The following is a 72,089-nucleotide window of genomic DNA, read 5'->3' as shown; positions in this document are numbered from 1 at the left end:
TCAGCTGACAAGGTAGTTTCCTTCTTTCACACTGTGATCTTTCCTTTGTTGAATCCTGTGATTTATACCCTTCGCAACCAAGAAGTGAAAACTTCCATGAGGAGGTTATTGAGTCGGCATGTGGTCTGCTGAAAGATTTAATAATAGGAAGTCAAGAGAGAGAATTCTTATTGTAAATAATACATTCACTTAACAAATACTGTTCTTCACTGAGTACCTCTCATTTGTCAGGTACTGTTGTAGGCAATGAGGTAGAGTTATGCATAATTAGGGCATAAACTTGATATGTTTAAAGATTATAAAATAAACATCCATTTCTCAGCTGGAGTATGATGAATAATTGTGAGAGATTTAGGGGATAAATTTATATTATGGTAAGATTCAAATCACTAAGGTGTGTTAGGCTTAGATAAAGAGTTTTATTCTAATTGCTGTAAGAATGTTTGTTAATATTTTAAGCAAGAGAGTCTCACTCATTCACAACTGTTTCTTCTATGGTTTAGAGCAATGTCAGGATTCTGGCCAGAGATCAATAAACTGCAAAACACCATTAAGAGCCAAATGTAATTCTGTAGACTTGTTTTGATGCCTCTAATATTATTCTCTCTCCCTAATGCACATATATTTATTTATTCCTCACCCCCAAATTTGTCAAATGGGTAAGAAAAGAAGATAATTGGCTTTAGAGAAAAATGTTGTGAAATTACTTCATTTGATTATTTTGCAGAGCTTCATGATTATTACTAATGGGTGTTTACAAATCTTCCTTGTATGTTAAACCTTGCCTTCAATTGATTTCACTCATGATGATAATCAGTTATTTGGTAGTATAGATTCTATTAGAGATTACATAAATTAGTTATTTTAAATATAATGGGGTTTAATGTTAGAAATTAGGTACTTGCAAAATCTTTTAAGGTATAGAAGATTATTTTCTATGCTAGGCTTTCAGACATGATTGCCAGAAAAACAGTATAAAAATAACCTGCCAAGTGATCTATTGCTGCAATAATCAGGGGAGTGGGGAAACAAGAAGTCATTTTGCCAGTTTCTGACTGAAGGCCGATATCAATAAGCCATGGTCTGGGAATGGGAGGATGATATAGAATACCTTTAGTGTTACTGCTTCTCTCTCCAATTATTTTTTTCTAAATTCAAGTTTTACAGGAGTACATTTGATACTTAGAATTTGGAACCTTGACACAAAGATCCTAGAAGAACCTGTCAGCTTTATTGGAAAACAGAATAAAATAAAGCCAATAATAGTGATAAAATGTAGGTACAGTTTTACAATCTTGGAGGTAAGAAAGATCAGTGAAGTATCATGTAAAAATAGTAAATAAAAAGAAAAATAGTTACATTTGACATGCTAAAAAATATATTTGTAGGCAAAAGATAAAGTATGATGAAAATCTGTCTGCCACATTATGGATGTGCAGATTTTCGCTACAATTATAGAGGCTTGCATGGAAATTGAACTGAATACCTCCTTACTCCAGATGGTACAAGGTAGCATCCATGCATTAAAAAACCCCAGCTATCATGTCATCGGCGAAGAGGGAGAGTTTGACTTCTTCTTTGCCAATTTGAATGCCTTTAATGTCTTTTTGTTGTCTGATTGCTGAGGCTAGGACTTCCAGTACTATGTTGAACAGCAGTGGTGAGAGTGGACATCCCTGTCTTGTTCCTGATCTTAGGGGAAAGGCTCCCAGTGCTTCCCCATTGAGAATGATATTTGTTGTGGGCTTTTCATAGATGGCTTTTAAGATGTCGAGGAATGTTCCCTCTATCCCTACACTCTGAAGAGTTTTGATCAGGAATGGATGCTGTATTTTGTCAAATGCTTTCTCTGCATCCAATGAGAGGATCATATGGTTCTTGGTTTTTCTCTTGCTGATATGATGAATGACATTGATTGTTTTACGGGTGTTGAACCAGCCTTGTGTCCCAGGGATAAATCCTACTTGGGCAACTAATATTCGATAAAGGAGGAAAGACTATCCATTGGAAGAAAGACAGTCTCTTCAATAAATGGTGCTGGGAAAATTGGACCACTCTCTTTCACCATACACAAAGATAAACTCAAAATGGATGAAAGATCTAAATGTGAGACAAGATTCCATCAAAATCCTAGAGAAGAACACAGGCAACACCCTTTTTGAACTCGGCCATAGTAACTTCTTGCAAGATACATCCACGAAGGCAAAAGAAACAAAAGCAAAAATGAACTATTGGGACTTCATCAAGATAAGAAGCTTTTGCACAGCAAAGGATACAGTCAACAAAACTCAAAGACAACCTACAGAATGGGAGAAGATATTTGCAAATGACATATCAGATAAAGGGCTAGTTTCCAAGATCTATAAAGAACTTCTTAAACTCAACACCAAAGAAACAAACAATCCAATCATGAAATGGGCAAAAGACATGAACAGAAATCTCACAGAGGAAGACATAGACATGGCCAACATGCACATGAGAAAATGCTCTGCATCACTTGCCATCAGGGAAATACAAATCAAAACCACAATGAGATACCACCTCACACCAGTGAGAATGGGGAAAATTAACAAGGCAGGAAACAACAAATGTTGGAGAGGATGCGGAGAAAAGGGAACCCTCATACACTGTTGGTGGGAATGTGAACTGGTGCAGCCACTCTGGAAAACTGTGTGGAGGTTCCTCAAACAGTTAAAAATAGACCTGCCCTACGACCCAGCAATTGCACTGTTGGGGATTTACCCCAAAGATACAAATGCAATGAAACGCCGGGACACCTGCACCCCGATGTTTCTAGCAGCAATGGCCACAGTAGCCAAACTGTGGAAGGAGCCTCGGTGTCCATCGAAAGATGAATGGATAAAGAAGATGTGGTTTATGTATACAATGGAATATTACTCAGCTATTAGAAATGACAAATACTCACCATTTGCTTCAACGTGGATGGAACTGGAGGGTATTATGCTGAGTGAAGTAAGTCAGTCGGAGAAGGACAAACATTATATGTTCTCATTCATTTGGGGAATATAAATAATAGTGAAAGGGAATATAAGGGAAGGGAGAAGAAATGTGTGGGAAATATCAGAAAGGGAGACAGAACGTAAAGACTGCTAACTCTGGGAAACGAACTAGGGGTGGTAGAAGAGGAGGAGGGCAGGGGGTGGGAGTGAATGGGTGACGGGCACTGGGGGTTATTCTGTATGTTAGTAAATTGAACACCAATAAAAAATAAATTTAAAAAAACCAGCTATTAGCTAAAAATTAATATAAATGATAAAATATTAATTTACTTAATACACAAGGAACTTGAATAAATTAATATGAAACAGTTACATACCCAAGGGAAAATAGAAATGAGCAATTGAAACTATAGTTAATGTTTGTCCTTCTCCGATTGACTTAGTTCACTCAGCATAATACCCTCCAGTTCCATCCATGTTGAAGCAAATTGTGGGTATTTGTCATTTCTAATGGCTGAGTAATATTCCATTGTTATATGTTCTCATTCATTTGGGGAATATAAATAATAGTGAAAGGGAATAGAAGGGAAGGGAGAAGAAGTGTGTGGGAAATATCAGAAAGGGAGACAGAACAGAAAGACTCCTAACTCTGGGAAATGAACTAGGGATGGTGGAAGGGGAAGGCGGGGGGTGGGGGTGAATGGGTGATGGGCACTGAGGGGGGCACTTGACGGGATGAGCACTGGGTGTTATTCTGTATGTTGGCAAATTGAACACCAATAAAAAATAAATTTATTATAAAAAAATAATAAAGAAACTATAGTTAATTAACAAAGGGGAAAAATGAAAAAATTTATAAACATAAGCATATTCTCAAAAACAAATCATGAGACTACAGAGTACTGATGGTGGTTAGCTTGTAGAAGAATGTTGCTCATGTATAATAAACAACAGAAAAGTGCAAAACAAAAATTATACTTTTCTATGAGACTTCTAAAGAGCAAAGAAGCAAAAGAAATCTTATTACTGAGCTCCAGAGAGGAATAAAATTTTCTTTTTTTATATCTGTAGCAGGTTACTGGTCTGGATATGGGCATATGGAGGAGTGATCCTACCATAGATTGAGATATTTGTAGAGACAAGAATGAAGCTCTAAACTGTGGACAGACTGGAATCTAAAAAAGCCCCAAACACAAAAATAAATTGCTCACTTTTATAAATTTATCTCCCAACCTCAACTGACATCTGTATCAGTAATGTGCTCAGAAAAGTGACAGACAGTGGAGGAAGAAATGAAAATCAGGGGGATTTGTACATTCTCCGCCATTATTGCAGTGTTTGGGTATTAATGTCTATGGAGTTGAATCATCAGGGTAACAAAAATATCTGAATTGACTTGACAATTCATCTTGAATCAACTGGAACAGACCCAGAAATCCAAGCCAGTTTTCTCAGAAAGCCTTTCTGACTGATCTCAGCATTACCTCTTTGGAAAAGGAAGGTAGTTCAAGAAATGAAGAATGGTTGATGGGATAGTTGAAGAAAAAGGCTATGGGGGGATTGGCTCCCACCTTTGTCACTCTTGGAACATCCTGTCATCTGAGAATGAACAAAGACCAATTTTGGGGGGGGGGTTGAGGGTCATATATGTATTTAATTGTGTTTTTTTAATGCTAATCTTGTGAAAACAATTGACAGATGAATGGGAAAACTACTAGATGCAAATTACTGTATCTGCGACTATGCTTTCTCAAAGTCCCATAAACTGCTCCCTATAATTTTGATAGTGGAACTGCTTTCTCTAATTTGATAGTGGGACCACATAAAGTAAAATCTGTCATTTGTGTGGATTCATTTCAGATTTCTGGGGAGATTGATACATCTTTGTGTCTCTCAGAAAGGCTAGCAGGTGGAGAAAAGTAATTTGGTACTTAACTATAGGCCTCTTTATCTAGTGTTTTGACTTTCGGTGCTGGAAAGAAATCTATGGGATGTTAATACAATACACTCAGCTTTCTAGATTATCTCCTTCCCTTATGCTGTGATTTACTTTAATGTATAAGGTACGGTCTCAAGGTAGTACAGGTAGCCTGAGTGTCTAGAGGCCTTTAGATATAAAGGAATCTAGCCAGTGAGCATAATTCTCAGTACTAAACTGCCACAAGGAAGAAGCTTACTAACCCTGTATATCAGGGTCCAAAAAATTCAAAGATGTGCCTAAATAGGTTATACAGATTTAGGCCAGTCAAAAGCTAACAGCAGTTTCAGGTAGAGGTGCATGCCTAATGTTAATCAGTATAGATTCCATTTACTGCATTCTTTTGATCACTGAAGTAAAAGCTTATAAAAAATTCAAAAAAAAAAAGAGTCAGATGCCTAACTGACTGAGCCACCCAGGCACTCCTGGAAAGAAAATCTTAAAAGCAGTAGAGGGAAAAAGACAGATCAGAGGAGTGACAAGAATGGTGGTTGACTGTTTATCAGAAACAATGGATACCATGTCAGTGAAATGCAATTTTTAAAGTTCTTCTTAAAGAAGAAAAACAAACTGTCAAGCTAGAATTCCATATCTAGTGAAAATAAACTTCAATAAGAAAGATACAACAGGCACCTTAATAGTCATAAAAGATGAGAGACAATTTGTTGCCAGCAGACCTATACAAAAAGTCATGCTAAAGAAAATTCTTCATATCAAGAGAAAATATGTCAGATGGAAACCTGAATTAATAAGGAAGACTGAGAAGGTCTGGAAATGGTAAAGAAGTATGTAAATATGACAAAAAGTCTATTTTTTATTTTGTTTTTCTATTTTTTATTTTTTATTTATTTTTTAATAATAAATTTATTTTTTATTGGTGTTCAATTTGCCAACATACAGAATAACACCCTGTGCTCATCCCAACAAGTGCCCCCATCAGTGCCTGTCACCCATTCACACCCCCTCCACCACCCTCCTCCCCTTCCACCACCCCTAGTTCGTTTCCCAGAGTTAGGAGTCTTTCATGTTCTGTCTCCCTTTCTGATATTCCCTACCCATTTCTTCTCCCTTCTATTCCCTTTCACTATTATTTATATTCCCCCAATGAATGAGAACATATAGTGTTTGTCCTTCTCTGATTGATAATGGAATATTACTCAGCCATTAGAAATGACAAATACCCACCATTTGCTTCAACATGGATGGAACTGGAGGGTATTATACTGAGTGAAATAAGTCAAAAAGTCTATTTTTTAACTTGTATTATTTACTTTATCATTAACCACCTAAGAAATAATAAAATACTATAGGGGTTTTATAATGTATTTTGAAGTAAAATATACTACAACAATAGCAGAGAGGACTTAAAGGGGGCTAAAAGAATTATTTATTTATTTATTTTTGTAAAATACTCTTCATGAAGTATCCTTGAATAACAATTTGTAGTGACCAGTATGCTATAGATGAGTATTATAATCACGAGAGCATCCAGTCACACAAAAATAATACAAGGACACTTAATTAGATAGTCTTTACAGGAGAGAAAGTGGAATGTTAAAAAATATTCAATCCAAAAGAAGGAAGGAAAGAAATGCAAAGGAATGAAGAATGGGACAAATACAATTAACTCAAATATCAACAATAATACTAAATGTAAATGGGGGCACCTGGGTGGCTCAGTTGTTTAAGCATCTGCCTTCAGCTCAGGTAATGATCCTGATCCCAGGTTCCTGGGATCCAGCCCCACATCAGGCTTCCTGCTCAGCATAGAGCCTGCCTCTCCCTCTCCTGCTACTCCCCTTACTTGTGCTCTCTCTCTTTCTGTTAAATAAAATCTTTAAAAAATATTAAATGTAAATGGACCATGTATGTGATTTAAGAAAGATTTTCAGACTGTATAAGAGAGCAAGATTCAAGTATATATTATTTATATCAGTTCTTAAATACAAAGATATGTTTCAAGCATAAGCATAGAGGATGATATGCCATATGTTATATTTAATTTTATATGTCAACTGGCCATGGGGTCTCCAGATTAAACATTATTTCTGGTGTGTCTGTGAGAGTGTTAGTACGGAACTAGTATTCAAATTGGTGTACTTAGTCGATTGCCCTTCCGTCCTGGGTAGGTGTCATTCAACCCATTGATGGGCCTGAATGGGGGGGGTGCGGAATTGCTTGCTTGCTTTCTTCACTGATTGAGCTGGTATATTTCACTTTGTCTCTTCTAGACGTTGGACTGGAATTTATCAGCTTCCCTGGTTCTCAGGCCTTTAAACTTGGACTGAATGACAGAACTGTCTTTCCTGGGTTTTTATTTCACAGATGGCAGATTGTAGGACTTCTCCACTTCCATAATCACATGAACCAATTCATTATAATAAACAACCTCTCTCTGTCCCCCTTTCTCTCTCTTAATTATGTATCTTTTCTACCATGCAAACAGTAACCATTTTTTGGTATAGTTGTATTAATAACAAAGTAAATTCCAAGGACCACTAGGTCTTTATAAAAGAATTTTATAGTGATAAAAGTGTCAGTTCATCAAGACATACAATAAATGTGAATCCGCTAGTAACAACAATTTATGCATGAATACAGACATATCTAAATAAAGAAATGGAGAATCCAAAATCATAGATTGAGAGTTTAATAACTTTTTTTGAAAATTGGTAGAATATGTGATTTAAAAAAATCAGTAGGGGTATAGAAGAGTCAAACGACAAGAAACAAACTTAACCTAGTTGCTATTTATAGAGTATTGTACCCAAAAATTAAGAACACACATCCTTTTGGGGTGCAATGAAGCATTCGTCAAGATAGACCAGTATATTTTCTGACCACAATGGAGTTGAATTTGAAATAATTAAGAAAAAAACTGCATATACTTGCAAATTAAGACTTTTTTTTTAAAGCCAGAAACTTAAATAACTGAATGTGTACAAGAAGAAATTAGAGGATATTAGAAAATATCTTCCCTTTCATACTGTTTTTTTAGAGTCTGTGTAAAATTAGTATCATTTCTTCAATAAATGTTTGGTAGATTTCACTATAGGAGCCATCTAGGTCTGAAGTTTTTTTCATGGGAATTTTTTAAGTACAAATTGAATTTATTTAATAGATACACAGCTATTCAGTGTACTTCTTCTAGAGTTAGCTTTTGTAGGTAATGTCTTTAGAATTTTGTGTGCTCAATTAAGTTATCAGGTTCACTGGCATAAGTTGCTCATAATGTTTCCTTAATATTCTTTTAATTTTTGTATTATCTATAGTGATTGCCCCTCTTTAATTCCCGATACTGATATTTTTGTATTTTTTTCTTGATTAGTCTGGCTAAAGTTTTATAAATTTTCTTATTCTTTACAAAGAATTAGCTTTTTGTTCTTATTTATTTTTCTCTATTGCTTTTCTGTTTCTTAATATTTCTTCTTGGATTTATGTTATTCATTCCTTCTTTCTTTGGATTTAATTTACCATTCTTTTTCTAAAGTGGAAGATTAGATTATTGATTTAAACCCTTTGTTATACTCTTTAAAGACATTCAATTGATGCTACACATTTCCCTCTAGACACTGCTTTATCTACATCTTGCATATGTTTTTAAATTGTGTTCTCATTTTCATTCAATTAAAAATATTTCTAATCTTTACTTTGATCTTCTTATTCATGGGTTATTTAGAGTGTTTTTTTTCCTGTAATATTTGGAAATTAGCTTAATATACTTCCAGTTTAATTTCATTGTGGTCTAAGAACATATTTGATATGACTTCAATTTTAAAAATGTGTTGAAATTTGTTTTATATCATAGAATAAAATCTATCAGATTAAGACTTGCCATGTTGAATGCCATAATAAATTCTGAATTTTAAATGTAAGAGTATGCTTCTGTAAAATGAATTTATTCTGATGATATATGTACATGATATGTAAACCATATACTGAGAAGTTGTAAATTTTATCAAGTCAGAAAGATAGATCCCTTACATATAGTGTAGCAACAGTAGTCTCATGGTATTTCCTGAATTTCCTTTTGCAGAATTGTAAACTTAATCAAGTACAACTACTCTTAACAATTACCTTATTTTTCCAATTTTGCCTGTTACTATTTCTGCACATGCATAGTTTGGATTCTTTGATACCTTTGCACTTCCTGTGGTCTCCTCTTACCATTTTCTAGTGAATATTTCAAACAAGACTCAGCCATAGCGTTTCTCCCATCTTGAAATATTTCTAACACTCCACACTGTGTTTGCCTCTGTTTTTTCTTATAATACTCTAAATATAGTTCTTTTTTAAGCATTTCACAATTATTTAAATTTTATTTGTATTCACAATTTTCTGCCTTTCTTGAAGTTAGTGTTTGTCTTATTAATTTCTGTATTTGGTCTCTTGGCACAATGACTTTCTCTGGTAGACTTTCAGGATGGTTGGTAAGAAGAGAATGAGTAATTGAATACTTTTTTATTATTGTAAAAAGCAAAATGGGAAATTTTGAAGTAGACATTATAGAGTTTAACATAATCTGGTGTTAATAAAAAATTTTTAAATGGTTGTGGTATAAAGGAGTTGTTGAGATACATATACACAATAGGAAAAAAGTCAGAGAATGTATATAAATTTTGGAATGTATTTTCTACATTTTTCAGCATGTATAAACTTTAAAAAATATTCTGGAATCTATCTTAAATTTTTTTTAAATTTTTATTTATTTATGATAGTCACAGAGAGAGAGAGAGGCAGAGGGAGAAGCAGGCTCCATGCACCGGGAGCCCAACATGAGACTCAATTCCGGGTCTCCAGGATCGCGCCCTGGGCCAAATGCAAGCGCTAAACTGCTGCGCCACCCAGGGATCCCTGGAATCTATCTTATACATGAGCATAAGTATTATAGGTTTACATATTTTATATATATAATATTTTAAATACCTATGAAAGAAGTATTGACTTTTATGCTGTTATTAAAATGTATTTGAATAATCCTTTATTTTGGGATATTTATCACATTTGTTTATTAATAGGGAGAAAATAATGTACAGTCCATTTACTTATGTATGTATAATGCTTTTGGGAAGATACACAAAGAATCATAGCTGTTTCTTATCAGGAATTGTGTGTGGAATATATGGGTATGGGACAAAGGTAGGAAGGAATTTTCTCTGTATATAAATTTTTTACTCTCTGGGCACCCTGGCCTGTTTTCTGTTCCTCAGAACACCAGATCTTTCTTTTTGATGACTTCTCTCTAGCATGTTTTCTTTGAGACCTTGATATCTCATTTTATGAAACTGCCTCAAAAGACCATCCCTGACCACCACCCTATCTAAAATAGCAGTATTTTTTGCAAGATTTCTCCAACAGAGTGTAATATTTTCATTAGTATCTCATGTTCTCTTTCCTTCTTGCTTATTGTCTGTGTCTCTGTATTAGAATGTAAAATCTCAAAGAACAGGGATGTTGTTTGTCTTGTCTGTACTGCATTGCGTTGCAGGGACACTTAAAATACTACCTGGCTCATGGTAGACAGTAAGTGATTGTTGAATTGTGTACAGAATCTAAGGGAGCATCAAAAAAACTCAGTAACGGAGATAAATTATTCATTATCTTAATATTTAAAAAAACAAAAACAAAAATACCCCAGGCCCCTGGGTGATACAGTCAGTTGAGTGTCTGACCCTTGGTTTCAGCTCAGGTTGTGATCTCAGGGTCATGAGATGGATCGCCATGTATGGTGCTCAGTGCAGAGTCTACTTGAGATTCTCTGTCCTCCCTCACCCTTCCTGGTCACGCTTTCTCTCAAATAAATCATTGTTAAACAAAACAAAACAAAACAAAAAATAAAAATAAAAATACCCTATCTATAGGTGGGGAAACAGTCTGAGAAAAGTGGTGTTGTTTTTCAAAGCCATGGAATGTTATAGATTGAAGCCAGTACTGTATCCTTAGCTTTTTACTATCTGGTAATATTTTCGCTGTAATGAGTTATTTTTATGTATATGCTTTTTGATCAGTAAATTAGTTATACAAATCTTAAGTCAACCTGAGGTTACGACTTTTTAAAATCCTTTTAATCATTTGTTTGTTTTTTTCCTCAAATTGTAAGTCTGTCTAACATGACCCAAGCTTTCTCAGCTGGGTTAAAAAGCCTCTACTCTGAGCTAGTTTAGATCTTCTGATTAATTTTATCTTACGTATTGGGGTAAATATTAAAAAGTGAGAAAGTCTCAGATTATGCTCCTAATTACAGAAAAATATCCTATTTTTAAGAGTCTTTTGTGGCAGGACACTAACCTAGTTCAAGACGGGGCTAATACTCCACATATGTTTATAATATATATATATTATAAATAATTGCCTTTCCATTTGTGTCTCCTTTATGTTTTCTTGTTCTATATTTTGATCATTCTAGCTTTCTTTTGTGTGTGTGTATATTTTTTTATTAGAGTTCTATTTGCCAACATAGAGTATAGCACCCAGTGCTTCTCCTGTCCAGTATTCCCCTCACTGCCTGTCACCCAGTCACCCCATCCCCCTGCCCATCTCCTCTTCCACTACCCCTTATTTGCTTTCCTGAGCTAGGAGTCTCTCTTGTTTTGTCATCCTGTCTGATTTTTCCCACTCATTTTCTCCTTTCCCCTATTATCCCTTTCATTATTTTTTATATTCTCTGTATGAGTGAAACCATATAATGTTTCTCCTTCTCTGATTGACTTACTTCACTCACCATAATACCCTCCAGTCCATCCACATCGAAGCAAATGGTGAGTATTCATCCTTTCTAATGGCTGAGTAGTATTCCCTTGTATATATAGACCACATCTGGGGATCCTGGGGTGGCTCAGCAGTTTGGCCCCTGCCTTTGGCCCAGGGCATGATCCTGGAGACCAGAGATCAAGTCCCACATCAGGCTCCTGCATGGAGCCTTCTCTCTCTCTCTCTCTCATAAATGAATAAATAAAAAAATCTTTATACACTACATCTTTTTTATCCATTCATCTTTCGATGGACACTGAGGCTCCTTCCACAGTTTGGCTATTGTGGACATTGCTGCTATAAACATTTGGGGGCAGGTGTCTCAGCTTTTCACTGCCTCTGTATCTTGGGGTAAATCCCCAGCAGAGCAATTGCAGGGTCGTAGGGCAGATCTATTTTTAACTCTTTGAGGAACCTCCACACAGTTTTCCAGAGTCCCTGCACCAGTTCACATTCCCACCAACAGTGCAAGAGGGTTCCCCTTTCTCCACATCCTCTCCAACATTTGATGTTTCCTGCCTTGTTAATTTTCCCCATTCTCACTGGTGTGACCATTGGGTATCTAACTGTGGTTTTGATTTGTATTTCCCTGATGGCAAGGGATGCGGAGCATTTTCTCATGTGCTTGTTGGTCATGTCTATGTCTTCCTCTGAAATTTCTGTTCATGTCTTTTGCCCATTTCATGATTGGATTATTTGTTTCTTGGGTGTTGAGTTTAATAAGTTCTTTATAGATCTTGGACACTAGCCCTTTATCTGATATGTCATTTACAAATATCTTCTCCCATTCTGTAGGTTGTCTTTTAGTTTTGTTGACTATTTCTTTTGCTGTGCAGCTTTTTATCTTAAGTCCCAATAGTTCATTTTTGCTTTTGTTTCCCTTGCTTTCATAGATGTATCTTGCAGGAAGTTGCTGTGGCCAAGTTCAAAAAGGGAGTTGCCTGTGTTCTCCTCTAGGGTCTTGATGGATTCTTCTCTCACATTTAGATCTTTCATCCATTTTGAGTTTATCTTTGTGTCTGGTGTAAGAGAATGGTCTAGTTCCATTCTTCTGAACGTGGCCGTTCAATTTTCCCTGAACAGGCCAATAACAGGCCAATAAATTGAAGCAGCCATCAAAAACCTCCCAAGACACAAAAGTCCAGGACCAGATGGCTTCCCAGGGGAATTCTATCAAATTTTTAAAGAAGAAATCATACCTATTCTACTAAAGCTGTTCTGAAGGATAGAAAGGGAGGAAATACTTCCAAATTCGTTTTATGAGGCCAGCATCATAAATGGTTGGTTGATTCCAAAACCAAAGACCCTACCAGAAGGGTGAATTATAGACCAATATCCCTGATGAACGCAGATGCAAAAATTCTAAACAAGATACTAGCCAATAGGATCCAACAGTACATTAAGAAGATTATTCACCATGACCAAGTGGAATTTATCCCTGGGATGCAAGGCTGGTTCAACACTTGTAAAACAATCAACTTGAAAAATCACATCAACAAGAAAAAAAACAAAAACCATATGATCTTCTCAATAGATGCAGAACAAGCATTTGACAAAATACAGCATCCATTTAATCAAAACTCTTAAGAGTGTAGGGATAGAGAGGATATTCCTCAGCATCTTAAAAGCGATCTACAAAGAACCCACAGCAAATATCATTCTCGATGGAGGAATACTGAGAGTCTTTCCCCTAAGATCAGGAATAGGACAAGGATGTCCACTCTCACCACTGCTATTCAACACAGTCCTAGAAGTCCTAGCCTCAGCAATCAGACAACAAAAAGAAATAAAAGGCATTCGAATTGGCAAAGAAGAAGTGAAACTCTCCCTCTTTACAGATGACAAGATACTGTACATAGAAAACCCAAAAGACTCCACCCCAAGGTTGCTAGAACTCATACAGCATTTTGGCAGTGTGGCAGGATACAAAATCAATGCCCAGAAATCAGTGTCATTTCTATACACTAACAATGAGACTGAAGAAAGAGAAATTAAGGAGTCAATCACATTTACAATTGCATACAAAAGCATAAGATACCTAGGAATAAACCTAACCAAAGAGGGAAAGGATCTATACACTAAAAACTACAGAACACTTCTGAAAGAAATTGAGGAAGTCACAATGAGATGGAAAAATATTCCACATTCACGGAATGGAAGAATTAATATTGTGAAAATGTCTGTGTTACCCAGGGCAATTTACACATTTAATGCAATCCCTATCAAAATACCATGGACTTTCTTCAGAGAGTTGGAACAAATCATCTTAAGATTTGTGTGGAATCAGAAAAGACCCTGAATAGCCAGCGGAATATTAAAAAAGAAACCAGAGCTGGGGGCATCACAATGCCAGATTTCAGGTTGTGCTACAAAGATGTGATCATCAAGACAGTGTGGTCCTGGCACAAAAACAGACACACAGATCAATGGAACAGAATAGAGAATCCAGAAGTGGACCCTCATTCTATGGTCAACTAATATTCAACAAAGCAGGAAAGACTATCCACTGGGAAAAGGACAGTCATTTTAATAAATGGTGCTGGGAACATTGGACAGCCACATGCAGAAGAATCTAACTTTCTCTTTACCTCTTTTTTTCTCTCTCCTTTTTCTACTTTTTCTACTGTATTTTTAAGCTGAAAATAGATTAGGACAAATACATATTTTATTATGAATTATAGTTTACAAAAATAGGAGTGCATTATTTCAACTGTAAAGTGACTCCTAAATTCAGAATTCCCCTTAAAACAAAAGAATAAAAACAGATATAAAAAACAGAACCAACTTGCATTTAATTGCTCTAAACCATAATTAATTTTAATAATATGTAATGAAAGAGAAGGACAAACATTATATGGTCTCATTCATTTGGGGAATATAAAAAATAGTGAAAGGGAGTAAAGGGGAAAGGAAAGAAAATGAGTGGGAAAAATCAGAGAGGGAGACAGAACATGAGAAACTCCTAACTCTGGGAAATGAACAAGGGGTGGTGGAAAGGGAGGTATGCAGGGGGTTGGGGTGACTGGGTGATGGGCATTGAGGAGGGCACTTGATGGGATGAGCACTGGGTGTTATGCTATATGTTGGCAAATTGAACTCCAATAAAAAGAAATTTTAAAAAATAATCTCTAACATGAAAGACTCCTAACTCTGGGAAATTAACTAGGAGTGGTGGAAGGGGATGTGGGCGGGGGGTGGAGGTGACTGGGTGACAGGCACTGAGGGGGGCACTTGATGGGATGAGCACTGGGTGTTTATATGTTGGCAAATTGAACACCAATAAAAAATAATTTTATGAAAAAATAATAATCTGTAATGAAAGCAATAAAAAGTTATTCGTTTTTGTTTTTGCTGAGCAGAGTAAAAGTGAATAAACAACAAATACTGAGATCATGATATATCTTTTCACATCCTATTTGAGAAGTCATTTTCCCTTAAGGAAACGGTTCTTCTGTCTAAGAAGGATTATGCCTTCAAAGTCTTCATGAGCATTATTTATATTTTTTCTGCATATTGTTTACATACTCATTTATTGACTTGGCCACATGATTTGCTTTCAGGGCCAGATCATGGTGATATGGACAATGAGAAAGCACTTGCCTTGAGTGTAAAATCTAAGGGAGTGACCAAAAAAAAACCCAACTTAGTAATAAAGATAAACAATATTTTAATTAATATTTCTTAAAAAATCAAATCTTTTTAAAAAATCCACAGTGAGGAAAGTAAATGCCAAACTTTAAATAAAGATATGATCAGCGAGTGTTATGCTGAGCCATAGTGGGATTTCACACAAAAGGAAATATCTGTAATTTTAATATTTTGATTTAAAAATTTCATTTTTCTGTTCACAATTTTCACATTAACTGTGATTTTTAAAATATTGCATTAAAATGGTACTTATTTTGATTATTAAAGTTTTTGGTGCCCTGGTAAATTTTGTGCCTAAGGCAAATACCTCACTTTTCTCACCTTGTCATTCTATTCCTGCTTGCTTTCTTGACATCTATATATCTATATCTATATATATCTATGGAAATATATATATGTATAAATATTTCATCATTTATTTACATTTGAGGGGTTATTATAAGTATGAATGAGTTTTCTTAACCTTCTATTTACTTTTGACCTAATAAACATGCTTCCAGATAGGTTTCTATTATCTCATTTACCAATAGGACTTTGATTTTAGAATTCAGAATTAACCCAGTGTGGCACTATATGACATATTTTAAAATATTTATCCCTTCCAAAGCTCTGGTATTTCCATATGCCTAATTTAGCTCACATTCTAACAGCTCCCTCTGGAAATATTCAGTAGGGTCTTGGCAGTCCCAGTCCCCAAAGCACTTTCTCCGTTGTATTGTAAAGTGTTAAAGGAGATCTCAAAACCTAAGGTTCCTTTGTGAGGAAGGATGGCTACTTGTGAGAATTACATAAAACCCCTGGAGACTCAAATTTCCAAGGAATGGAGTAATATTCATATTTACCAGAAACAAGGAGAGGACAACAGAGAAGATATCACAGCTATTCTACTGTTTCATCTGCTGCATTGGAATACAATGGAATAGAGGTCAGAGTTTCAGTAGGAATAGCAGAGGCAAAAACCTAAATTCAGCAGTGTGGCATTTTCTACCCTCCACCCTAATAGATCTCTAATGCTCTTGATGTTTGGAATTACTTTAATGGTGGACAAAACTTTCATTCTCTTATCATAATTAAGTAGAATTATCAAGAGCCTTCACAGAATTGACATCTGGTATTAAAATCAAGGAACATAAGAATGAATGATATGTTTTATTATTCTTATAAAATATGGATGAAAGGGAGAAAGATACAGAAAGTTAGGCTAAAGCCTCCAGAGAAAAAAAAAGCTTAACAGATTTTATGATTTTGCAGATTAGTCCAGATCTCTTAATATCCATGCTCAGTAAATTTGAGAGTTTCTTCTCTTGCCTATGGTTCTATTATTCAACAACACAAAGCTTTGATAGAGAAAGTTGTAAAACTGAGAAAAGCTTGATATCAAATGATTGACTGCATTGGCAGTTTTACATGAAAGCTTTACTGCACCGCCACAATTTCTCCTATTAATCACTCCAATTTTTGTTGCCACCATCACCCAGGGTTTACCCTAGAGCCATTGACAAAGGATCTCATGGCAATATATCTATTTAGTAGAGCTACCTCTTAACATCTACATATTTGCAGAGTTCACTTTGGTTTAAACATACTTAAATAAATTATTATTATTACCTTCTTCCTTATATATCATGATCCTTGTATCCCTGTCAGAGTCAACACGTTATTCTATGTGAAAGATGAAAAGCCAACCTTCTGAAAGCAAAGCTAGATGACTTTCCCAGGATCAAACATTTAGTGAATTGCTGAGCCAACACTTACTCATTCTACAAAAGCATTAGAATCACATAAAAGGTTTCCAAAGTAAGGATAGTTCTATCTTATTACATTGCTTAAAAAGTTAGGAAATTTAGAAGTAATTTAAACCATCTAATTTTACTGATGAAAGAATTTCCTGGCTGAATACCTATATATTTGTTTAGTGCTTTATATGTTTATCAATAGCATCAGTACCAATTAAATCTTTGATTATGTTCTTTAGCTTGATCCACATTTTTAATATGTAAAACTTACTACTAATTTATCCTTAAATAACTTATAAACTTCAATCAATATGCTGACAGAAATTACACTCAGATTTTTGGAAACTTTGTTGAACAATTTCATTTCTTTAGAATGATATTAAAGAGATTTACCTTTATTTTATAAAGAGAAAGCATCTTTTTTTTATCAGATTCACTTATATGTGGAAAAAATATATATGAGGGAATGGGGAGTAATTAATGAGTGGTTCAGATTTGGTAAACTATAAGAAGGATACTACTCAAGAGAAAATGATTAGTACTGAAGACTGAATTATAAATTTATTTTATAGACCAACTGTTAAGAATGGAATATGGTGGGAAGTGTACTTATCACTCATTTTTGTTTGAAAGGAACCAACAATAGGGTTTTTGTTTTGTTTTTAAAATATAATGGCAAGACAGACATGGGCTATAGTGGAGTGGCAATGAACAAGAGGACAAACAGAGAATGAAAAAATTTCATATAGAAAAGAATATGAATAAATGATAGGAAGAAGAGAAAATGTTAAAGAAAAGTGAGATTTAAGGTAAGCAACGTAAATAGGGAAAGAAAATTAGGGGAAAATGAGTTCAGTAAATTAAAAGGGGAAAAGAAACCATAAACTTATAAAAATAAATTAGGAAAATGAAGACTTGGTGATGAATAAAAGGGGAGATAAAGAGGACAGAACATAAGGAAGAAAAGGAGTGAATGTTTCAAAGAGATAGGGAAGTAAGGCCCTTGGGTCTCTAAACACCTGGCTCGAGAGGCTGGTCTGACCAGTTTACACTCCAGATATGCACAGTTTGCTGGTAGTGTTTGTGTCTCCACCCTAAAAATGAAGGCAGCCCTCTCCTTTGCCTTCCCTACTTCTCTACTGTATCCTCATTGCCACAGAGAGAAGAATCTATGAATTAGCTGAAAGGCAAGGAAGATTGGAAATACAGTGGTGAGGATTTAGATGCTCATTTCGGCCTCTTTTTGACAACACTTTTCCCATGAATTGGCTGAAATCGGATATTTTTATTCTGAAAAGGGCCATATAATCTGTAAAATTTTTTCCCAGAAATTTGTTTTATTTTACCTAGAAAAATGATCATCTCACACACAATTCTCTGGATTTACGTGAGCTACCATTTCAGAATCACAGGTAGAGAGGATACATAGATGAGAAGGGGATAGTGTCAGGTAGTATCTTATAACATCTGTTTAGGTAATAGTTAAAAAAACAGAGATGAAAGACTGGAAATAGGTGGAGTGGAGGCTAATAAGCCTTAATCATAAATACCTTCAGAAAGCCTCTGTCTCAGAGATGTCATTAAACACTAACACCATGAAATAATACACTCAGATTGAGCTTGTAGGATTCAAGAAAACTAAGTAAAAGGGGGCTTTGACTTACATTCCTGAATATATTTTTATAGGCAGTTGATGGAATGAATGTTGAGACAAATGGCTTCCTAAATGCTAACAAGAAGTGAGTAGAGAAGCTAATTTAAAGAGCTACAAAAAAAAAGTTTTATTTTCATGTGTCTGTAGGCCATTTGTATGTCTTCTTTGAAGAAACATCTGTTCATGTCTTCCACCCATTTCTTGACTGGATTTTTTGTTTCTTGGTTGTTAAGTTTTTAAATTCTTCACATATTTTGGAAACTAGCCCTTTATCTGAGATAAGACGTTTGCAAATATCTTCTTCTATTCTGTAGGTTCCTTTTAGTTTTGTTGATCCTAGTTGTATAAAAGCTTTTTATCTTGATGAATTCCTGATAATCTACTTTTGCTTTTGTTTCTCTTGCCTTTGGAGGTGTGTCTAGCAAGAAGTTGTTACAGCAGAGGCCAAAGACATTGCTGCCTGGGTTCTCCTCTAGGATTTGGGTGGATTCCTATCTCACATTTAGGTCTTTCATCCATTTTTATTTTATTTTTGTGTATGTATGGCTAATAAGTGGTCCAGTTTCATTCTTCTACATAAAGAATGGCTGTCCAAATTTCCCAACACCATTTGTTGAAGAGACTGTCTTTTTTCCATTGGATATTCTTTCCAGCTTTGTCGAAGATCAATTGAGGGTCCATTTCTGGGTTTTCTATTCTGTTCCATTGATCTGTATGTCTATTTTTGTGTCAGTACCATATTGTCTTGATGACTGCAGCTTTGTGATACAGTTTGAAGTCCAGAATTGTGATGCCTCCAGTTTTGGTTTTCTTTTTCAACATTACTTTGGCTATTCAGGGTCTTTTCTGGTTCCATACAAAGTAGGAGTGTTTGTTTCAGCTCTGTGAAAAATGTTGATAGGGATTGCATTGAACATGTAGATTATTTTGAGTAGCATAGTTAAAATTTTCTGTAGGTCTCACTTTCCCTGTGTGTCTAGTATTTGTATATATGTGTATACTGTGTATATATACTGATTAATATGTGAAATCATGACTTTCATAAATTCCACCTGTGGCTTGGAGTGAAACATGGAAACTTGTATATTATCTATTCAGCTCCAGAGATACTTAAAACATATATTTTTAATGTTTCCTAAAATATGTATCCTAACAATGAACTATATAGACTTACTGTTTTGTTTTGTTTTGTTTTTACTTTTCTATTTATCTCCTTTATTTCCATCACCCTTTTCTCTTCCAGTCTTTCATTCTAATTACTTACTCATTAGCATTTTCTGTCAAATATTTTCCCTTTTTTGGTACCCTATATTCCACAGAGCTTACTTAAAAGCAACTGTGCTATTTAGTTAAATAGTATAGAGGAGCATATATATTGGTATATACTGGTATATATTGCATTATATTTTTCTGTAGATTAGCAATATTCAAACTCTAAGAATATTTCATACCTATGACAAAACATTTTTTAAGATGTACCTTAAGTATATGCAATTTATTTATAAGTACCATTATATCAATATATATCAAAAATAGTATTTTGAAAAGAATAAAATTAAAGCACAATATGTACAAATATGCACAATTATATACTTGTTATATATATATACTATATTCTGTTCACTCCTCAATGAATCATCATGTGTCCCTTCTTTAATGAGCATACCCCACTTTAATAGCCTGTGCCTTAAGTCTGTATTTTTCCCACAATAACTTAGAAAGGTTCATCTTCTAATTTTAGGCTCTATAAATGAGTGATTTTTAGACTATCAATATTATTTTTATTTAAGTACACAAAAAAGAATATCCACTGATTAAGGCTGAGTTAGTAATTTCTTTATTTAAATGAAATAGAACACACTTGCATTCTTCCACTACTGGTCAATCAGAACCAAAGAGAAAACTAGGGCAGCCCGGGTGGCTCAGTGGTTTAGCCTAACCCCTAACCCTTCAGCCCAGAGCATGACCCTGGGGACCCCAGATCGAGTCCCATGTTGGGCTTCCTGAATGGAGCCTGCTTCTCCCTCTGCCCGTGTCTCTGCCTCTGTGTGTGTGTGTATGCGTGTGTCTCTCATGAATAAATAAATAAAAATCATAAAAAAGGAGTAAACTCATTCTAAACTTAGGTAACCACGGTAACCTTAGTTTTCTTATCTTTGAGAGGAATTTGCTAAACTGTAATAGGATCTTTATTGTTACTCCTATCTATTCTATGCTATGATTTTATGCATTGACATAACTTATTTTTTAAAATGGTATATTGGAAAATTTTGTATTGCAGTGTATTGTTTGTTGAAAGGCTAAAGGCTCTCCTCCCTTGACTGTTACAACGGACATCAGAGAATTAAGGATACCGAAAGTATAGAAGTAACTGAGATTTAGATAGTGTTAATTAAGCTGCATGAACAAGGTATGGAGGGCTACATAAGTGGTATTTAACCAGGAATATAACTATGTGAATGTAACTAAGTTACATGGAAAGTAGAGTTATCATTGGAATCCTGATTATCAGTTTGGAGTCAGGGTAATAGAAGGACACCAGACTAGAGGAGGTTCATAGAAGAATTAATAAGAGAATACAGAGGGCAAGGCAGAGAGTTAGTAGGCAAGAAGGAGGAACTCCACAGAAATGGGAAAAAAAGGAAATACTTAGGAAAAAAATGGACTTGAATGAAAAAAAGGTATAATTACAAGAAAATAGCTAAGTCTCAAGCACAGTATAACCATAAAAATGCAAAGATCTTAATAGAGTTATGTTGTATCTCAAATAGGAAACTTCTTATATGACTTAGGAAGGCAGGAATCCCAAGGTGCAGGATTCCAAATTCTTAAAGTAGAGAGCAATTCTATAGAAGTGCATGGTTGGATGGGAATAAGAGTTGTGGTATGAAAGCAGTATTTTTGTTGGGTTGCCTGCTTTAAATTTGGATCTTAACAGAAGGTTTGGAGTTTACCTAAGATGTTGGAGAGGGTTGAGAGACGATTTTTAACTGATGTGACAGATAGGTCATTTTTTTTTTTTTGGAAAAGGATGGGACAGGAGAAGCAGAGGGATAATCTTAAACTCATGTCTAGCATGGAGCGTGACTCAGGGCTCAATCTCACCACCCTGAGATCATGACCTGAGCCGATATCAAGAGTCTGACACTTAACTGACTGAGCCTCCAGATATGTCAAATATTTTTAGTTGGAGAAGAGTGAGGATCTAGCTGGAAGAAATAGTAATAACAATGAAATCTGCTTCTTGATGTACTGCAGGCAGAGGAGATGGAAAATAACAACAGTACGGTGGTGAAAGAATTCATCCTTCTTGGTCTAACCCAGTCTCGAAATATTCAGCTCTTGGTCTTTGTGCTAGTTTTAATCTTCTATTTCATCATCCTCCCTGGAAACTTCCTCATCATCCTCACCATCAGAACAGATCCTGGCCTCACAGCCCCCCTCTACTTCTTTCTGGGCAACTTGGCTTTCCTGGATGCATCCTACTCCTTCATTGTGGCTCCCAGGATGCTGGTGGACTTCCTTTCTGAGAAGAAGGTAATCTCCTACAGGGGTTGCATCACTCAGCTCTTTTTCTTGCACTTCCTTGGAGGAGGGGAAGGATTACTCCTTGTTGTGATGGCCTTTGACCGCTACATTGCCATCTGTCGGCCTTTACACTATTCAACTGTCATGAACCCTAGAGCCTGCTATGCCTTGCTATTGGCTCTGTGGCTTGGAGGCTTTGTCCACTCCATTATCCAGGTGGCCCTCATCCTCCGCTTGCCCTTCTGTGGCCCAAACCGACTGGATAACTTCTTCTGTGATGTGCCGCAGGTCATCAAGCTGGCCTGCACGGACACCTTTGTGGTGGAGCTTCTGATGGTCTTCAATAGTGGTCTGATGACCCTCTTGTGCTTCCTGGGCCTTCTGGCCTCATATGCAGTGATCCTCTGCCGTGTACATGGGTCCTCCTCTGAGGGGAAGAACAAGGCAGTATCCACATGCACCACCCATATCATTGTTATATTTCTTATGTTTGGGCCCGGCATCTTCATCTACACTCGCCCCTTCAGAGCCTTCCCAGCTGACAAAGTGGTTTCTCTTTTTCACACAGTGATCTTTCCTTTGTTGAATCCTGTGATTTATACCCTTCGTAACCAGGAAGTAAAAGCTTCTATGAAGAGGCTATTTAATCAGCATAGAGCCTAATTATGGGAAAAAAAGAATAAAAATTCAAGACCAGAGAATTTTCTTTGAAATTAATGTATTCATTTCTAAACACTGCATTTATTGAGCATTTCATGGGGGCTATTTTAGACAATGGGAGAGATAGCTATTAATGAGCCACCCAGGTGCCCCAACACGTCCATTCTGTTTTTTTTAATAAATTAAATTTTTATTGGTGTTCAATTTACCAACATACAGAATAACACCCAGTGCTCATCCTGTCAAGTGTCCTCCTCAGTGTCTGTCACCCATTCACCCCCAACCCCCGCCCTCCTCCTCTTCCACCACCCCTAGTTCGTTTCCCAGAGTTAGGAGTCTTTATGTTCTGTCTCCCTTTCTGATATTTCCCACACATTTCTTCTCCCTTCCCTTATATTCCCTTTCACTATTATTTATATTCCCCAAATGAATGAGAACATACACTGTTTGTCCTTCTCTGATTGACTTACTTCACTCAGCATAATACCCTCCAGTTCCATCCACGTTGAAGCAAATTTGTCGTTTCTAATGGCTGAGTAATATTCCATTGTATACATAAACCACATCTTCTTTATCCATTCATCTTTCGATGGACACCGAGGCTCCTTCCACAGTTTGGCTATTGTGGACATTGCTGCTAGAAACATCGGGGTGCAGGTGTTCCGGCGTTTCATTGCATCTGAATCTTTGGGGTAAATCCCCAACAGTGCAATTGCTGGGTCGTAGGGCAGGTCTATTATGAACTCCTTGAGGAACCTCCACACAGTTTTCCAGAGTAGCTGCACCAGTTCACATTTCCACCAACAGTGTAAGACTGTTCCCTTTTCTCCGCATCCTCTACAACATTTGTTGTTTCCTGCCTTGTTTTCTTTTTACTTTTTAATAAAATAATTTTTATTGGTGTTCAATTTACCAACATACAGAATAACACCCAGTGCTCATGCCGACAAGTGTCCCCCTCCGTGTCCATCACCCACTCACCCCCAACCCCCGCCCTCCTCCCCTTCCACCACCCCTAGTTCGTTTCCCAGAGTTAGGCAGTCTTTATATTCTGTCTCTCTTACTGATATTTCCCACACATTTCTTCTCCCTTCCCTTATATTCCCTTTCACTATTATTTATATTCCCCAAATGAATGAGAACATACACTGTTTGTCCTTCTCTGATTGACTTACTTCACTCAGCATAATACCCTCCAGTTCCATCCACGTTGAAGCAAATTTGTCGTTTCTAATGGCTGAGTAATATTCCATTGTATACATAAACCACATCTTCTTTATCCATTCATCTTTCGATGGACACCGAGGCTCCTTCCACAGTTTGGCTACTGTGGACATTGCTGCTAGAAACATCGGGGTGCAGGTGTCCCGGCGTTTCATTGCATCTGAATCTTTGGGGTAAATCCCCAACAGTGCAATTGCTGGGTCGTAGGGCAGATCTATTTTTAACTCTTTGAGGAACCTCCACACAGTTTTCCAGAGTGGCTGCACCAGTTCACATTCCCACCAACAGTGTAAGAGGGTTCCCTTTTCTCCTCTCCAACATTGTTATTTCCTGCCTTGTTAATTTTCCCCATTCTCACTGGTGTGAGGTGGTATCTCGTTGTGGTTTTGATTTGTATTTCCCTGATGGCAAGTGATGCAGAGCATTTTCTCATGTGCATGTTGGCCATGTCTATGTCTTCCTCTGTGAGATTTCTTTTCATGTCTTTTGCCTATTTCATGATTGGATTGTTTGTTTCTTTGGTGTTGAGTTTAAGAAGTTCTTTATGGATCTTGGAAACTAGCCCTTTATCTGATACGTCATTAGCAAATATCTTCTCCCATTCTGTAGGTTGTCTTTGAGTTTTGTTGACTGTATCCTTTGCTGTGCAAAAGCTTCTTATCTTGATGAAGTCCCAATAGTTCATTTTTGCTTTTGTTTCCCTTGCTTTCATAGATGTATCTTGCAATAAGTTACTGTGGCCAAGTTCAAAAAGGTGTTGCCTGTGTTCTCCTCTTGGATTTTGATGGAATCTTGTCTCACATTTAGATCTTTCATCCATTTTGAGTTTATCTTTGTGTATGGTGAAAGAGAGTGGTCTAGTTTCATTCTTCAACATGTGAATGTCCAATTTTCCCAGCACCATTTATTGAAGAGACTGTCTTTCTTCCAATAGATAGTCTTTCCTCCTTTATCGAATATTAGTTGACCATAAAGTTCAGGGTCCACTTCTGGGTTCTCTATTCGGTTCCATTGATCTATGTGTCTGTTTTTGTGCCAGTACCACACTGTCTTGTTGACCACAGCTTTGTAGTACAACCTGAAATCTGGCATTGTGATGCCCCCAGATATGGTTTTCTTTTTTAAAATTCCCCTGGCTATTTGGGGTCTTTTCTGATTCCACACAAATCTTAAAATAATTTGTTCTAACTCTCTGTAGAAAGTCCATGGTATTTTGATAGGGATTGCATTAAACGTGTAATTGCCCTGGGTAACATTGACATTTTCACAATAGTAATTCTGCCAATGCATGGGCATGGAATATTTTTCCATCTCTTTGTGTCTTACTCAATTTATTTCAGAAGTGTTCTATAGTTTTTAGGGTATAGATCCTTTACCTCTTTGGTTAGGTTTATTCCAAGGTGTCTTATGCGTTTGGGTGCAATTGTAAATGGGATTGACTCCTTAATTTCTCTTTCTTCAGTCTCATTGTTAGTGTAGAGAAATGCCATTGATTTCTGGGCATTGATTTTGTATATTGCCACGCTACAAAATTGCTGTATGAGTTCTAGCAATCTTGGGGTGGAGACTTTGTGTTTTCTATGTAGAGTATCATGTCATCAGCGAAGAAGGAGAGTTTGACTTCTTCTTTGCCAATTTGAATGCCTTTAATGTCTTTTTGTTGTCTGATTGCTGAGGCTAGGACTTCCACTACTATGTTGAATAGCAGTGGTGAGAATGGACAGCCCTGTTTTGTTCCTGATCTTAGGTGAAAGGTTCCCAGTGATTCCCCATTGAGAATGATATTTGCTGTGGGCTATTCGTAGATGACTTTTAAGATGTTGAGGAATGTTCCCTCTATCCCTGCACTCTGAAGACCTTTGATCAGGAATGGATGCTGTATTTTGTCAAATGCTTTCTCTGCATCTAATGAGAGGATCATATGGTTCTTGGCTTTTCTCTTGCTGATATGATGAATCACATTGATTGTTTTACGAGTGTTGAACCAGCCTTGTGTCCCGGGGATAAATCCTAGTTGGTAGTGGTGAATAATTTTCTTAATGTGCTGTTGGATCCTATTGGCTAGTATCTTGTTGAGAAATTTTGCATCCATGTTCATCAGGGATATTGGCCTGTAATTCTCCTTTTTGGTGGGGTCTTTGTCTGGTTTTGGAATTAAGGTGATGCTAGCCTCATAGAACGAATTTGGAAGTACTCCATCTCTTTCTATCTTTCCAAACAGCTTTAGTAGAATAGGTATGATTTCTTCTTTAAACGTTTGATAGAATTCCCCTGGGGAGCCATCTGGTCCTGGATTCTTGTGTCTTGGGAGGTTTTTGATGACTGCTTCAATTTCCTCCCTGGTTATTGGCCTGTTCAGGTTTTCTATTTCTTCCTGTTCCAGTTTTGGTAATTTGTGGCTTTCCAGGAATGCGTCCATTGCTTCTAGATTGCCTAATTTATTGGCGTATAGCTGTTCATAATATGTTTTTAAAATCGTTTGTATTTCCTTGGTGTTGGTAGTGATCTCTCCTTTCTCATGCATGATTTTATTAATTTGAGTCTTCTCTCTCTTCTTTTTAATAAGGCTGGCTAATGGTTTATGTATCTTATTAATTCTTTCAAAGAACCAACTCCTGTTTTTTTTGATCTGTTCCACAGTTCTTCTGGTTCGATTTTGTTGAGTTCTGCTCAAATCTTAATTAACTCTCTTCTTCTGCTGAGCGTAGGGTCCATCTGCTGTTTTTTCTCTAGCTCCTTTATGTGTCAGGTTAGCTTTTGTATTTGAGTTCTTTCCAGTTTTTGAATGGATGCTTGTATTGCGATGTATTTCCCCCTCAGGACTGCTTTTGCTGCATCCCAAATATTTTGGACGGTTGTATCTTCATTCTCATTCATTTCCATGAATCTTTTAAATTTTTCCTTAATTTCTTTTTGACCCTTTCATCTTTGAGCAGGATGGTCCTTAACCTCCACGTGTTTGAAGTCCTTCCAAAATTCTTGTTTTGATGTAGTTCTAATTTCAAGGCATTATGGTCTGAGAATATGCAGGGGACGATCCCAATCTTTTGGTATCAGTTCAGACCCGATTTGTGACCCAGTATGTGGTCTGTTCTGGAGACAGTTCCATGTGCACTTGAGAAGAATGTGTGTTCATTTGAGTTTGGATGTAAAGTTCTGAAGATATCTGTGAAATCCATCTGGTGCAATGTATCATTTAAAGCTCTTGTTTCTTTGGAAATGTTGTGTTTAGAAGACTTATTGAGTGTAGAAAGCACTAGATTGAAGTCACCAAGTATAAGTGTATTATTATCTAAGTATGTCTTAACTTTGGTTATTAATTGATTGATATACTTGGCAGCTCCCACATTCGGGGCATATATATTGAGGATTGTTAAGTCCTCCTGTTGGATAGATCTTTTAATTATGATATAGTGTCCCTCTTCAGCTCTCTACACAGTCTTCGCGATAAATTTTAATTTATCTGATATAAGGATGGCTACCCCTGCTTTCTTTTGAGGACCTTTTGAATGGTAAATGGTTCTCCAACCTTTTATTTTCAGGCTGTAGGTGTCCTTCTGTCTAAAATGAGTCTCTTGTAGACAACAAATAGATGGGTCCTGCTTTTTTATCCAGTCTGAAATGCTGTGCCTTTTGATGGGGTCATTAAGCCCATTCACGTTCAGAGTTACTATTGAAAGATATGAGTTTAGTGTCATCATGATATCTATTCAGTCCTTGTTTTTGTGGAATGTTCCACTGAACTTCTTCTTAGAGGAATTTTAAGAGTCCCCCTTAAAATTTCTTGCAGAGCTGGTTTGGAGGTCACATATTCTTTCAGTTCCTGCCTGTCTTGGAAGCTCTTTATCTCTCCTTCCATTCTGAGTGAGAGCCTTGCTGGGTAAAGTATTCTTGGTTGCATGTTATTCTCATTTTGGACCTTGAATATATCCTGCCAGCCCTCTCTGGCCTGCCAGGTCTCTGTGGAGAGGTCTGCTGTTACCCTAATACTCCTCCCCATAAAGTTCAGGGATTTCTTGTCTCTTGCTGCTTTAAGGATCTTCTCTTTATCTTTGGGATTTGCAAGCTTAACTATTAGATGTCGAGTTGTTGAATGGTTTTTATTGATTTTGGGGGGGATTTCTCTATTTCCTGGATCGGAATGCCTGTTTCCCTTCCCAGATTAGGAAAGTTTTCAGCTATGATTTGTTCAAATACATATTCTGGCCCTCTGGCCCTTTCGGCGCCCTCGGGTACTCCAATTAAATGTAGGTTTTTCTTCCTCAGGCTGTCGTTTATTTCCCTTAATCTATCCTCATGGTCTTTTGTTTGTCTCTTTTTTCCTCAGTTTCCCTCTTTGCCATCAACTTGTCTTCTATTTCACTCACTCGTTCTTCCAACTCGTTAACCTTCGTTGTTAGGCCTTCTACTTTGGATGGCATCTCATTCAATTGATTTTTAATTTCTTCCTGATTAGATTTAAATTCTGCAGTCATGAAGTCTCTTGAGTCCTTTATGCTTTTTTTCTAGAGCCACCAGTAGCTTTATAATAGTGCTTCTGAATTGGCTATCTTACATTGAATTGTAATCCAATTTTGGAACTCTGGGAGAGTGGAGTGTTTCTGATTCTTTCTTTTGAGTTGAGGTTTTCCTTCTAGTCATTTTGCTCAGTACAGAGTGCCCAAAAACAAGTTGTATTGGGAAAAGGATAAAAAGAGAGGAGAGAAAGAAGGAAAGAAAAGAGAAAAAGAAAAGAAAGAAAAAAAGAGAAGAAAAAGAGAAAGAAAAGAAAGAAAGGGAAATAAAAGGGTGGGGAAGCAAACAGAAATCAAAAAGCAAAAAAAAAAAAAAAGAGAGAAAACACGGGGAGTATCTTCTGATTCTGTATACTTTAAGTCCCTTGACTTCCCCTTGAACTTGTCCGTCTAGCTGGTCTTCTTGGGGAGGGGCCTGTTTGCTGATTTTCAGGTGTTAGCACCTGGGGGAGCTGCTCAGCCTTCTGCCTGGTGCAGGGCTCAGTGGGGGTTGTTTACCCCGTGAGGCCCCACCCAGGAGGAACAACCACAGTGGCGGCAGCCAACTCTGGAGCCCTGTATTCAGCCCCCGCAGTAACTATACAGCTCTCCGTCAGCAGGGGTCTGGATGCTCCGGGGGCGGGGCCGCTGAGCTGCTCAGCTTGGGGCAAGAGCGTCCTTGCTGTCCTGGGCCCTCCTGGCCTCTGGCTGTCCCAGGGGGAGGTCGGATCCTGGACTGTGTCCCTGTCGCCCTGTGTTCCCAGGCCTGCCCTGTTGGATTCACGCACGGCCACGCAGCCCCCTCCGCGGAGCCGCCGCCGGAGCCCCTCCGAGCTGCTCCTGGGTCCAGCCATGTGCGCTGCAGCCCTTAGGGAGCTCGGTGCACTCTCCTGGGGGCACAGGTGTCTGTTAGTGTCCCAGGGAGCCTGAGGCATCCCCGCTCTCCTGGGGTCTTGCTCTAACTCCCTTCAAGCCCCTTTCTGTCTGGGAAGATTGGTGAATCTCCTGCTTCTCCAGAACGGTGCTTTCCTGTCCTGAGGGCACTCGCCCCGGCCTTATTCCGGCTCCTCGCGGGGCCCCTCCCCCTTGGATGCCTTTTGTTTCTTTATTTCTTTTTCCCCATCTTCCTACCTTGATAGAAGCCTGAACTCTTCTCACTGTAGCATTCCAGCTGTTCCCTCTTTAAATCTCAGGCCGAATTGGTAGATTTTCTGGGTAATTTGAAGGCTATCTAGGTAATTTGGTGAGGACAGGTGACTTGGGGGACCCTACTCTTCCGCCATATTGCCCCTCCCTTCTGACCTGCTTTTTCTATCAGATCCCCCCATATGTTGGCATTGACTTCCCGGACTCAGAGTGAGTGACTTTTCTGTCCCTAGAGACTTGATTATGATCCTGTGTAGCTGTCCTATAGAAGTTTCACCACTTCTTCAGTCAATGAATAATCCTACCCACTCATGTGGCGCATACACCAGGAATCCTACACACAATGCCAGTAGATGCCCGACCTCACAGGTGCACTGGAAGACAGATCAGTGGAATTACCATCGCTCCCATTTCGCAGATGCAAAACCAAGGCATGGAGTTAGGTAAGGAAGGCTGTTCAGAGGGCCATGACAATGGAACAGAAATGAGGAGCACATCAGCAAGGACACCTGGGGGCTCACACGGATCCCCCAAAAGAAATATATTTCTCACACACTCTCATGGCCTCCGTGTAAGCACACACCTGGAGCTCTGGACTCACTCCGGGGGGGCCTCCCTTTATCATTCCTGGGAACAGCAATGGTCACAGAAGCAGGTAACTTCTGCCCTCTGGCTGCAGGTGATTGGAACAGATGTGGTCATGTGGCCCAGGGCAGCCTCAACTCATTGGCTAGGCTATTCAGAATTGTGAGGTCTGCAACCTAGAGGCTGTTATTTCCAGAGCATTTTCTAAGTTTTGGGAATGACGCCAAGTAACTAGGTGTCCATCTCTTGCTCACAGCAGCTTAGATTGATCATTCTTGTCCCCATTTTATAGACGACAAACAAGGCCAGGAAGGTTAAAGGTCGCGATGAAGGTTATACAGCGAGGAAGTAGCATTGAGGAGGTTCAGTTATTTGTATGTTAGACCAGAGACTGTGGTCTTAACTGCTACGTGGTGCTGCCTTTCTTAGTGGACCCCACGTCTCCCTAGGCCATCCCAGTCCCTATATGCCAATATTCAAGTCTTTTCTCAACAACATGCAGTTCCCCAAATGCATCATGCTGGTGGTCGCCTCTGAGCCCCTCGTGTGTTCTTCCTCCTGCTTTTGTGTCCTCCCTGGCTTTGCGACCTCAGAGTGGTCTGTCTTACTCCATGTCATGGACCTCAGTTTTCTTGTGTGCAGAATGGGAAACATGCTGATTGTCATGCTTACCTCACAAGTTCCATGTGAGGCGCAAGTGATGACTGTGAGAGCAGTTGGTAGACTTTCAAGTCTTGTAGCACATCAGTGAGTGCAGTACAATACTGGACAACTGAGGGCACAGACAGGAAAGGTAGAAAGGGCTGCTGTGTTGAACTAGTAGGACGGTACTTATCTATAGAATGGCTTCAGAAAAAGGCTTTATAAAACTACAAATGAAAACACAGAGCAAGGGATGCCTGGGTTGCTCACAGGTTGAGTGTCTGCCTTTGATTCAGGGTGTTATCCTGGAGTCCAGGTATTGAGTCCCACATCGGGCAATTGTTATCTTCTGTTCTATTTAGTCTGTTACTCTATTGTATTTATTCTCTAATCTGTTGTTACAAAATCATCCAGTATGGGAGAGATTTAAAAACGGAATATATACCATTTACAAATAGCCATAGTTGTAAGAAGAGCAGAGGGGACAGGCTTCTACATACCCATTAAAAATGTCAGAGAGTGAAAGGTAAAGCATAGAGGATATGATCAATGGAATGGTAACAGTGCTCTATGGGGACACATGATATCTAGGTTTGGGGTGAGTGCAGTTTCAATAAGCGTACATGACAATCATAGGTGGTACACCTGAAACTAATGTAACCTTGTGGGTCATCTTGACCTGAATTAAAATCAGTAAAATGTGGTCAACAGGGTGGATACTTTGGGTCAGCAACTCCCTTTGGCTCAGATCATGTTCCAGGGTCCTGGATTACATAGTATTATGCATATGTCAAAACAATCCCTAATGCAGAGCAGTCCTTACTATAAGTGGTCAACGTCAATGTTGATAAAATCTTTACACCAGTTTTTTCTTTGTTATAAATGTTCCACACTGATGTAAGTGTGAATAATTGTGGAGATCGTGTGCCAAGGGATAGGGTGAAAGGGGAATTTTTATATTATATGCTGCATTATGACATCAACCTAACACCAATGTCAGTAACATGGTCTATTTTTAAAAACATAATAGGAGTTTTATTTGCTAATATTTAACATGGACTCATATGTCCAAATGTTAGCTTCACAATGCCTACCATTAAGTTTGACCAACTTAGAGATCTGAATGCCATTTTACTATTTTCGGTATAAACAAATGACCATGTAAATTAAGATTTTCACACATGAAATATAAAGGATATGGCTTAGTATATTTGTCTTCGGAATGGCACCCTGAGCAAAATTGAATAATGGTTCTTCTTATTCTTCCTCCTCTTTTTTTTTGTAGAGAGAGCAAAAGAGGAAGTGCAAGGAGGAGAGGGGCAGAGGGAAAGGAAGAGAGAATACTAAGCAGGCTCCATGCTGAATATGGGTGAATCTGATGACCTTGAGATCATGACCAGAGCTGAAAACCAGGAAGTACAAACTTAGCTGACAGAAACACCCAGGTGCTCCTACAACATTATTTCTTGAGTCAATTTAAAGAATGAATTTTCATGCTACTGTCCATTGACTCCTTTGATAGGTGACTTTTTCTGTTTCTGAAAACTTAAAATATTTTTGCTCAATTTTCAGTCCAGGTGTACCCAGCTGGTTTCATAATTAGTTTTTGTTTTGGGATTTTGACTGAAGATCCTGGGAAATGGATAACCAAAGAAAGAGCTGTTGACATCTTTATGTTAGAAGACCATCCCAAATGAGCGATGAGATTATCAGAGTTCAAAATTTGATCCCATTACTGGTCATTTGCTTTGTAGAGAAACCTGAGTCAGAATGGGGTGCAGAAAGGCCTTGGAGAAGCCATATCCATAAAGTACCCAACTGAAAATCTAAACTGATAAGGTCACGATGAAAAACAATCTGGAGAGCCCCCCCCCCCATATTTAAAAATATCTGTCATATAATCTAGCGGTCTGAGTTTGGGCAAATAAGACACAAAGAGTTGAAATCTGAATTTCACAGAGATATCTGTGCACGATCTGCAGCACCATTCTCAACACCCAAGAAAAAAAGAAAGGACTTCACATCCATTGATGAGCAAAAGGATAAAAAAATTAGTCTATCTCTACAATGAAATATTATCCCACGTAGAGGAAGGAAATCACAATAATAGTGATGACATGCATGGACCCAGAGGCCCTTATGTTAAGAGAAATAAGCAGGCTGTGTAAGACAAATACTGTATGATGATACTTATGTGTGGAACGTAGAATAGTCAATACACAGCATCAGAAAATAGAATAGGAGAATGAGGGACAAAGTGGGAAATGTTGCAGGTAAGGTACAAAGCTTCTATGATACAAATTCAATCTGTTCTGGAATTCTTTGTGCAATCAAGGGCTTGTGATAAGCAACAATTCATTATATGTTTGAAAATCATGAAGAGATTAGATGACATCAAATTCATTTACTGTCCGAGAACAAGAAAATAGCTAGCAGACACTGTGTGGGGACAAACTTTTCTTTAGGTGAGACAATATAGAAAGACAGAACTACAGTCATTGAGAGCACAAGACATGGTGTTGATGACTTTCCAAGAGTTACAAAACTGTTGAGGAAGGGGACTGAGACATGACCTGAGTTGGATCCCAGTGGAGAGAGGTCCCTGAACACCTGGAAATTGCCTAAGGTCCCAGAGATCATGCTCTGCACCCCTGAACCAAGGGCTGCCTCAGTCTCTCTCAAATTCTCCTGCCCTAAGTTCCCTGTGCATGACATTTCATAACCTGGAGACTGAGTGAATGGTAAGGTACACATCCTATGTAAATCATCCAATCCTGGTTTCAATCCCTGACCCAAAATACAAAGCAGTTGCCCCCAAGTCAAGCACTGGAATGGCAACGGGATCCCCAACTGTGGTCAACATCCCCCAGCATTCACACTGCTAGCTATCTCAAATGGTACCTTCCTGGGCACCAGTGGACCTCCCTCAATTACAACTGGACTGCTCCCAAGCTGATTCAGAACCCAGGATCTTCCAAGCATACTGTCCCATGAGGGCTCTTCCAAGAAGTAGCTTCCCTTAAACTGACCAACCATGATGAACAGTTATTGTGAATTCATGACATTAAAGCATGTTTTAGGCCTCAGGGTGAATGTGTTATCAGACATATTACTACATGTGTCTGATACTATTTTTTTTCTTAAGAAGGCTCTATGCCCAACATAGACTAGGCCACATGATGCTAGATCAAGAGTTGCATTCTCCATCCATGAGCCATCTGGGCACCAGCTACTCTGCTTCCAATTCTTAGTATTTTTGTGCCATGTCCTGAAGTCAGACCATGCCATGACACTGATTGGCCAGGCATTGATCACCTCTGTATCTCAGCTGTACAAGTGAATAGCAATGGGACGTGGATACCAAGCTAATCATAAACTGGCCCTTGAGTCTGATCTTTCATTGTCTCAGGGGTACGTCACAGGATTTCAGCATTACTATCGCTCACTGTACAGAAAAAGCCATCATGAAAGAAATGCCTCGATTATGAGCAGATTGAGGTCACGTGCTGAGAAACAGCTCCACTGACAGACTTCAACTAGGTTATCTAATGATGCCTCCAAACCCTTAGAATCTGCAAACTGACCACAACCATGGCTTGAATTGACCACTATCATAGCTTTAAGCTGACCATAATCATGGTTTGAACTAACCTGATCTAAGACTTAGGACTCCTCAGGCTTTTGTGTCCATTCCTATTAGTGACTATGGCAAGATCTCTCCCACTACAGCTCAAGAGCTTCCCTGGTTATGTAACCACTGAGGTGGCCTCATAATGGTAGACAATGTTGGGATTTCCCTAGGCACAGGTCATTCCTGACACACACACAGAAGCTAAAGCTCCTTTACACATTAACCAATGATCCCATGCCTGAGTAATCACTGCAGTGTAATTCAATAATAAGAGTATGAGATTTCGGACTACAAGCTTGGATTCATATCCTAGTTCCTGAATTCAGAGTTCATGAACATCTTCACTGGGCCTCTATTTCTCCACCTGAGGAGGACAGAGAGTCATCAAAACATCACATATATGTTTGACAAGTTTTAAATGAATAAATGTCTGGATAGTGATCAGGAAGTTTAAGTAGAAGCGAAATATCGTGTCTGAGATCTCACATTTCACAAGTTCCAGAGCCTGACTGAAACCTAGGAATATGACTTCCTGGACTATTGTCTTTTATGCAAAACGGCTTTGCCTAAATACACCTTAAAACAATGTATTACTGACAAAATTAAGGGCCTCAAAAAAGAAAAGAAAGAAAAGAAAAGAAAAGAAAAGAAAAGAAAAGAAAAGAAAAGAAAAGAAAGGAAAAAGAAAAGAAAGGAAAGAAAAGAAAAGAAGAAAACTGTTTGCTACATCCCCGAATATACTCTTGGGACCCTTGATCTAAAAGATACATGACTATCCTCTACAGCATTCCAATTCTTGAGTCATTATCAGCACATCAAATGTGATGAATAGTAGTTGCAGGAAAGTAGACTCACTAGTATCAAGTCTTGTGTTTTAAAATGTGTGAAACAATGTCATTGTGAATTATTTATTCCTCATGCACAAATATGTGCCTCAAAACTGTGCCTGAGACCTTGGCATGTCCTAGAATAAACCATAGCTTAGCTTTGGACTGAGTTCTGGAGGACAGTTCAGGAAAACTGAATAACACGTTATATGAAAACCACTCTAATAAAGTCTCCTTCTGTTTTCTACTGACCTTCCAAATTCAAATGCTTGCTATTCTCCACTTCTGTAAAATTGCCTTTCTCTACTCATGGGTGTGCATCACCTATTTTTCTTTGAGTATGAATATTAAGTGTTTACATGGTTATCTCTCAGTCATTAATTTATTAACCAGTTATCTATGCTTCAATGTAAGTAGAAAGACTGGCTATTTGTCGCATAATTGAAAAAACTATCATCATATATACATGCTTACACCTTAAGAGGGTAGGAATTGGATGAGGGTTAGCATAAAATTGCTATCTCTATAAAGTGTAATTTTGGATAATGCCCAAAGTGTAAAAGGAAATGTGTATTTGGGGACATATATTGAAATAGACACTCATATTCACAGGATGACTTTGGGCAACCGTTCAGATGAAGGTAGCAACATGTCCCTGCAAATACAGAATTCGATACCCAATTTGGGAGAAACAGTAAGGAAGACATTGAGAACCATTGATAAAACAATGACAAATATCCTCCATATCAACCTTTCCAGATTAACACTTAATTATTGAAATGAATAATTTGAATATATAACTTTGGACACTAACAAAATCTGAAAATAAACTTGGCCATATTCCCCCTGTGAGGATCTTTGTGGTGACAAATGAGGGGTGCAGGATATAATACTGAGTAAGACTTTTTTTTTCAAAATGGAGGCAAAATATTCAAGGCAGATAGTATGATAGAATAATCAAAAATAGAAATGAGGGACTAGAACAAACGAAAACACATAGGTATCACTCCTCATGACAATATGGGGAGAGGAAGCTTTAAACAATGAGAAAAATAGTTTGAGAAACAGTTAAGTATCCAGTTGGTATCAAAGAGCATTCAGAAGATCTTTATGAACATACCTTCACAGCAGCAATAATAGAATTGGCCCATTTTCAAAGATGCTAGGTAGAGAGCTGACAACTCCCTCAATATCAACTTTGAGCTACTCAGCTCAAACAGTGACAATTGGGAAGAGAGACAGAGGTATATTTCTCGTCACCATGGCAAGGTGTGACATCATAATCCTTTCAAAGTGAATCCAGCTGCACAGCAAGCAATTTCTGCTGTCTAGACGGGGATGTATCTGGGGAGACAAAGGAGATATTTTTTTTTAATTTTTTAAATTGCAGTTCAATTTGCCAACACATAGCATAATACCCAGTGCTCATGCCACCAAGTGTCCCCCTCAGTGCCCATCACCCAGTCACCCCACCCCCCTGCCCACTTCCCCTTCAACTACCCATTGTTCATTTCCCATAGTTATGTGTCTGTCATGTTTTGTCACCCTCACTGACGTTTTCACTCATTTTCTCTCCTTTCCCTTTATTCCTTTCACTAATTTTTATATTCCCCAAATGAATGAGACCATACAATGTTTGTCCTTTTCTGATTGACTTATTTCACGCAGCATAATACCCTCCAGGTCCCTCCATGTTGAAGCAAATAGTGGATATTTCTTGTTTCTAATGGTTGAGTAATATTCCATTGTATACATATACCACATCTTCTTTATCTATTCATCTTTCGATGGACACCATGGCAGCCTCCACAGTTTTGCTATTGTGGCCATTGCTGCTATAAACATTGGAATGCAGGCATCCCGGTGTTTCACTGCATCTGCATCTTTGGGGTAAATCCCCAGCAGTGCAATTGCTGGGTAGTAGGGCAGATCTATTTTCAACTGACAAAGGAGGCATTTGACAGGAATAACTTTGTATCAGAAGCTTTCCTAGGACCCTCCACACTGTTTTCCAGAGCAGCTGTTCCAAGTTTCATTCTCATTGTCAATGTCAGAGTGTTCTTTCTCCACATCCTTGTCATCATTAGTTGTTAAATTTAGCCATTCTTACCAGGGTAATTTGGTGTCTCATTGTGTTTTTCTTTAAGATTTTACTTATGTATTTATTTATTCATGAGAGACAGAGAAAGAGAGAGAGAGAGAGAGAGAGAGAGAGAGGGAGGGAGAGGGAGAGAGAGGGAGAGGCACAGACACAGGCAGAGGGAGAAGCAGGCTCTTTGTAGGGATCCCAACCTGGGACAGGATCCCGGTCTCCAGGATCACACCCTGAGCTAAGGCAGTGCTAAACCTCTGAGACACTGGGGTTGCCCTCATTGTGGTTTTGATTTGTATTTTACTGTTTACAAGTGATGGAGATCGTCTTTCACATGCCTTTTGACCACATGTACGTCCTCTTTAGAGAAATATCTGCTCCTATGCTCTACTCATTTCTCAGGTGATATTAAAATATGTCATTAGGAGTCTCTCATGTTCTGTCTCCCTTTCTGATAATTCCGCACTCATTTCTCTGGGAAACGAACTAGGGGTGGTAGAAAGGGAGGTGGGTGGGGAGGTGGGGGTGACTGGGTGACGGGCACTGAGGGGAGCACTTGATGGGATGAGCACTGGGTGTTATTTTCTATATGTTGGCAAATTGAACACCAATAAAAAATAAATTTATAAAACAAAAATAAAATGTCATTAAAGTATAAAAAAGAGGGGTTGATAAAACAAGAAAATAGGTGAGATTGGAATAAACAAAAAAATAGAGGACAATTTTATCTTGAAAAAATAAACGAGTCAGAAAAGGAAAACCTTGAGTTGTTATGCAATGTTCCCCCAGTGCTGGAGGTTACAGTTCTTTCTCATCAGGAAATGTGCTGGTCACCTGTTCTTCCAGGTGATCCCCCCAGGAAGGTCCTGCTGCACAGATTCTCAGGTGTCCCTGCCTGTATGATGTTGTACCACACCTTGTGGGGAGGCCATGATCATTATAAGCTGTTCCCTAAAATCCATTATGCCTTTTGGGGGGCTGAGTGGAAAGAAGACCACACCTTGATCTCCAGCCCTGGAGACGAGTGATGGGGTGATTGACAAATCTGTAGACTCCAATGGTATCTGCCTACTCCAATTCTCCCCTATGGGATCTGGGGGGACACCGAAATGAGCAATGTTTAGGTTTCCGCAGACAGAGTCTTTGCCGCACTTGCTATAACCCCCTCTTCCTGGATGAAGGGATGGTTTGTCCCTTTCTGTGGTGGCTGGGACCCGCAAGGGAGGGTTCAATCGGTACAATGGTCACCTACTCTGCCTGTCTCAGAGGAAGGCGGAAGCTGTGTCCCAGTCCCATGTATGGACTAACATGGACTGCAGTTCAGGCCCAGCCTGAGACCATGGTTGATGGCACCACAAGCTGACACTCTCCCAGCCTTGCTGATCTAAATCCATTTCCCTGAACGAATACCTGGGAACTCTGCTGGGTTGGGCACATGCATACTTTCTGGCCTCCAGGAATATTGAGACCCCATTCACTTATCTGAGTTTCTTTACCCTTTCACCAATGAGCCCCTTTCAGGCAGGGAAGTCTTTTGAGGAGCAGATGTCTAAAGGTTCATATTTTGAGCTTCAGGGCTCTTTCACTTTCCTGCAGCTGGCTTACATATGCTCACTCATTTTCTCTCCTTTCCCTTTATTCCCTTTCACTAATTTTTATATTCCCACCCCCACTCTGCCCATTATCCTTTGATATATCCCTTCTGTTTTACTTCTCATACTCCACCATGCATGTTTTTCAACTTTTTATTTGTAGAGTCAGCCGTTATTGCTTACATCTCAGCTTGAATTCACGGTGTTCAGGATGGCTTGATAGTTATGTAACTAAATTTAGGGGACCACCTGACATGAGGAATTGTACTCCACAATCTTACATCCATTTGAAATTAGTTTTTTAATGGGCCTAATCCAATCTGATTCAGGAGGTTAGTCCATGAAATCTGTCTTTTCCTCAAGGTATTCATTTATTTTCAAATAAATTCAGCTTTATTTAAGATTGCCCAAACTAGAGACAACTAAGTTGTCACTCTTTAAGGGAATGAAAAATAAAACTTCGATTTAAACCATACAAGGAAATACTATTCTGTAATGAAAAGCAATTGAGCTCTTAGGGAGCCTGTGTGTTTCAGTGGGTTAAGCTTCCTTCTCTTGATTTTGCCACAGATCATGACCTCAGGCTCATGAGAGCAGGCCTCGTGACAGCCACGTGCTGTGCCTGGAGCCTGATTAAGATCCTTTCTCCCTCTTACTCTGTCCTTTCCCCTACAGTTGCACTCTGTCTCTCTAAAAATATTAATACTAAAAATATTTAAGCTATTAAGCCACAAAAAGACATGGATGAATGTTAAATAACAGCTAAAAGAGAAAAATGTAGGGACGTCCAAAACAGCGACAATTTTATGGCACCAATTCTGAAAAAAGAAGATCTATACACATGACAAAAGCTCGATGGTTGCTAAGATTACTATAGAAAGTGCAACAGCATGAATAGTTAAATCATGGATATTAAAGGCAGTGAAACTACACTGCACATGGTGCATGCATGATATGCATTTGTCAAAACCCACACAATGGCACAACACAGAGCTGACCTTCATAGAAATAGTACACTTCAATGAATAGCAATATCACTCCATTGATATCTTCTTCATGACAAATGTTCCACAATGATGCAAGTTTTAATAATTGTGGAAAATCTGTGCCAGGGAATAGGGATATAGGGAAACTGTTTATACTATGTGTTCAATTATTCTGAGTTATTCTAAATAATAAATTGTATTCACTAGAAAGTAATGAGCTCAATTTTTGCTAAGATTTAACAACAAACTAATACCCAAATGGTGGCTGAAAATTATCTACTATGGAATGAGATTAAATTTGAGTTGGAAATTAAATTTTACGGAGGAGGAGCAAGATGGCGGAAGAGTAGGGTCCCCAAATCATCTGTCCCCACCAAATTACCTAGATAACCTTCATATCATCCTGAAAATCTACGAATTCGACCTGAGATTTAAAGAGAGAACAGCTGGAATGCTACAGTGAGAAGAGTTCGCGCTTCTATTAAGGTTAGAAGACCGGGAAAAAGGAATTAAAGAATCAAAAGGCATCCAAGGGGGAGGGGCCCGCGAGGAGCCGGGCTAAGGCCGGGGCTAGTGCCCCCGGACAGGAAAGCCTGGTCCAGAGAAGCAGGAGCTGCACCAATCTTCCCGGGCAGAAAGGCACTCGCAGGGAGTTAGAGCAAGACCCCAGGAAGGGCGGGGATGCGCTCAGGCTCCCTGAGACACTAACAGAGCAACTGAGCACAGGGAGAGTGCGCCGAGCTCGCTAAAGGATTGTAGGCGCGCACGCATTGACCCCGGAGCAGCTCGGAGGGGCTCAGGCGGCGGCTCCGCGGAGAGGGGGCTGCGCGCACCTGGAGCAGCTCAGAGGCGGCTCTGGCAGAGGAAGAGGCTCTGTGCGGAGGGGGCTGGGCGGTCGGGAGCGCGAATCGAACAGTGCAGGCCCGGGAGCACAGGGCTCTGGGGACACAGCCCAGGATCCGGCCTCCCCCCGGGACAGGCAGAGGCCTGGAGGGCCCAGCACAGCAAGGACGCTCCTGCTGTGAGCTGAGCAGATCAGCGGCCCCGCACCCGGCCAGGCCCCTGCAGACGGAGAGCTCCATAGTTACTGCAGTAGCTGAATCCAGGGCTTCAGAGCTGACCGCGGCCACTCTGGTTGTTCCTCCTGGGGCCTCACTGGGTAAACAACCCCCACTGAACCCTGCACCAGGCAGAGGGCTGAGCAGCTCCCCCAAGTGCTAACACCTGAAAATCAGCACAACAGGCCCCTCCCCCAGAAGACCAGCTAGACGGACAAGTTCCAGGGGAAGTCAAGAGACTTAAAGTATACAGAATCAGAAGATACGCCCCCGTGTTTTTTTTGTTTTTGTTTTTTTGTTATTTGTTTTCTCTTTTTTGCTTTTTGATTTCTGATCGCTTCCCCCCGCCCTTTTTTATTCCTTTATTTTTCTTTCTCTTTTTCTTCTCTTTTTTCCGTTTTTCTTCCTTTTTTCTTTTTCTCTTTTCTTTCCTTCTTTCTCTCTTCTCTTTTTCTCCTTTTCCCAATACAACTTGTTTTTGGGCACTACGCACTGAACAAAATGACTAGAAGGAAAACCTCACCTCAAAAGAATCAGAAACACTCTTCTCTCCCACAGAGTTACAAAATCTGGATTACACTTAAATGTCAGAAAGCGAATTCAGAAGCACTATTATAAAGCTATTGGTGGCTCTAGAAAAAAGCATAAAGGACACAAGAGACTTCATGACTGCAGAATTTAGATAGATCTAATAAGGAAGATATTAAAAATCAGTTGAATGAGATGCAACCCAAACTAGAAGTCCTAACGAGGGTTAACGAGGTGGAAGAACATGTGAGTGACATAGAAGACAAGTTTATGGCAAAGAGGAAACTGAGGAAAAAAGAGACAAACAATTAAAAGACCATGAGGAAAAAAAAAAGACTATGAGGATAGATTAAGGGAAATAAACGACAGCCTAAGGAAGAAAAACCTATGTCTAATTGGGGGTCCCGAGGGCGCTGAAAGGGACAGAGGTCCAGAATATGTATTTGAACAAATCATAACTAAAGACTTTCCTAATCTGGGAAGGGAAACAGGCATTCAGATCCAGGAAATAGAGAGATCCCCCCCCCCAAAATCAATAAAAACCGTTCAACACCTCGACATCTAAGAGTTAAGCTTGCAAATTCCAAAGATGAAGAGAAGATCCTTAAAGCAGCAAGAGACAAGAAATCCCTGACTTTTATGGGGAGGAGTATTATGGTAACAGCAGACCTCTCCACAGAGCCCTTGCAGGCCAGAGAGGGCTGGCAGGATATATTCAAGGTCCAAAATGAGAAAAACATGCAACCAAGAATACTTTATCCAGCAAGGCTCTCATTCAAAACGGAAGGAGAGATAAAGGGCTTCCAAGACAGGCAGGAACTGAAAGAATATGTGACTTCCAAACCAGCTCTGCAAGAAATTTTAAGGGGGACTCTTAAAATTCCCCACTAAGAAGTTCAGCAGTACAATCCACAAAAACAGGGACTGAATAGATATGATGACACTAAACTCATATCTTTCAATAGTAACTCTGAACGTGAATGGGCTTAAGGAAAATCAAAAGGCGCAGCATTTCAGACTGGATAAAAAAGCAGGACCCATCTATTTGCTGTCTACAAGAGACTCACTTTAGACAGAAGGACACCTACAGCCTGAAAATAAAAGGTTGGAGAACCATTTACCATTCAAATGGTCCTCAAAAGAAAGCAGGGGTAGCCATCCTTATATCAGATAAACTAAAATTTACCCTGAAGACTGTAGTGAGAGATGAAGAGGGACACTATATCATAATTAAAGGATCTATCCAACAAGAGGACTTAACAATCCTCAATATATATGTCCCACATGTGGGAGCTGCCAAATATATCAATCAGTTAATAACCAAAGTTAAGATATACTTAGATAATAATACACTTGTACTTGGTGACTTCAATCTACGCTTTCTACACTCTATAGGTCTTCTAAACACAACATCTCCAAAGAAACGAGAGCTTTAAATGATACACTGGACCAGATGGATTTCACAGATATCTACAGAACTTTACATCCAACTCAACTGAATACATATTCTTCTCAAGTGCACATGGAGCTGTCTCCAGAATAGACCACATACTGGGTCACAAATCGGGTCTGAACTGATACCAAAAGATTGGGATTGTCCCCTGCATATTCTCAGACCATAATGTCTTGAAATTAGAACTAAATCACAACAAGAAGTATGGAAGGACTTCAACCACGTGGAGGTTAAGGACCATCCTGCTAAAGATGAGGGGTCAACAAGGAAATTAAGGAAGAATTAAAAAGATTCATGGAAACTAATAAGAATGAAGATACAAGGATTCAAAATCTTTGGGATGCAGCCAAAGCAGTCCTGAGGGGGAAATACATCCCAGTAAAAGCATCCATTCAAAAACTGGAATGAACTCAAATACAAAAGCTAACCTTACACCTAAAGGAGCTAGAGAAAAAACAACAGATATATCCTACACCCAGCAGAAGAATAGAGTTAATAAAGATTCAAGCAGAACTCAACGATATCGAGACCAGAATAACTGTGAAACAGATAAACAAAACCAGGAGTTGGTTCTTTGAAAGAATTAATAAGATACATAAACCATTAGCCAGCCTTATTAAAAAGAAGAGAGAGAAGACTCAAATTAATAAAATCATGCATGAGAAAGGAGAGATCACTACCAACACCAAGGAAATACAAACGATTTTAAAAACATATTATGAACAGCTATACGCCAATAAATTAGGCAATCTAGAAGAAATGGACGTATCTATGGAAAGCCACAAACTACAAAAACTAGAGCAGGAAGAAATAGAAAACCTGAACAGGCCAATAACCAGGGAGGAAATTGAAGCAGTCATCAAAAACCTCCCAAGACACAAAAGTCCAGGGCCAGATGGCTTCCTTGGGGAATTCTATCAAACGTTTAAAGAAGAAACCATACCTATTCTACTAAAACTGTTTGGAAAGATAGAAAGAGATGGAGTACTTCCAAATTCATTCTATGAGGCCAGCATCACCTTAATTCCAAAACCAGACAAAGACCCCACCAAAAAGGAGAATTACAGACCAATATCCTTGATGAACATGGATGCAAAAATTCTCAACAAGATACTAGCCAAGAGGATCCAACAGTACATTAAGAATATTATTCTCCTTGACCAAGTAGGATTTATTCCCAGGACACAAGGCTGGTTCAACACTCGTAAAACAATCAATGTGATTCATCATATCAGCAAGAGAAAAGCCAAGAACCATATGATCCTCTCATTAGATGCAGAGAAAGCATTTGACAAAATACAGCATCCATTCCTGATCAAAGCTCTTCAGAGTGCAGGGATAGAGGGAACATTCCTCGACATCTTAAAAGCCATCTACGAAAAGCCCACAGCAAATATCATTCTCAATGGGGAAGCACTGGGAGCCTTTCCCCTAAGATCAGGAACAAAACAGGGCTGTCCATTCTCACCACTGCTATTCAACATAGTAGTGGAAGTCCTAGCCTCAGCAATCAGACAACAAAAAGACATTAAAGGCATTCAAATTGGCAAAGAAGAGGTCAAACTCTCCCTCTTCGCTGATGACATGATACTCTACATAGAAAACCCAAAAGTCTCCACCCCAAGATTGCTAGAACTCATACAGCAATTTAGCAGTGTGGCAGGATACAAAATCAATGCCCAGAAGTCAGTGTCATTTCTCTACACTAACAATGAGACTGAAGAAAGAGAAATTAAGGAGTCAATCCCATTTACAATTGCACACAAACGCATAAGACACCTTGGAATAAACCTAACCAAAGAGGTAAAAGATCTATACCCTAAAAACTATAGAACACTTCTGAAAGAAATTGAGGAAGACACAAAGAGATGGAAAAATATTCCATGCCCATGGACTGGAAAAGTTAATATTGTAAAACTGTCAATGTTACCCAGGGCAATGTACACGTTTAATGCAATCTCTATCTAAATACCATGGACTTCCTTCAGAGTGTTAGAACAAATCATCTTAAGATTTGTGTGGAATCAGAAAACACCCCAAATAGCCAGGGGAATTTTAAAAAAGAAAACCATATCTGAGGGCATCACAATGCCAGATTTCAGGTTGTACTACAAAGCTGTGGTCATCAAGACAGTGTGGTACTGGCACAGAAACAGACACATAGATCAATGGAACCGAATAGAGAACCCAGAAGTGGACGCTGAACTTTATGGTCAACTAATATTCGATAAAGGAGGAAAGACTATCCATTGGAAGAATGACAGTCTCTTCAATAAATGGTGCTGGGGAAATTGGACATCCACATGCAGAAGAATGAAACTAGACCACTCCCTTGCACCATACACAAAGACAAACTCAAACTGGATGAAAGATCTTAATGTGAAACAAGATTCCATGAAAATGTTAGAGGAGTACACAGGCAACACCCGTTTTGAACTTGGCCACAGTAACTTCTTGCAAGATACATCTATGAAAGCAAGGGAAACAAAAGCAAAAATGAACTATTGGGACTTCATCAAGATAAGAAGCTTTTGCACAGCAAAGCATACAGTCAACAAAACTAAAAGACAACCTACAGAATGGGAGAAGATATTTGCAAAAGACATATCAGAAAAAGGGCTAGTATCCAAGATCTATAAAAAACTCAACAGCAAAGAAACAAACAATCCAACAAAAGACATGAACAGAAATCTCACAGAGGAAGACATAGACGTGGCCAACAAGCACATGAGAAAATGCTGCGCATTACTTGCCATGAGGGAAATACAAATCAAAACCACGTTGAGATACCACCTCACACCAGTGAGAATGGGGAAAATTAACAAGGCAGGAAACCACAAATGTGGGAGAGGATGCGGAGAAAAGGGAGCCCTCTTACACTGTTGGTGGGAATGTGAACTGGTGCAGCCACTCTGGAAAACTGTGTGGAGGTTCCTCAAAGAGTTCAAAATAGATCTGCCCTATGACCCAGCAATTGCACTGCTGGAGATTTACCCCAAAGATACAGATGCAGTGAAACGCCGGGACACCTGCACCCCGATGTTTCTAGCAGCAATGTCTGCAATAGCCAAACTGTGGAAGGAGCCTCAGTGTCCATTGAAAGATGAATGGATAAAGAAGATGTGGTTTATGTATACAATGGAATATTACTCAGCCATTAGAAACGACAAATACCCACCATTTGCTTCAACATGGATGGAACTGGAGGGTATTATGCTGAGTGAAATCAATCGGAGAAGGACAAACAGTGTATGTTCTCATTCATTTGGGGAATATAAATAGTAGTGAAAGGGAATATAAGGGAAGGGAGAAGAAATGTGTGGGAAATATCAGAAAGGGAGACAGAACATGAAAGATTCCTAACTCTGGGAAATGAACTAGGGGTGGTGGAAGGGGAGGAGGGTGGGGGTTGGGGGTGAATGGGTGATGGGCCCTGAGGGGGGCACTTGAAGGAATGAGCACTGGGTGTTATTCTGTATGTTGGCAAATTGAACACCAATAAAAAAAAGAACTCTTAGGATATTACCCACGTTTTTCACCACCAAGTTAAGGCAAATGTTCTGCGAATAGTCCTAGCAGCCTCTCCCTGCCTTTCAACAGAAGATGTTTCTGAAGAAAGAGCCAAATATGAAAAACTATCCTGACACATCACTGAAAGGCAACTTATACCTATTTAAAACAAAGCAATGAAATTCTAGGAAATTCAACATTTAATTACATTTTTTAAAAATTCAGAATTCGATAAAATAAGAAGGCTCTCAAACAGCCTCCTCAGAGATCTTCTGGAAGCAGTCAGTCTTAGAAAAAGGTAGTTGATCCAAAACTTATAAAATAGGTAAATGACGATAGATAGTGGGCAGCTTCCACCCAAGATAACGGACCAAGATTCTCATCGAAATCTTTCTCCATTTTCTATCCTCTCAGTAAAAATAAGTATTCTCACTTTCCACAGACCCTTTGTGGCCCTTCACCCAGAATGACCCCTTTCACCCCTTTTCTTCTTCTTATACTTTTTATACTAATTATAATCATTGTTAGGTCAGAACATAGCCAAACAGGTGCCATGGCTCCCTTTCTGACTGTTGGATATGCCATTCATCAATGAAGCTCATAGTAAATCCCTCAGGGAAAAGTGGATTTCATCCAATGAAATGAATCACCAAGGCTGGAATTTCTAACTTATATGTGAGTTTCCAAATAGGACCATTTTGTTTGTTCAGGCACAGTACTCGAAGGAATTACTGTTTATGCCAAAGATTAGGAAAATGTTCCCATGGGTGGAGATTGCACATTAGAAAGCCTGTATAACAGTGACCTCCAATTTTGATAATTGGTCACATGTTACTGAGGATACAATGTATGTCCGACAAGGAATATGGATCCATCAGACCGTATTGTCATGAATAGTGACAGACTGTCACATTGCCCTAGATTTCTCAATGGGTGGGTGTACTGTCATGTCTATCATTGTTAACACCTTCTGTGCTGGAACCAATAAAATCACAGGGCAGAACAGGATATGAGGTGCTGTACAGAAGAACTTGTCTGGCTTTCAGGTTGATTCTCATGACTTTCGGGAATTGATTCTTGGTCTGGGCTGGCCAAATGCAGTTCCTCAGTTTGAGGTACAATTTCTTGAATCAACTTGTTCTTTGTTTGTTTGCTTGCTTGCTTGCTTGCTTTCACAGTGGTCATAGTCCTGGTACTTTGCCTTCTATCTGGAGCCTTAAGAGATACTATAGAGATGTTCTCGCATGAATTGAATGGTCAAGAAGATCTTATACTTCAGGTGAATATGAAGATGACTAGATCATGTGCAGCAGGAAAGTGTGGGTCGCCCCCTCACAAGTGAGAAAAGAACCAAAATTGGGGACTGTGAATGGAACATACAAATTGGCAATGGTTGCTTCTGTGGAAACAGTTGCTTCTGTGGAAACTAGACATTGACTTGTCTATACTTGCTGTAATTTGTAGGTAAGGAGTGATCATAAGAGCTCTTCAAGTGCTTAAGAAAACATCACCAGTAGATCATGTGGCTCCCAGATGCCTGGAGATCTCTCTGGAATAGGACACCTTTAGTTATTTGGGGAGTTCCAGAAGGAATGAATTACTCACTGTACATGAACTTGTTGGTGCAGTTATCCCTACAACAGGAGCCATCCAGTCACAAAATGTAGTAAGAAATGTGTCCCTGAAATTCAGCTGAAACTTGAGCTGAAAGTATCAATGATGCCTCTTTGGACAGAGAAGCCATTACGGGTCAGTTTCAAGCCACTGGCCAGAACTGCTAAGGCACACAGAACTGTCCCACACAGTCATATTTCAAGGTCAAAGTGCACCCGGTGCGGCCACTTACACATTGCTGTGCCTGGATTAATTCCTCTGGAAGGGTGGCAAGGGCAGTGCAGAGACTTAAATAGGGAGTCCTGTGTCTATAATCATGTCTCTGTTTGTGAGATTTCTTCAGCCAGCTTAGTCTGGGGCCCCAGGGGTCATAGATAGTCATGACTGCAGGTTGGCTCCATCCTGCCACTTGCAGAATACTAGTGGCACATCCTGCCACTATCAGTATAGTAGTTTAAATAAATGTTGTCTGAGACAAATTGAACAAATATAGGTCGAGTTCCTATGGATGGAATGAATCTGAATAGTCCACAAAGTGGCATGCTCCCATGCCCACTGTGACCAGCGGCAAATGTGGAGGGCCACAGGAGGTGGGGGGAGAGGAAGGGTGCCATGGCTCTGAGTAGCCCTGCACATTCCTGCTGAGCGAGCCAAACTGGAACCTTACCCACCTCCTGATACTGAGCAGCTTTCTTAGCTTGTTACATACCAACTAAGTAGGCCAAGTCCACTAGCTGGTGACAGCCATGGAACTGCTTTCTCTCTTGTGGAAGGCGAGTCTGTCTGTTTTGCCATTTGCTAGAGTGTTTTATGCTAGCTTGAAAAGTGCTTTGGCCCTGGGTCCCTCGGCCATAAAACGAACCCACTGCATGTGTGATGTCTATCTGGGCCCATTGTGTAGCCTCCCTGGGACCTGGGGGGCCAAGAGACACACAAATATGTTGATGCCTGTGCTCCTTGCTGTGCCAAGAATGAGACAGTTCTTGGTCTGTGACCCAAGAGTCCTGGGGCCTCTGCCCGAGGGGCTGGTCACGGGCCGCCCGTGGAGGGCAACGCCACACCACACGTTCACAGTGCCTGAGGGAGACACCGTGATTCTTAAATGGGCCAGAACTGTATTATATTTAAGCATCTTTTAATCCTCTTATAATTTTTTTACATATCCTTTCAATTTCTAAAAAGCACATTAGCTAGAAAAATAGCTGGAGTGGGATATAAGCAAGACAATCTGGAAGCAGAGCATGTTTTTGTTCTCCTATATTTCTCTGCATGTTGATGTGGTTTAAAAGTATTGGAACTTACTTCACTCAGCATAATACCAGAAAGGGAGCAGAACATAAAGACTCCTAACTCTGGGAAACGAACTAGGGGTGGTGGAAAGGGAGGGGGGGTGGGGGTGAATGGGTGACGGGCACTGAGGGGGGCACTTGATGGGATGAGCACTGGGTGTTATTCTGTATGTTGGTAAATTGAACCAATAAAAAATAAATTTATTTAAGAAAATAAAATAAAAGTATTGTAACATCTTGCATTGTATTTAGTAAGTTTCCCATGTCTCTCTTTTTAAAAAGATTTTATTTATTTATTCATGAGAGACACACAGAGACATGCAGAGACACAGGCAGAGGGAGAAGCAGGCTCCCTGTGGGCAGCCTGAGGTGCAACTAGATCCCAGGACTCCAGGATCAGGTCCTGGGCCGAAGGCTGACGCTCAACCCCTGAGCCATCCAGGCGTCCCTGCCACGTCTCTTTTATGTGATTCTGTTTAAACTCATTTAACCATCACTTTTTCAAAGTCCTATTTTCTAAATTGTTAATCACTTTAAATTTTACCATTTTCCTTAATTTGCAAATGATAAACATTTTCAAAACAAACTAATCCTAACATGCCCATGTTTCATGATTTTACATCCAAATTCAACTGAATACACATTCTCTTCTCAAGTGCACATGGAACTTTCTCCAGAATAGACCACATCCTGAGTCACGAATCAGGTCTTAACTGATACCAAAAGATTGGGATTCTCCCCTGCATATGTTCAGATGATAATGCTTTAAAACTAGAACTAAATCACAAGAAGAAGTTTGGAAGAAATTCAAACATGTGGAGGTTAAAGACCATCCTGCAAAAGATGAAAAGGTCAACCAGGAAATTAGAGAAGAATTAAAAGATTCATGGAAACTAATGAGAATGAAGATACAACCATTCAAAATCTTTGGGATACAACAAAAACACTCCTGAGGGGGAAATACATCGCACTACAAGCATCCCTCAAAAAAAAAAAAAAAAAAAAAAAAAAAAAACAGGAAAGAACTCAAATACAAAGGCTAAACTTGCACATAAAGGAGCTGAAGATAAAACAGCAAATACATCCTATACCCGGCAGGAGAAGAGAGTTAATAAAGATTCGAGCAGAACTCAATGAAATAGAGACAAGAAGAACTGTGGAACAGATTAAAAAAAAAAAACAGGAGTTGGTTTTGTGAAAGAATTAGCATTATAGCTAAACAATTAGCCAGACTTATTAAAAACAAAGGAGAAAATACTAAAATTATTAAACTCACGACTGAAAGAGGAGAGAACACCACCAATACCAAAGAAATACAAACGATTTTAAAAGATTATGAGCAGCTATATGCCAATAAATTAGGCAATCTCGAAGAAAAGGATGCATTTCTGGAAAACCACAAACTACCAAAACTAGAGCAGTAAGAAATAAAAAAACCTGTACAGGCTGATAACCAGGGAGGAAATTGAAGCAGTCATCAAACACCTCCCAAGACACAAAACTCCAGGGCCAGATGGCTTCCCAGGAGAATTCTATAAATAAGAAACAATACCTATTATACTAAAGCTGTCCCAAAAGATGGAAAGAGATGGAGTACTTCCAAACTCGTTCTTTTTTTTTCCAAACTCGTTCTATGAGGCCAGCATCACCTTAATTCCAAAACCAAAGACTCCACCAAAAAAAAGGAGAATTCTAGACCAATATCCCTGATGAACACAGATGCAAAAATTCTCAAGAAGATACCAGCCAATAGAATCCAGCACTACATTAAGAATATTATTCACCATGACTAAGTGGGATTTATCCCCGGGATCCAAGACTCGTTCAATACTCCTAAAGCAATCAAGATGATTGATCATATCAGCAAGAGAAAAAACAAGAATCATATGATCCTCTCAATAGATGCAAAGAAAATATCAGACAAAATACAGCATCCATTCCTGATCAGAACTCTTCAGAGTGTATGGATTGAGGGAAAATTCCTCAGCATCTGTAAAGCCATCTATGGAAAGCCCACAGCAAATAGCATTCTCAATGGGGAAACATTGGGAGCCTTTCCCCTAAGATCAGGAACATGACAGGGATATCCACTCTCACCACTGCTATTCAGGATACTACTAGAAGCCCTAGCCTCAGCAACCAGGCAACAAAAAGAAATAAAAGGCATTAAATTTGGCAAAGAAGCCAAACTCTCCCTCTTCACAGATGACATGATACTGTACATAGAAAACCAAAAAGACTCCACCCCAAGATTGCTAGAACTCATACGGCAATTCAGCAGTGTGGCAGGATACAAAATCAATGCTCAGAAATCAGTGGCATTTCTATACACTAACAATGAGATTGAAGAAAGAGAAATTAAGGAATCAATCCCATTTACAACTGCACCCAAAAGCATAAGATACCTAGGAATAGACCTAACCGAAGAGGTGAAGGATCTATACTCTGAAAACTACAGAACCCCTTTGAAAGAAATTGAAGAAGACACAAAGAGATGGAAAAATATTCCATGCTCATGGATTAGAAGAATTAATAGATTGAAAATGCCAATGCTACCCAGGGAACTTACACATTTAATGTAATCCCTATCAAAATAATGTGGACTTTCTTCAGAGAGTTGGGACAAATCATCTTAAGATTGGTGTGGAATCAGAAAAGACCCTGAAGGAAGGTGTTAACCGCAGTTGTTGTTCACTGCAAATACGACCTACGTCAATCAGGGGACACAGGGAAACAGGCTCCAGGTGCCTTCCTGACCAGCTGCTAAATCCTAGTATTCCCAATTCTGGTTCAGCCTGTGTCTTTGGAGGGATTGCATGAGGTTAGTCTGTCATCAAGGGTTTGTCTACACAACCTGCTAGGTGGCGTTCATCCATCCCATGTCATGAACTAGTGATAGAGATGGGAGTAGAGGTGGAAAGACATTTAAAGGTGATGATAGCCATTTTGTGTGGGAGATGCAGGGGCTGGTATCACCCCCTATTTCTGATTGACTTCTCAGTGACATTAGAGAATAGATACCAAGTGCTGGTCACCACCATTTGGTGGTGGGGGGTGGATCTAGGAGTCCTTTAAATCAAGCAGTTTGTGATTGTCTGTGAAAGCTGCACTGGGATGGGATGTTTTTCTTTGTGAAGAAGCTTCCAGGATGGTTCCAAAAGATCACAGATCATTAGTGTCCCTCCTGCTCTGCACCCAGACTCTACGATGTTCCCTCCCAGATGTCAGAGTTGTGGCTCTCCCTATAGTCCCCCACATTAGTATGTCTCATCCTAGGAGCTATCTATCCACGTTTTCTCCAGTCAGCATCTCTCTGTACTCAGACCTCTGAGCTAGAGTGTTCCATACCTGGGGGATAAGAGCATCTTAGCAAAGTGTGTTGAGGTGCTGAAGATGAGGGAGGTGGAGTTAGAAATCTTTTCAGTGTTGTGTTGTTTTTATAATCTGTGACCTTCTTAATGACACTATTTGAGGATGAAAGAAGTGTGGAATGGCCAATGACTACCTTGACTTTTGACCCAATGTTGGGTGGCCTTTGTGACAAAAGGTGCACCATTGTCAGGTGGTTAATGGGTAAATAATCTCAAAGGCTGGAAACACAAACAACTTAGTTTCTCAGGACCCAGTGCAGTGGTGGGTGGAGGCCAATTGGCCAGTGGATGGGCAATGGGCAGCCCCGAGGGCAGTGGGCAGCCAGTGGGGGGGGCATTTTGGGGAGTGGGCAGTAGGGAGAAAACCTGCAGTTCCTGATAAGTCACCCAGCTCCTTCTCCTGATCACACCATTCAGATGCGGGAGTTTCCTCCAGTACTGTTCTTTTTTTAATTTTTATTTATTTATGATAGTCACAGAAAGAGAGAGAGAGAGAGAGAGAGAGAGAGAGAGGCAGAGACACAGGCAGAGGGAGAAGCAGGCTCCATGCACCGGGAGCCCGATGTAGGATTTCGATCCCGGGTCTCCAGGATCGCGCCCTGGGCCAAAGGCAGGCGCCAAACCGCTGTGCCACCCAGGGATCCCCCAGTACTGTTTTTTAAATTTTTTTTTATTGGTGTTCAATTTGCCAACATATAGAATAACACCCAGTGCTCATCCCGTCAAGTACCCACCTCAGAAAGGGAGACAGAACACGAAAGACTCCCCAGTACTTTTGAGAAATCAGAACTCATTCCAATAGACAGAAACCTGGGAAAAAGAAGGAGTGACCTCCCCTACAACCCTGCCATAACAATGATTAGGCTAGAGCTGGCTAATGACATCAGATAATCAGGTTAATTAACAAATTGAGAGGCAAAGTGAATTGGATGCAAAGCAATTATCTGAAACACAGAGCTGAGAATAAGTAGCATTGGAGGGACAAAGAGTAGTCAGGATTTTTGTTTAACCTTTTTTTAAAAAAAAATATTTATGTGTTTGAGAGAGTGAGCACAGTGGGGGTAATGGGAGGGCCCGGCACCCAGTCCCTGGAGCCTCCTGCACAACAGCTTGATCCCAGGCGCCCAGGATCCTGACCTGAGCCCCCCCACGTGCCCTTGTTTAACCTGCTTTACCACAGAAAGCCTTGGCTTGGTATTTTTCCTTTATTCAGTGGTTTTGCATGAGAAGAAGAGGGGTTAATTGTGTCTTCTATATTTTTGTCTAATATTAAAACAGCCAGTGTTTCATACCCAATTTATACAAGTTTTATACCTTTATATGAATCTTTGTCAAAAAACCCCACTATTTCTGGGATTCCTGGGTGGCTCAGCAGTTTAGCGCCTGCATTCAGCTCAAGGCATGATCCTGGAGTCCTGGTATCGAGTCCTACATCGGGGTCCCTGCATGGACTCTGCTTCTGCCTCTGCCTGTGTCTCTGCCTCTCTCTGTGTCTCTCATGAATAAATAAATAAAATCTTAAAAAAACACCATTTCACATAAAGCTATGAAAGTACATATCATTTAAATTACAGATATATACACATCCATGCATACACATAATTTATTTTCCATACATTTTTCTGAGATTTAGTACTCCATATATGGAGCATTTTATATGCACAGGGCATTAAATAAGGTTTTTAAAATGATTACGATGTGTTCTCTACATTAAGGTCAAGGAGTAAGAAAAACAGGCAAGACAAGGATACGTTAAAAAAAAACTATCTAGAGGCACTTGGGTAGCTCCATAGGTTAGGCCTCTGCCTTTGGCTCAGGTCATGATCTCAGGGGCCTGGAATGGAGCCCCACATTGAATCAGGCTCCCTGCTTACTGGGGAGCCTGCTTCTCCCTTTCCCTCTACTCCTCCCCCACTCATACACTTTTTCAAATAAAAAAATAAAATATTTAAAAATTAAATAAACATATTAGATATAATATCATAAAAGCAATTCTTAAAGCAATTTATAAGATTAAGAGAGTATGTATTTAAAAAATACAATCATAAGACTAGACCAGAGAGTCAACCAAAACAGATGACCCAGAAACAGTTTCAGCACATCTTAAACCTGGCTTCCCAAATAAATTTATATTAATGAAATCATTAAATGGTACTATTGCAGTTGTTTTACCCTTTGAAAAATATCCACAATTGTACTAAAGTACAGATGAATCAAAAAATAAATAAATATTTAACCAAAATTACTAAATGGGCATCTAATTTAAATATTTGTTTGGACTCATTGTGGCTAGGCCATTTATTAGATGAACTAAAAAGAAACTATGATAGGTACAGACTGAGATCTAGATACATAAAACTTTCTGGGCAAATGCTTTGGTTTCAAACTCTTAAAAAACTGTCGGAATGAAGAAATTTTATTTGCTATTGCTCATATTTTACAATTCTAAATAAATGTTATTTTGGAACATTTTGTTGTGACATCTTTTGCATCCTCTTTTCCAGAGTGGAAATAGAATGACTAGGTTTGTTCCCATGTGAGATAAAGCTTGGATAGCTTTCTTCACATTTATAAATTCATTACCTTGATTGTATACTTAATACATGCCAAACACTAAGCACAAATAATAACTTATTTAAAACCCAGCCACAGTCCAATTTAAGTAAGGGACCTGAGTGGGGAAAGACCATGGTATACCCATTCAGAGTCTAGTGGGGAAAAAGTGTGTTTGGGGGACATCTCTTCCCCACCCCTTCTAAATCGTCTGGAATGCATGGTCAAAGGAGAGACAGGAAATATGATAGGTGTTAAGTAACAGGTGATGTTAAATGTGATAGGGATGAGAGGGTGGTGACTCTGAATTGGTTCTGTATGTGTTTGGAGTCTTTGCCAAGAAAGGAACTTCCTCAGTAAAGATAAGAGTATTTGGGGACAGTTTTCAACTTGGCTTCAAGCCCACCCCTCACTTCCTTGGAGAGTAGCAGTTTTGTCTCCCTTTGGTCCCTGTCAGCTAACCACACTGTTGTCCCTTCCCAGTATGAGTTGCTCCAGTAAGACAGCCTTCTTCAGAAATGTCCAGGTGAGAAGCAATTCTTAGCATGCTTTTCAGCCATCTAGAGAAATGGAATAGTAGAAGGCGAACTGGATCCAGTGGTATTGTACAGTATTGCCACACTTGACTAGTCGGGTGGAAGGATCTAGCCCTGTTGCATGTAATTCTATTTAAAATGAAAAATACTTACAGCTTGCTTTGGGTTTTCATTAAAAGTTGTTCCTATGCTGCCAATTGTTGGGCAAAGGAAAAAGTTCTGCTCAGCATCCTTTATACTAGTAAATAGTGACAACTAAATAGAAAATTCTGCAGGAAGAAAAAGATTTAATTGACCAAAAACACAAAATGCTTTGAAATAACCTTGAAGAGAAATGTTAGGACCTTTCTTAAGAGCATTGTAAAAAATAATCGGGTGGCATTTATTCATTCATTTCATAAATGCTTATTGACTGTTTATTATACGAAATTTGAATGCTGCTGTCCTGGACAAGAAGAGTGAATATTAAGAAGGGAAAACATTTGTTCAAAGTGATCTCAAAAATTAAAGCAATTAATTAATCAAAAAATAATCAAAAGCACAGTAGACCATACAGGCAGTTATATAATCAATGAAATTTTGACACACTGCTGTGTCATATTGTGTAGGGCACAGAGTGTATCCAGTTTGTTAGTTGAAAAAAAAAGAGTAAGGACAAAACTTACAACAAATAGGTTACATATCTTTATATACCATATATATTTATACTTTTAAAGCAACCTTAAAAAAATCTCTAAGCTTTCCTAGTGTATCATGAGTGCTGTATTGTGAAAGCTGAAGAATCTTTTGAATTCTGTTGAGAAGATAAATTAGAAATTTTCTAACATTGTTTCGTACTTCTTGTAGGACATTGCTTTCACAGTAAAACAGTGGTTCTCCAGAGTAAGCCCCCTGTTTCAGAGTAAAGAATCTTTTTTTTATTTTTAAGAATCTTTTCTTTTTAACAAAACAACTGGGATCTTTCTGTCTTCTCATTCGTGTAGGCACAGTTATTGGAAGTTGATGTAAACTCTACAGAATTTTGTTTGGATTAAGTAGAGTTCTCCATAATCTGGTGAAGAGATATTCAAATAGTTTGTCTGTTATCTACTTTACCAGATCCTATGTCCACTTGCCTGTCATATGACATAGTAAAGCCACACAAAGGACAATAAAAGCTTCATTATAGATTGGTTAATCTATATTGGTTAATGATCTTAACCAATATTTATTGAGCTCTTCCTGTATGTCTCATATATTTTACTGCTTTACATTCTGTGTCTCCACCAACCCAGGCAGTATCCACAAGTTAATATTATTATTATCATTCCTGTTTTTCAGATGCAGGAATTGATGTTGGTAAGGACGTCACATTAACTTATTAACCTAGGTTACACAGCTAGTAAGTAGCTGGAACTCACACTACCAAGTGGTGTGTTGGGATAGCTTATGAGTTTCATATATTTAGTAGTGGGGAGGGGCAGTCCACCCTCATGTCGTAAGCCTGTTTACCCACCTTAGCCCCTCTTTCTGTTGGCATAGTGGTCTTTCAGAGCACAAACCAGGGGGAAGCACTCTGAAGCCTCTACCCAAAGAACAGCTACAAAGAACCCACCTCCCATAACCTCTCAAGATAGAGCGTGTGGTTACTCAACCTCTGAGGTCTGCTCTACTTGTATCCCAAACAGACTTTTTCATCATACCTGGAATCATGGACCAGAGTCCTCTTTCTATTGTCTGATACTTTCTATACTCTTATTTGGCAGAATTTATTTAAGATCCAGAGTTTAATTCATTCTTCCTTCTCCCTTTTTAAATAAGTTTTTGCCTACTTCAGGGAATTCTGGTAGAGCGCAGGTTTAGACAGATGTACTAATTAACCACTATTCAAGATGTATTTGTTATTATTTAGGACCTGTTTTATAAATTGCTGAGCAAAATATGAAATAATCTGTATTTGGTGTTGATATTATCCAGTGAGCTGAATCAGATTTCACATTAAAGTTTGAAATATGTAACTTCTTATACTGATCTTGTCAACTCAACATTTTTGCCCTAAGTACAAGGTGTTAAGACTCAGGGATGGCTTGAGTTATAAACTCTGATGGTGTCAACTGGCATCTTCCTCATATGTAAACATCATAAATGCATTGTCCCTATAATATATTCCAAAATTGAGCTTACTTGCCCTGGATAAATAGTCACACCTTGTAGCTTTTAAAGATGTCTGTATTAATTAACTGGTAGTGCTCTCTACATAGCTGCCACTCAATGGTCAATGACCACATGTCTCTTTAAACTATGTCATGAATTCTGGTCTTATCACATTCTCTCCCACCCTGTCATTAATGCCTCAACACTTCTGTCAAGATTATTTCTTGATACACATTATTTTAAAGAAGTAGCTTAACTTTTTAAATTAAATTATTTCACTTTTTAAATTTCATGATTTCTCTTGTTTTTTACTTAAGAGTCTGACTTTTGATCAAAGATGACATCGCTCCATTCCAGGGGGACAGATGTAATTCCATACATTACTAGCAAAGCTTTCAAATAAATATATAGTGTCTGGTATGCTAGTCATATAGGTCACAGTGAATGTATAGAATATAAAGAATAATGTCTGATAAGAGAGGAAATCCTTCAATATATTACAATAATAAAAATTATTTTTGCTTACTTCTCAAACATCACAGCCATAAATAGGTAAGACAGTTAAAGCAGGCACCATGACTTACCCAGAAGCAAGGCTTGTGTATTTATGGCATGTTGAATATGCAGGAATAGCTGCTGCCCCCCCCCCCCCCAGAATCAGGCAGATCTGAGAAGGGTGGCCTGATTTCACTTCTATTTGATATATACATTTCCTTGAAAGCCATATTTCTCTATAAATTATTTTACTGTATCATTTTTTTCTCCCTAAGAAGAGGTTCTTCTTAGCTTTTTCAACATTTTTTTGAATTTAGCTCAGTCCTAAAAAGGTGACTACACATGTTCTTAAATTTGCAGTAGACAATACTCAGGAAATAAAAAAATCTCAACAGCTACCTCTGTTCAAACATCATTATTAATAACTGGTAATAATTACTCAGCCATTAGAATTGACAAATACCCACCATTTGCTTCAACGTGGATGGAACTGGAGGGTATTATGCTGAGTGAAGTAAGTCAATTGGAGAAGGACAAACATTATATGTTCTCATTCATTTGGGGAATATAAATAATCGTGAAAGGGAATATAAGGGAAGGGAGAAGAAATGTGTGGGAAATATCAGAAAGGGAGACAGAACGTAAAGACTCCTAACTCTGGGAAACGAACTAGGGGTGGTGGAAGGGGAGGAGGGCAGGGGGTGGGGGTGAATGGGTGATGGGCACTGAGGGGCGCACTTGACGGGATGAGCACTGGGTGTTATTCTCTATGTTGGCAAATTGAACACCAATAAAAATAAATTTATTATTAAAAAAAATAACTGGTAATAGCAGAAATTTCCTTCATATTTTATTCAGGTCTTTATTTTTACTCCTCTTTTTTTTCTTTTAAAAATTGCGTTAGATATTAATATTGATTGCATAGTTACCTTTCTACACTGTTCTTCTTTGTAATTTATTTATAGGTTTATTACAAGTGCCTATGTTCACCAGAAATAGTCAGTGCTGAATTGATGGAAAATGTATGGGTCAACCCAGATTGACCTTACATGTACATATGCATAGGCGTATATGAAGCGCTCATGCATTTTGACTATGGAGAGACCTCCTTCCTGTCTTCCTTATGCTCTGCACTTGCTTCCTCCATTCTACAAGGCTATGGAATTCTTGTGGACCGAGTGGGAGTGTAAAGTGATAGAGCCATCTTGGAAACTTCTCCAGCGGGAGCTTTGGGAGGTAAACTTTATGATCTTCATACTTTCAGACCCAGCAGTTCTGCCCCAGAATGTATAGCCAGTGTATGGATGTACTCTTCACCAAAAGACTAAAATATTTGTAGCAGAGCTGTATGATGAACTCCAAATGAGAAACTCCCAAATTCTCATTAATGATAGAATGCTTTGTGTTTATTCATACATTGGAATGCTATGTAGCAAAAGGAATGAATGATGTGTAGCTTCTTGTAGCAGCAGGGATGGATTTCACAAGTATGTTGAAGGAAATAAGGCAGACTAAGAATACTGTGCTATATCTCTTTGTATGTTTCATATGTGCCCTGCTCTATGGAGTAACAAGTCAGATAGTGGTTATCCTCTGATTGGCATGTAGTGATGGGAAGGAAACTTGCTTGGCCTTTTGGGGATGCTAGCAAAGTTCTGTTTCTTGATTTAAGTGGTTGATCTGGGCACACAAATGTGCTCATTGAATGGTACACTTATGTATACTTTTTATATGTATACTATGTTTTGGTTAACAATTTTTTTAAATTAGTGATCAAACTGAGAAAAAAAATTTGCAATTTATATTACAGGTAAAGTGCTTATTTTCCTAATGTGTAAGTGATTCTAATAAACAATGAGAAAAAGACCAGCTGAGTGTTGAATTGGGCAAAAGATATAAACAGTTTGGAGAAAAGGAAATGAAAATGTTTGCTAAATGTTTAAGAAAAGTTCATGGAACTTACTCATGGAAAGAAACCACTCCATAATAGTATTTTTAAGTTATTTCACTTGCAGTGATCCTAAAGTTTGGTAATGAAGGAAACAAGTGTATAGTCCTTTATAGAAGAGGGTCTAGGTAGAACAGTATTATAGCATTTAGCAAAATTACAGATGTACATACCCTGTAACCAAGGGGTTCTGCTGGGAATTTATTCTTCAGATACGCTTGCAGAAATGGTGTGTGATATATGTGCAAGGTTATTACTTGTACATTGTTTATAATGACAAAAGTCAGAAGCAGTTTGGCAGTACAAAATAGAGGACTAATTAAAGTACAAGAAATATACTGTGGTCATTAGTAAAAGGGAAAGAGGCTCTTTAGGTACTAATATGGAATAATCACAAAAATTATTAAAATTCTAAGACATAGAAAAACATGTAAAATATTCTGACATTTGTGTAAAAAGGTGAAAGGGGGGAGGACACACTTATATTTATAAATACATATGGTGGAAAGCTATTGTAAGAAGAAAGAAATGGATTGCAGGAATTCCTAGCTACTGAGCTCAAAATCAAATAGATTCATTCAATTGGAGATTTCAGGGGTCCTTTATATATTGGTTGCTTTTGGAGATGTGGGACATAGGGTCAGGGGTGAGGAGGAGACTTTGTAGTGTCCTATTCCCTTTTATGTCTTTGGATACCTTCTAAAAACTCCTTGTTGAAGCAGAATATACATATATGTACCTTTGCTTTTTCAACGATTTTATTTATTTATTCATGAGAGACAGAGAGAGAGAGAGAGATGCATAGACACGGGCAGAGAGAGAAGCAGGCTCCATGCAGGGACCTGGACGTGGGACTTGATCCTCGGTCTCCAGGGTCAGGCCCTGGGCTGAAGATGGCGTTTACCCATTCATCCACCTGGGCGGCCCCTGTACCTTTGCATTTTGAGGTAGGTTGGTATGTTAGTATTAAAGGAAAAATAAAATAGATAAAAGCAGAAGTTTAATGAAACCATCCTTGTGGTTCGGGAATGAACAATGGCTAGCTTGGAAAGGATGAGATGTGAAGAAATATGGAAAATGATTATGGAATACTCTGAGGGAAAAAGGCATAATAGAAGGAAAGAATGAACTAGATCAAGGGAAACAGGCCAGGGGAACATACATGCAGGGGAAGCATTTTTATAGGAAAGGGGAAGGGAATTCTTAAAATGGAAGAGTAGAGAATTTGGAAAAGAAAGGTAGGACCAAGGTGTAATTTCATAAGGTCAGAGTCATTCAAAATGAAAAATTATCTACTTCACCAACTTTATTCGGAAAGTAAGAGATCTGACACCCTCTTCCCCATTTCTGCCTTTCCTCTCTCTCTGACAGCTCCATGCATCTGAGTCACTACATCACTTGGGCTGTGCCCCAGGATTCCAACATGATTAGTGGGTTGGGATATATGGCCTGCTTCAAAATTTAACAACTAAAACATCAAGGATGTTCTGAAAGGACTGTTTTAGATTCTTACAGGACATAGATTAGTATAAAACATGAAGTTCTTTTTTCTCAAAATTGCAGATTTCTAATGATCATACAAGTTAGCAATGTTACTGTAGATTTTTCTTTAAGAGTCTTCAATTAAAGTTCAGAGAAAAAGCACTTCAGAATATAGTAAATAGAAGTTGGAACTGTTTACTTAGTGATGTGAAAAAAATCGATTTTTAACTCATTGAAGTAAAATAGGTTTATCCGGGTTAGTGTCTTTAATGGTCTGATTTCCCACTTCCCCTCCCTTGGCTGTTGGATTTGCTTGGCTGATACTTTCATATTTCAGGGAAATGGTTTCTAATGTACTTTGGATCGTGGGCCCCACAGAGAATCTTTACAGAAATATTTTTATGTGAAAGACTGTATTGTTCATGTGATTTTGAGAGTTTCATGGTTCTACTGATGCCTATTCATACACCGGTAGGTTAAGAATGTGTTTATATAAGAACTGATGGGTTTATGAGGTAAAGAACCAATACTACCCTAACATGTGAAGATCTGAGCTATCTCTCATGTTCTTTTTTTCAGATTGGAAATATTCTCCCATTTCAATAATGTTGTCTCTCAAGATATCAGACTTTCCACAAGGGCAGTTTGGTTCTGATTACCCCTGGTGGACTAATAAGAATGGGGGATATCTCTCCTGTTTGGGCTCCAGGAGACCATCTCTCCTGAGTTGTGTGAAACATCCATTGCAGCCAGTCTCCTAAAGTATGAGGCACAGGCCCCGAGTGGGCAGCAAGCAGGCAGAGACCCTCGGACTTTTTGATTAGGCAACATGTTTAAAATCCTTTCTGATTGTTTTTTTTTAATTTATTTTTTATTGGTGTTCAATTTACCAGCATACAGAATAACCCCCAGCACCCGTCACCCATTCACTCCCACCCCCCGACCTCCTCCCCTTCTACCACCCCTGGTTCGTTTCCCAGAGTTAGCAGTCTTTATGTTCTGTCTCCCTTTCTGATGGTAAGGCCTTGAGCAGGATCATGTGCTTTCTAGTTTATCACTACCCCCACTACTCCCTGTTGTCACACCTTTCCTCTCGCCTCTGAGGCCTTGTCACTCATGGCTTTGGTTTAGAGATTAAAGGTGTCTAGGCCCATTCGTTTCCCTAAGGTGAACTGAATTGCTCAGTAGGAACTTTGAGGGCAGCCGCTGGTGGGTGACCACTTGTTTTAGCTTGCACAGGCTGTGGGTTTTCCTGGGATGTGGGACTTTGCATTCTAAAACTGAGACAGTTTTAGACAGTTTGCTGGGCAAACAGGTGGTTGGGTGCCCCAGCAGACCTCTTCACGATTAGTTTACAGAATGATTAATTGTTCTGATAGTTTCAGATAAAACTTCACCACTATTCACAGTGACTACTTTAAATCAGGTGTGCCAACCTCTTGAAAAGGTAAAAATGTGAATCTTGTACAAACAGAAAGCTTATATTTTAAGGCCTTTTAGTGAGGACAGGTTAGTAACTGATAAAATCATTAACAGTAGAGTTCATTACCAGATGATTCAGAACTACAGACTTACATTTTTTTCTAAGGCCTGGCCTGAGCTGCTCTGTATTACCGTAGGGCGCCTCCTGGCAAACGCCCTGAGGCATGGTGTGTGATGGAGAAACCAAAGTCTACAGCGTGAAAGAGCCAAGACCCTGGGTTTTCTGGAAGCCAGAGCCCTGGGAAGTCAGCAGGCAGCAATAGAACATCTTTCAGTAGCAGATGTCTCCAGCCAAGTGAGCCTGATGTGAGGCTGCAGTAGAATGTGGGTGCCTGGTTGCAGGGGTTCCAAGTTCTGTTGGGCTCTGTGGTCAAAGAAGTGACCTCACTGCCTGGGATCCCCTACCTGAGTCCACTCCTGTTTGAACCTTCAGTGTTGTCTTTTCACTTTCCCTCTATCCCTACCCTGTGGAGTTTTCATCAAGAAAGGGTGCTGTACTTGGTCATGTGCTTTTTCTGCGTCTATTGAGAGGATCATATAGTTCTTGTCCTTCGTTTTATTGATGTGATCTCTCACATTGATTGATTTGCAGATGTTGAACAACTCTTGCAGCCCAGGAATAAATCCCACGAGGTGGTGGTGAATAATCCTTTTAATGTACTGTTGAATTCTATTAGCTAGTTGTTTGGTGAGAAATTCTGCATCCATGTTCATTAGGGATATTGGTCTATCATTCTTTTGTTGGGTTTTTGTTTGGTTTCGGAATCAAGGTAATGCTGGCCTTCTAGAAAGAGTTTGGAACTCTTTTCCTATTTTACTCCATTTCTATTTTTTGAAACAGATTCAGAAGAATAGGTAGTATTTCTTTAGATGTTTGGTAGAATTCCTCTGGGAAGCCTTTTCTTTGATCAGGAGGTTATCGATCTTATTCTCTTCAAGGTCAAAGGAATCTCTTATAAGCAGCGTATCAGTCTTGTGATCTTGTGTACAGTCTTTGGTTTCTGTTTCATTGATTCTTGCTCAAATTTATTATTTGTCTTGTCTTGCTGGTTTTAGACTTTTTTGCTGTTCTTTCTCTACCTCCTTTGGGTATAAGGTTAGGTTGTGTATTTGAGACCTTCTTGTTTCTTGAGAAGGGCTTGTTGCGGTATACTTCCTTCCTAGGACTGCCTTTTCTCCCTGCTGACGGTATTGAACAGTTGTGTTATTATTTTCATTTTCTTCCATGAATTTTTAAAATTCTTCTTTAATTTCCTTGCTGACCCTTTCGTTCTTTAGGAAGATTCTGTCTAGCCTCCATGTATTGGAGTTCTTTCCAAATTTCTTCTTCTGATTGAGTTGCTTCAAAGCACTGTGGTCTGAAAGTACACAGGGGTTGATCTCAACCTTTTGGTACTGGTTGAGACCTGATTTTAACCCAGTATGTGATCTATTCTGGTGACTGTTCTGTGTGCACTCACAAGGAATGTGTGTTCTGTTGCTTTATGATAGAATGCTCTGAATAGGGAAGCCTGGGTGGCTCATTGATTTGAGTGTCTGCCTTTGACTCAGGGCCTGATCCCAGAGTCCTGGGAGTGAGTCCCACTTCGGGCTTCTCGCAGGGAGCCTGCATCTCTCTCGGCCTATGTCTCTGCCTGCCTGTGTGTGTGTGTGTGTGTGTGTGTGTGTGTGTGTGTCTAATGAATAAATAAAATCTTTACAAAAAGAATGCTCTGAATATATCTGTGACATCCATCTGGTCCAATGTGTCATTCAAAGCCCTTGTTTATCTTCTTTTAGGTGACCTGTCCATTGAAGTGAATGGGGGGTTACAGTCTCCTACTTTTGTATTATTATCAATGAATTTCTTTAGTATTGTTATTAATTGGTTTATATAACTGGCTGCTCCCATGTTAGTGGCATCAATATTTGCAATTGTTCGAACCTCTTGTTAGATGGACCCTTTAATTATTCTATAGTATCTTTCCTCATCTCTTATTACAGTCTTTGGTGTAAAATCTAATTTGTCTGATATAAGGATTGCTACACGAGGTTTCTTTTGATGCATATTAGTATGACAAATGATTCTCTACTCCCTCTTTCTTCCAATCTGGAGATGTCTTTCAATCTCAAATGAAACTCTTATAAGCTGCATATCAGTGGGTCTTGCTTTTTTTTCCAGTCTGGTATCCTATGTGTGTTGACTGGGGCATTTATTCTGTTTACCTTGAGTATTGAATGATAAGAATTTAGGGGTGCTTGAGTCACTCAGTTTAGTTAAGCCTCTGCCTTCAGCTCAGGTCATGGACTTGGAATCCTGGGATCAGGCTCTTTATTGGGCTCCCTGCTCAGTAGGGACTCTATTTTTCCCTCTTTTGTGGGCTCTCTCTCTCTCTCTCTCGTAAACAAAAAATATATATTTTTCAAAAAGATATGAATGTAGTGCCATTGTATTAGCTATCAAGTCACTCTCTCTGTTCCTTTCTTGTCTTTGTTACTTTTGGGATCTCCCTTTGCTTAAGGGATCTCCTTTAATATTTATAGTAGGGCTTATTTAGTGTGCCCCAATTCTTTTAGTTTCTGTTTTTCCCAAAAGCTTTTTATCTCTACTTCTATTCTGAATCAGCCTTGCTGGATAAAGTGTTCTTGGCTGCACATATTTTTCTCAAACATCACACTCAATATTTCTTGTTGGTTTCTTGCGTTTTTTGACTTTAGCATTTCTGACAGTATGAAGTGACATCTCATTGTAGTTTTGATTTGCGTTCACCTGATGATTGATGTTGAGCATCCTTTCATGTGTCTGTTGGCCATGTGTGTGAGTTTTTTTTTTTTTTTTTTTTGCAAAAATGTATGTTCGTGGCTTCTTTCCCATTTAAAACAATTGGATTATTTTGTTTTGTGGGTTACAGTAGTTCTTCATATATTTAAATAGGAACCCTTTATCAGATATTTTGTGGATTTTTTATTTTGCTGTTCAGAAGCTTTTTATTCTGATGTAGTCCCAATAGTTTATTTTTGCTTTTATTTCCCTTGACTCAGGAGACACTGATACAAAAACATCATGGCTGACATCAGAGAAATTACTGCCTTTGTTCTCTTCTATGATTTTTATGGTTTCAAGTCTCCCATTTAGGTCCTTAATCGATTTTGAGGTTTTTTTGTGTTTGGTGTAAGAAAGCAGTTCATTCAGTTTCATTCTTTTGCAAGTTGCTGTTCAGTTTTCCTAACACCATTTGTTGAAGAGATCTTTTCCATTGTGTATTTTTAGGTCATACATTGAAGATTAATTGACCCTATAATTGTGGGTTTGTTTCTGGCCTTTCTTTTCTGTTCTCTTGATCTATGTGTTTATTTTTGTGCCAGTACCATTTTGTTTTTTGTTTTTTATTTTTTAAATTTTTTTATTGGAGTTAAATTTGCCAAAATATAGCATGTCACTCAGTGCTCATCCCATCAAGTGCCCCCTGTCAGTGCCCATCACCCAGTCACCCCAACCCCCTGCCCACCTCCCTTTCTACTATCCCTTGTTCGTTTCCCCTAGTTAGGAGTCTCGCATGATCAGAAGGCCAGTACCATTTTATTTTGATTCCTAAAGCTTTGTTGTATATCTTGAAATCTGGTTGTGATACCTCTGGTTTTGTTATTCTTCAAGATTGCTTTAATTCTTGGGGGACTTTAGTGATTCCTTACAAATTTTAGGCTCGTTTATTCTACCTCTGTGTGAAAAGGACTGTTGGTATTTTGATTTTTTCATAGGGATTGCATTAAATCTCCACATTGCTTTTGCTCATGTACACATGTTAACAATATTTGTTCTTCCAGTCCATAGGTATGAATATCTTTCCATTTGCTTGTGTTGTCTTCAAGTTCTTTCATCAGTGTCTTATGGTTTTCATAGTAAAAGTCTTTCACCTCCTTGGCTAAGTTAATCCCTGGAATTTCATTATTTTTGCTGCAACTGTAAATGGGATTTTTAATGTTTATTTGTGCTACCTCATTATTAGTATATAGATATGCAGTGGATTTCTGTATATAGATTTCATATTCTATAGTCTTACTGAATGTATATCATTTCGAGTAGGCTTGTTTTGCTTTTTGTTTTTGTTTCTGTTTTGTAGAGTGTTTAGGGTAGCCTATGTACAGCATCATTTCATCTGCAAATAGTAAAAGTTTTACTTCTTCCTTACCAATTTGGGTTCCTTTTATTTCTTTTTGTTGTCTGATTGCCGTGGCTAGGACTTTTAGTTCTACGTTGAATAGAAGTGGTGAGAGTGGACATTTTGTCTTGTTCCTGACCTTTCGGGAGAGCTCTTAATAGTTTTCCCCCATTGAGTATAACGTTTGCTTTGGGTTTTTCATATATGACATTATGTTGAGGAGGCTCCCTGTAAACCTCCTTTGTGGAGAGGTTTTTTTTTTTTGTAAAGATTTTATTTATTTATTCATGAGAGACACCGGAGAGAGAGAGAGAGAGAGAGAGAGATACAGGCAGAGACACAGGCTCCATGCAGAGAGCCCGACATGGCACTGGATTCCAGGTCTCCAGGACCACACCCTGGGCCAAAGGCAGCGCTAAACCGCAGAGCAACCTGGGCTGCCCTGTAGATGGTGTTTTAACACGAATAAATGCTATGCACTTTCCAATGTTTTTTTGAACCTATTGAAGTGTTAATATGGTTTTTCTTCTTTTTCTTGTCAATATGATGTTTCATGTTGTCTGATTTGTGAATTTCAACCCACTCTTGCATCCCAGGAATAAACCTCACTTCATTCTGATGAGTGATTTTTTTTAAAAAAATGTATTGTCGGGTTCTGTTTGCTCATATTTTATTGAGGATTTTGTATCTGTATTCATCAGATGTTGACCTGTATTTCTTTTTCTTGTAGTGATGTTACCTGATTTGGTGTCAGGATAATGACTGAATTTGGAAGCTTTCTTTCCCATTTTAGTTTTGGGAATAGTTTGAGAATAATAGAAACTATCATCTCTTTAAATGTTTGGTGGAATTCACCTGTGAAGCTATCCAGTCCTAGACTTTGGTTGGGTGCTTTTTTCTTTGTTTCTTTGTTTTTGTTTTTTAGTATTGTAATTTTTTCATTGGAGTTCAATTTTCCAGCATACAGCATAACACCCAGTCCTCATCCGGCCACGTGTCCCCCCTCAGTGCCCATCACCCAGTCACCCCAACCCCCTGGCCACTTCCCCTTCCACCACCCCTTGTTCATTTCCCAGAGTTAGGTGTCTCTCAAGTTTTGTCACCCTCACTGATATTTTCACTCATTTTTTCTCCTTTCCCCTTTATTCCCTTTCACTATTTTTTATATTCCCCAAATGAATGAGACTCTATGTTTGTCCTTCTCCGATTGACTTATTTCACTCAGCATAATACCCTCCAGTTCCATCCACGTTGAAGCAAATGGTGGGTATTTGTCGTTTCTAATGGCTGAGTAATATTCCATCGTATACAGAGACCACATCTTCTTTATCCATTCATCTTTCAATGGACACCGAGGCTCCTTCCACAGTTTGGCTATTGTGGACATTGCTGCTAGAAACACTGGGGACAGGTGTTCAGCCTTTTCACTACATCTCTATCTTTGGGTAAATCCCCAACAGTGCAATTGCTGGGCCCTAGGGCAATTCTATTTTAAACTCTTTGAGGAACCTCCACAGTTTGCCAGAGTGGCTGTACCAGTTCACATTCCCACCAACAGTGCAGGAGGGTTCCCCTTTCTCCACATCCTCTGCAAGATTTGTTTTTTCCTGTCTTGTTAATTTTTCCCATTCTCACTGGTGTGAGGTGGTATCTCATTGTGGTTTTGATTTGTATTTCCCTGATGGCAAGTGATGCAGAGCATTTTCTCATGTGCTTGTTGGCCATGTCTATGTCTTCCTCTGTGAAGTTTCCTTTCATGTCTTTTGCCCATTGCATGATTGGATTGTTTCTTTTCTGTTGAGTTTAATAAGTTCCTCATAGATCTTGGATACTAGCCCTTTATCTGATAGGTCACTTGCAAATATCTTCTCCCATTCTGTAGGTTGTCTTGTAGTTTTGCAGTCTGTTTCTTTTGCTGTGCAGAAGCTTTTTATCTTGATTAAGCAATTGGGTGCTTTTTGATTACCGGTTCGATTTCTTTGCTGGTAACCAGTCTGTTCAGATTTCTCTTTTCTCTTTTCCTGTTTCACTTTTAGGAGATTATGTTTCTATGAATTTATCCATTTCTTCTTGTTTGTCCCAGTTTGTTGGCATGTAATTTTTCATTATATTCTCTTATAATCCTTTGTATTTCTTTTTCAGTTTTTGTCTTTTTTTCAACCCTGATTTTGTGTTCTCTCTCTCTCTCTCTCTCTCTCTTAAATGAATGTTGCTAAAGATTTATCCATTTTGTTGAACTTTTCAAAGAATCAGCTTCTGGTTTCTTTGATCTGTTCCATTGCTTTTTTTAGTTTTTATTTCGTTTATTTCTACTCTATTCTTCCTATCCTTTTACTGGCCCTGGGTTTTGTTTTCTTCTTTTTCTAGCTCCTTAATTTGTGAGGTTAGGTTGTTTATTTGAGATCTTTCTTGCTTTTTGAGGTAGGTCTGTGTTGTTATAAAGTTACTCCTAAGAACAGGTTTTCCTGCACCCAAAGTTTTTGGATTGTTGGGTTTTCATTTGCATTTGTTTGTGTATTTTCTTAATTCCTCTTTGATTTCTTGGTTGACCCATTTATTTCTTAGTATCAGGTTATTTAACTTCTGTATATGTGTGTTCTCTCCAGATGGTTTCTTGTGTTTGATTTCTAGTTTCATACATAGCCTTGTGGTCAGAAAAGATGCATTGTGTGACTTCAGTCTTTTTGAATTTGTTAAGACTGGTTTTCTGGCCTTAAATGTTATCTATTCTGGAGAATAGTTTGGCTTGCAAAGTATTCTGCTGTTTGAAGATGGAATGTTCTAAATATATCTGCAGATCCATCAGGTCCAGTGCGTTATTCAAAGTAACTGTTGATTTTCTTTTTTGATGATCTGTCCATTGCTATACATGGGGTGTTAAAGCCCTTACTGGTACTGTGTTATTCTTCATTCCACTTTGCATATTTGTTATCAGTTGATTGGTGTATTTGGTTCCTCCCATGGTGGGTGCGTATATATTTGTTAAATCTTGTTGGATTATGCCCTTTATGTAGTTAATGTGTGAGCATGGAACCTGATATGGGGCTCCATCTCATGACTCTGAGAGCATAACCTGAGCCAAAATCAAGAGTTGGACCCTCCCTCAGCAGTCTGAGCCACCCAGGGGTCCATAGATTTTACTTTTTGGTGCAATCTGGTCATCTGTTTTTGGGATGAACTAGTTAATCCTTTACCACTTAGTGTAATGGTTAATATTCTTGATTTTTCAAAACTTTACTTCTTTTTACATTTACATTATTTTTATCATGTTTTAAAAACATTTTTTTAAAGATTACTTGTGTTGGAGTGAGAGACTGCCTGAGACTGCTGGAGAAGAGAGTAAGGATAGAGGCAGAAGCAGGCTCCCCACTAAGCCAGGAGCCTGATGCTGGCCTCAATCCCAGCACCCTGGGATCATGACCTGACCTGAAAGCAGACGCTTAACTGACTAAGCCACATGTGCTAACTAACCCCTTCAAAATGTTTTACGGTACTATTTAGCCTGCTTTCCCCCTCTGTCTTCCATCTTCCCTCCTTAAGCATTTAGAATGTTTTTGATTTTTTAAAAAATGATTTGAGGAGTCATATTTTTCATATTTTAACACTTGTGAAATCAATACGTGTCATATAGCTATTATATGTCATAGTGTAACGTTCTTTGTGGTACATACAACAATGGCATCTTAAAACTCAATGTTTAGATTCTATGAGGGAGGCTGGTTTTTCATTATCTGGAGGGTATTCTTTCCCTTCCTTAATTCATTCTCAGACATGCTTTTCATCCATTATTTGAGATGACATCATCATGTTCCGACCAGGGCACCTTGTTGCCTTTTTGTTTATCTTAGATGCTGGTAAGAGGAGACTTTCAAATAATTTTTAAAACTTTCAAATAAACCTATTTATTTGAGAGAGAGCAAGAGAGAGAGAGCGAGAGAGAGAGCAAGCGAGAGCATGTGCAGTGGGAGAGCTGCAGAGGGAGAAGGAGAAGCAGACTCTCTGCTCACCATGGAGCCCGATGTGGGGCTCAAAGTCAGGACCCCGGAATCATGACCTAAGCCGAAGGTCAATGCTGAACCGAGTGAGCCACCCAGGCTCCCTCAAGTAATTTCATTATCTCCTCCTGATACCCTCTGTCCTAAGAGAATCCTTAGGATGAATCAATCCTTAGGTTGATTTTCCTTTTTCTTTCTCCTCCCATTTCCTAACTCCAGTCTTGGTGGGAGAGTTACACTGTTAGAATATAAACAAAAACCTATTTTGTGTTTAGGTTTATAAACTATCAATGCAGTTGCACCTGTCTTTGTATCATTTATTATTGTTTATTAGATCACAGCAAGGAAGTTCCTCCGCTATGGAGGGAACC

At 38.9% G+C, this 72,089-nt stretch overlaps 2 protein-coding genes and 1 long non-coding RNA gene across 3 annotated transcripts in view; 2 read left to right on the top strand and 1 right to left on the bottom strand.

Moving 5' to 3' along the window:
* Window positions 1-132, top strand: part of OR4N2B (olfactory receptor family 4 subfamily N member 2B) — a 927-nt gene extending 795 nt beyond the window's left edge. Inside the window, exon 1 of the mRNA NM_001388552.1 lies at window positions 1-132. This exon is cut by the window's left edge and continues 795 nt beyond it. Coding sequence (NP_001375481.1) covers window positions 1-132 — 132 coding nt within the window.
* A 19,222-nt stretch (window positions 133-19,354) lies between these two features.
* Window positions 19,355-64,205, bottom strand: LOC111098997. The gene is made up of 3 exons (XR_005370328.1): window positions 63,678-64,205; window positions 36,583-36,806; window positions 19,355-19,608 (listed from the first exon to the last, which is right to left on the bottom strand). It is a non-coding gene; the product is annotated as an uncharacterized LOC111098997 (long non-coding RNA).
* On the top strand, window positions 21,994-22,917 carry OR4N2 (olfactory receptor family 4 subfamily N member 2). Its single transcript, NM_001388551.1, is given in 1 exon segment — window positions 21,994-22,917. A coding segment is annotated over 1 exon segment (924 nt).
* Window positions 64,206-72,089: the final 7,884 nt, after the last annotated feature.

This window comes from Canis lupus, chromosome 15 (assembly GCF_011100685.1).
Source record: "Canis lupus familiaris isolate Mischka breed German Shepherd chromosome 15, alternate assembly UU_Cfam_GSD_1.0, whole genome shotgun sequence".
NCBI classification, from domain to species: Eukaryota; Metazoa; Chordata; class Mammalia; order Carnivora; family Canidae; genus Canis; species Canis lupus.
This window is presented reverse-complemented; position numbering and strand designations above follow the sequence as displayed.